Genomic DNA, 72,089 nt, shown 5'->3' on the forward strand with positions numbered 1-72,089 from the left:
AACAAATCTAATAAACTGCAACAATAACAAAGAAGAAACAACGCACAACACCAAGAATTTGATGTGGAAAACAAATTTAAAGGAAAAACCATGGTGGGAACCTACCCACAATATGATGATACTCTATAGTAGTATGTGTAAATATTACAATGGGGAATGCACATGCATCTAGTCACACTGCCTAGAGTTCACTGCTCAAAAGATAATGACCCAGAAGGCTACAACCCTTAGGGAAGTCTCATTGGCTTACAACAAGATTCAAACTATAATCTAGAAGAAATGAACTGCACTAATAGCATCTCCAAATGCCTGATGATAATTCTGGTTAAGTATAAATGTCTTCCCTACAACACCAATCTCTACACAACCACAATACCAAAACATGAATCTTTGTTCGCACATAAACCTCTCTCTGATAATGTAGACACAACCTATACTACCAAATTACATGACAATATCACCTATATATATAAATCATCAAATTTGACAACAAGGTCGGCTAAACCCTCAACTCACAATTACAAAATTACATCACATGATACAAAGATCAACCATGGGACCAATATAATGATTTAAATGACATAACATGGGTCTAATTCAAATTCCCAAACACTCAACTGCAACACGCTACACCACCAAAAAAACCACATAACATGAAGAACATCACTAGTTCATGAAAATGACCAAAAAATCACATAATGATCAATGTGGATCATCAAAACAAATAGGACATAATTAGGAAACACCAACAAGCATGTTAGAATCACCAGTAATGACTACACCAACACCACTTATCAAATCTTCATCCGTCAACGTCTGAAACTCTATAACACAACCAATCAACAACTATCACAAAGAAAGATAACTTACAGAGTACCAAATCATGATCCATCTGAAGTGAAGATACACAAAACCATCCCAAAAAATATCCCAAAATCTCATCTCAATATCTGCTCATACTAGAATATACCAGAGGAAATACCTTGCTCTACAAAGCACCAATACAACAAAAAAAAAACTACAAACTGGATCATACGATCTTCCCAATATGCAAACATTGAAGCAAATCATAGGAATATGTTGACATCAATGAAAAAAGCATATCCTAGAAGCAAAAATGTCCATAAATGATCTAATGTTAGGATCTATGAATGTTGCACGTGAGATGTTAACTTTTGCAATGATTAAATGAAGGTCTTAAAATTACAATCAAATTGTTTAAATAAACATAATATTCAAATAACGATAGATTGAATAGAAGAGAGAAAGAAGAGAAAAGACAAAACACAAGTTGATAACAGAGTTCGCCAATTACCTATGTCTCCGGGTTTCTCCAATGGAGTGGCCAATCCTTGATTCAGCTCCAAAAAATGGTTACAAAGACTCCTTATCTCTCCTTGGATGATAATGAATTACAAAGTCCTTCTCCCACGTACAACAAGCTTGAATTTAAGCTCCCAATGCACAAAGATGAACCATTCACTATCAAACACCCAAAATAAATTTTCTCACCAAATCTCCAATCTTCAACTCTCTCCCAATTTCCTCACAATTCACTACCACCCCTAGCTCACAACTTACCCCTCCTTTTATACACAAATTTTACCCAATATGGCTTAAAACCATATGATTTGGAAAATCAACCATATCCCCTATTTACAACATATAAATCTTCTAAAATAAACCTGCCCCTTTAAAAATAATGGCCCTTATAAATCCGAGCAAACAATATAATATTTATATCCCCATAATACCTGTACCTTAAATTATTAGTTGAGGCTATAAATATGATATGATCAGGTTTTATTTGTTTGGTTTTAAAATAATGTAAATTGGTGGGTGTGTGTAGACACAAATAAACCTGAGCCCCTATTTCCATGGTTCACACTTAACAATTATTAAACTTGCCATTTTGTATCTCACGATCCATGAAGCCAGACTAGTCAAGAGAAACATGCGAGAAGTGTTGAATATTTTTAGTGAAAATCCACCTGGATCAATCCTCCCCAGTGGAGAACTTTTAGACCTCCAAAAGTTGCATTTATTCATAAATTAAGTGAGGGCATGGCCTCCCCACTTATCCTGTATCATCTGTCCATCTATACACTTGGCTCATTATCACAATCAAGACTGCAATAGTGTTGTTGAACATGTACATCATTGTATCACTTCCATAAGCATGTACATGAACTGCTCCAGCTACTAACCAATAACTACTAATTAATATCAAGTTGAATAACAATGTAGGTAAAAAAGTGAATGAATCAACAACATGTCTAGCTTTCACAATAGGAACATTTCTACCCAAGGGAACCTCCAAAATCTCAACCATAAGCTGAGGCCATGGATCATCAACACTTTCATTTGTTGTCTCCTGACACTATACTGTTAGCATAGCTTGTGGCATATGATCTTGATTAACCTCGATTGCTTCAAGTTCATGCCTAGAATCACCTTATCTGATAGACATAAGAGACAGATCTTTACTTGCATTAATCACCCTTTTTAACTTTCCTATGTTTGCAAAAGACTCATTAGTCTTAATCTTGTGAGAGTGTACAATATACCTAATGCCATCTTTAAACAAATGATACTGATTAAATTCCCTCTAGAAAATATCCTTTTGATCGTACAAATAAGGGCTACCCAACACTATTCCACAAACATCTAGTGGAACCACATCAAACTATACCTTATCAACATACTTACTTGAGATTGTGAACCTTAAAGTACATTGCCTTGTTACTTGCAATTTACTATTTTCGAAAACCCAACCTAGTGGATAAGGTCTCTTATGTGGAGTAGTTTTCAATCCCAAATTCCTTACAACATCTTCTGAGATTAAGTTAGTTTGGGATCCACTATCTATGAGTGCATCAACTTTAGTGTGTTTAGCAACAACCCTTACATGAAAAATCTCATTTCTTTTCTTATCTTCAGGGACATTGTTAACTTGAGAAGTAGAAGCACAACTATAAAAGGAAACACTTGAAATAGGAGGCTTACCTTCCAAACCCATTGCTATGATCTTAGTTTTGTCTTCAAACTCTAAACCAAGATCCATAACAACATTTGTGGCCTTCTCCTTACCTTTCTATTTTTGAGCCCAGTTAGGTTTCAATTCTGGATGCAACTACCAACAATGTTCTTCATCATGACCTTTCTTTTTACAATGCGAACATGTGAACTCTTTCTTAACAGTAGTTGTCAAAATTCTTACCCCTGGACTCTAGATGTGTGGCTTGAACACTAACTTCATCCAAATTACCAGGATTCAACATCAAAATAGAATGTCTTAGGTAAGAATGCAAACCACCTATGTACTTAAGTAGTGTATCATGAGTATACAATGGCACATTCAATGGAATATTCCATTTTCTAAACTCATGGGTGTAATCTTGGACAAAGTGGCCCTTAGATTACCTAAAGGTTTACCAATTCATTGTCAATTGTTGCATATGACCCAAAGGGTAGAACTGCTTCTTGAGAGAAGCAACAAATTCCATCCAAGTAATATCGACATTACCATGGCAAGCACTTTTTGCACTAGATCTACTCTCCCACCAGGTGAGAGTTGTTCCACCCAACTGGAGAGTGGCTAACTGGATCCTAGAGGCATCTTCTACTAGGCCTTGTATCCCACAATACACCTCTACCTATTGGAACCAATCATTTAACTTTTCAGCATCTAATTCCCCACAGTACTTAGGTAATTCAAATTTTACATCTAGTTTAATTACAGGCTTAGATGTGCTCTTCAAAGGATTAACAAAAGTAGAAGAAAAAGAAGGGGAAGAAGGAGGAGAAGGAGATGGAGATATTTTTGGTGGTGAATCACCACCTCTCGATCGCTTCCCTTTGTCCTCTCAATCTTCATGGTCCTTTGATGAATCTCCTTTTTCATGCTTCATCTATTCTTGCCTCTCTTTGTAGAGCACTTCTACCATAGCCTTCATTTCAAAAAAAGCTTTCCAAAAGTCTCTTTCATTGAGCTCTGGGTATTCTTGTTTAGTTGTAATTTCTAACATCTTTTGTGGAAATGTCCTTTGTTTCCCGATTTAAGGATTATACTCTAAAAGTGTGCCTTCACCACGCTGGCTCTTAGATCATGTTAATATCCACCTCTGTAAACACTAGTCAAACAAGCTCTGATACCACTTGATCTGATGTTAGGATCTATGACTGTTACGCGTGAGATGTTCACTTTTGCAATGATTAAATGAAGGTCTTAAAATTACAATCAAATTGTTTACATAAACATAATATTCAAATAACGATAGATTGAACAGAAGAGGGAAAGAAGATAGAAGACAAAACACAAGTTGATAATGGAGTTCACCAATTGCCTACATCTCCGGGTCCCTCCAATGGAGTGGTTGATCCTTAATTAAGCTCCAAAAAATGGTTACAAAGACTCTTTATCAGTCCTTGGATGATAATGAATTACAAAGTCCTTCTCCCACGTACAACAAGCTTGAATTTAAGCTCCCAAAACACAAAGATGAACCATTAACTATCAAACACCCAAAATAAATTTTCTCACCAAATCTCCAATCTTCAACTCTCTCCCAATTTCCTCACAATTCACTACCACCCCTAGCTCACAACTTACCCCTCCTTTTATACACAAATTTTACCCAATATGGCTTAAAAACATATGATTTGGAAAATCAACCATATCCCCTATTTACAACATATAAATCTTCTAAAATAAACCCGCCCCTTTAGAAACAATGGCCCTTATAAATCCGAGCTCACAATATAATCTTTATATCCCCATAATACCCGTGCCTTACATTATTAGTTGGGGCTATAAATATGATATGATAGGGTTTTATTTGTTTGGTTTTAAAATAATGTAAATTGGTGGGTGTGTGTGGACCTAAATAACTTGAGCCCCTATTTCCATGGCTCACACTTAACAAATATTAAACTTGCCATTTTGTATCCCAAGATCCTTGGAGCCAGACTAGTCGAGAGAAAGATGCAAGAAGTGTTGAATATTTTTAGTGAAAATCCACCTAGATCAATCATCCCCACTAGAGAACTTTTGGACCTCCAAAAGTTGCATTTATTCATAAATTAAGTGATGGAATGGCCTCCCCACTTGTCCTGTATCATCTGTCCTTCTGTACACTTGGCTCATTATCACAATCAAGACTGCAACAGTGTTGTTGAACATGTACATCATTGTATCACTTCCATAAGCATGTACATCAAATGCTACAGCTACTAACCAATAACTATTGATTAATATCAAGCTGAATAACAATGTAGGTAAAAAAGTGAATGAATCAACATGTCTAGCTCTCACAATAGGAATATTTTTACCCAAGGGAACCTCCAAACTCTCAACCATAAGCTGAGGCCATGGATTATCATTGCTTTCATTTGTTGTCTCCTGACACTGTACTGTTAGCATAGCTTGTGGCATCTGATCTTGATTAGCCTCGATTGCTTCAAGTTCATGCCTAGAATCACCTAATCTAATAGGCATAAGAGACAAATCTTTACTTGCATTAATCACCCTCTTTAATTGTCCTTTGTTTGCAAAAGACTCATTAGTCTTAACCTTGTGAGAGTGTACAATATAACTAATGCCATCTTTAAACAAATGATACTAATTAAATTCAGTGTAGAAAATAGCCTTTCGATCATACAAATAAGGGCTACCCAACACTATTCTACAAACATCTAGTGGAGCCAGATTGAACTATACCTTATCAACATACTTACTTGAGATTGTGAACCTTAAAGTACATTGCCTTGTTACTTGCAATTTATTGTTTTCACAAACCCAACCTAGTCGATAAGGTCTCTTATGTCGAGTAGTTTTCAATCCCAAATTCCTTACAACATCTTCTGAGATTAAGTTAGTTTGGGATCCATTATCTATGAGTGCATCAACTTTAGTGTGTCTAGCAACAACCCTTACATGAAAAAGCTCATTTCTTTTCTTATCTTCAGGGACATCGTTAACTTGAGAAGTAGAAGCACAACTATCAAAGGAAACACTAGAAATAGGAGGCTTACCTTCCAAACCCATTGTTGTGATCTTAGTTTCATCTTCAGACTTTGAACCAAAATCCATAACAACATTTGTGGCCTTCTCCTTACTTTTATGTTTTTGAGCCAACTTAGGTTTCTATTCTGGATGCAACCACCAACAATGTTCTTCATCATGACCTTTCTTGTCACAATGTGAACATGTGAACTCTTTCTTAACAGTAGTTGTCTTCTTTTCTCTTCTTATTTCTGCAACCTTAGATGACTTTTCTACAAAATTATCATTGTCAAAATTCTTACCCCTGGACTCTAGACCTGTGGCTTGAACACTAACTTCATCCAAATTACTAGGATTCAACATCGAAATAGAATGTCTTAGGTAAGAATGCAAACCACCTATGTACTTAAGTAGTGTATCCTAAGTATACAATAGCATATTCAACACAATAGACCATTTTCTAAGCTCATGGGTGTAATCTTGGACAAACTGGCCCTTAGATTTCCTAAAGGTTTGCCAATTCATTGTCAATTGTTGCATATGACCCAAAGGGTAGAACTACTTCTTGAGAGCAGCAACAAATTCCATCCAAGTAATACCGACATTACCATGGCAAGAAATTTCTTCCCTAGACCTACTCTCCCACCAGGTGAGAGTTGTTCCTCCCAACCGAAGAGTGGCTAACTAGATCGTAGAGACATCTTCTACTAGGCCTTGTATCCTACAATACACCTCTACCTGTTCAATCAAATCATCTAACTTTTCAGCATCTAATTCCCCACAATACTTAGGTAATTCAAATTTTACATCCATTTTAATTGTAGGCTTAGATGTGCTCTTGAAAGGATTAATAGAAGTAGAAGAAGAAGAAGGGGGAGAAGGAGGAGAACGAGATGGAGGATTTTTTGGTGGTGAATCACCAACTCTTTTTCACTTTCCTTTGTCCTCTTGATCTTCATGGTCCTTCAATGAATCTCCTTTTTCATGCTTCATGTGTTCTTGCCTCTCTTTGTAAAGCACTTCTACCATAGCCTTCATTTCAATAAAAGCTTTCCGAAAGTATCTTTCACCGAGCTCTAGATATTCTTGTTCAGTTGCAATTTCTGACATCTTTAGTGGAAATGTCCTTCGTTTCCTGATTTCAGGATTTATACTCTGCAAGTGTGCCTTCACCACAATGACTCTTAGATCATGTTAACATCCACCTCTGTAAGCACTAGTCAAACAAGCTCTGATACCACTTGATCTGATGTTAGGATCTATGACTGTTACGCATGAGATGTTCACTTTTGCAATGATTAAATGAAGGTCTTAAAATTACAATCAAATTGTTTAAATAAACATAATATTCAAATAACAATAGATTGAACAGAAGAGGGAAAGAAGATAGAAGACAAAACACAAGTTGATAATGGAGTTCGCCAATTGCCTACGTCTCCAGGTCCCTCCAATGGAGTGGTTGATCCTTAATTAAGCTCCAAAAAATGGTTACAAAGACTCTTTATCTCTCCTTGGATGATAATGAATTACAAAGTCCTTCTCCCACGTACAACAAGCTTGAATTTAAGCTCCCAAACTACAAAGATGAACCATTAACTATCAAACACCCAAAATAAATTTTCTCACCAAATCTCCAATCTTCAACTCTCTCCCAATTTCCTCACAATTCACTACCACCCCTAGCTCACAACTTACTTCTCCTTTTATACACAAATTTTACCCAATATGGCTTAAAAACATATGATTTGGAAAATCAACCATATCCCCTATTTACAACATATAAATCTTCTAAAATAAACCCGCCCCTTTAGAAACAATGGCCCTTATAAATCTGAGCTCACAATATAATCTTTATATCCCCATAATACCCGTGCCTTACATTATTAGTTGGGGCTATAAATATGATATGATAGGGTTTTATTTGTTTGGTTTTAAAATAATGTAAATTGGTGGGTGTGTGTGGACCTAGATAAACTTGAGCCCCTATTTCCATGGCTCACACTTAACAAATATTAAACTTGCCATTTTGTATCCCAAGATCCTTGGAGCCAGACTGGTCGAGAGAAAGATGCAAGAAGTGTTGAATATTTTTAGTGAAAATCCACCTAGATCAATCATCCCCACTAGAGAACTTTTGGACATCCAAAAGTTGCATTTATTCATAAATTAAGTGATGGAATGGCCTCCCCACTTGTCTTGTATCATCCTTCCATCTGTACACTTGGCTCATTATCACAATCAAGACTGCAACAGTGTTGTTGAACATGTACATCATTGTATCACTTCCATAAGCATGTACATCAACTGCTACAGCTACTAACCAATAACTATTGATTAATATCAAGCTGAATAACAATGTAGGTAAAAAAGTGAATGAATCAACATGTCTAGCTCTCACAATAGGAATATTTTTACCCAAGGGAACCTCCAAACTCTCAACCATAAGCTGAGGCCATGGATTATCAATGCTTTCATTTGTTGTCTCCTGACACTGTACTGTTAGCATAGCTTGTGGCATCTGATCTTGATTAGCCTCGATTGCTTCAAGTTCATGCCTAGAATCACCTAATCTAATAGGCATAAGAGACAAATCTTTACTTGCATTAATCACCCTCTTTAATTATCCTTTGTTTGCAAAAGACTCATTAGTCTTAACCTTGTGAGAGTGTACAATATAACTAATGCCATCTTTAAACAAATGATACTAATTAAATTCAGTGTAGAAAATAGCCTTTCGATCATACAAATAAGGGCTACCCAACACTATTCTACAAACATCTAGTGGAGCCAGATTGAACTATACCTTATCAACATACTTACTTGAGATTGTGAACCTTAAAGTACATTGCCTTGTTACTTGCAATTTATTGTTTTCACAAACCCAACCTAGTCGATAAGGTCTCTTATGTCGAGTAGTTTTCAATCCCAAATTCCTTACAACATCTTCTGAGATTAAGTTAGTTTGGGATCCATTATCTATGAGTGCATCAACTTTAGTGTGTCTAGCAACAACCCTTACATGAAAAAGCTCATTTCTTTTCTTATCTTCAGGGACATCGTTAACTTGAGAAGTAGAAGCACAACTATCAAAGGAAACACTAGAAATAGGAGGCTTACCTTCCAAACCCATTGTTGTGATCTTAGTTTCATCTTCAGACTTTGAACCAAAATCCATAACAACATTTGTGGCCTTCTCCTTACTTTTATGTTTTTGAGCCAACTTAGGTTTCTATTCTGGATGCAACCACCAACAATGTTCTTCATCATGACCTTTCTTATCACAATGTGAACATGTGAACTCTTTCTTAACAGTAGTTGTCTTCTTTTCTCTTCTTATTTCTGCAACCTTAGATGACTTTTCTACAAAATTATCATTGTCAAAATTCTTACCCCTGGACTCTAGACCTGTGGCTTGAACACTAACTTCATCCAAATTACTAGGATTCAACATCGAAATAGAATGTCTTAGGTAAGAATGCAAACCACCTATGTACTTAAGTAGTGTATCCTAAGTATACAATAGCATATTCAACGCAATAGACCATTTTCTAAAATCATGGGTGTAATCTTGGACAAACTGGCCCTTAGATTTCCTAAAGGTTTGCCAATTCATTGTCAATTGTTGCATATGACCCAAAGGGTAGAACTACTTCTTGAGAGCAGCAACAAATTCCATCCAAGTAATACTGACATTACCATGGCAAGAAATTTCTTCCCTAGACCTACTCTCCCACCAGGTGAGAGTTGTTCCTCCCAACTGAAGAGTGGCTAACTAGATCGTAGAGACATCTTCTACTAGGCCTTGTATCCTACAATACACCTCTACCTGTTCAATCAAATCATCTAACTTTTTGGCATCTAATTCCCCATAGTACTTAGGTAATTCAAATTTTACATCCATTTTAATTGTAGGCTTAGATGTGCTCTTGAAAGGATTAATAGAAGTAGAAGAAGAAGAAGGGGGAGAAGGAGGAGAAGGAGATGGAGGAGTTTTTGGTGGTGAATCACCAACTCTTTTTCACTTTCCTTTGTCCTCTTGATCTTCATGGTCCTTCAATGAATCTCCTTTTTCATGCTTCATGTGTTCTTGCCTCTCTTTGTAGAGAACTTCTACCATAGCCTTCATTTCAATAAAAGCTTTCCGAAAGTATCTTTCACCGAGCTCTAGATATTCTTGTTCAGTTGCAATTTCTGACATCTTTAGTGGAAATGTCCTTCGTTTCCTGATTTCAGGATTTATACTCTGCAAGTGTGCCTTCACCACAATGACTCTTAGATCGTGTTAACATCCACCTCTTTAAACACTAGTCAAACAAGCTCTGATACCACTTGATCTGATGTTAGGATCTATGACTGTTATGCATGAGATGTTCACTTTTGCAATGATTAAATGAAGGTCTTAAAATTACAATGAAATTGTTTAAATAAACATAATATTCAAATAACAATAGATTGAACAGAAGAGGGAAAGAAGATAGAAGACAAAACACAAGTTGATAATGGAGTTCACCAATTGCCTACGTCTCCGGGTCCCTCCAATGGAGTGGTTGATCCTTAATTAAGCTCCAAAAAATGGTTACAAAGACTCTTTATCTCTCCTTGGATGATAATGAATTACAAAGTGCTTCTCCCACGTACAATAAGCTTGAATTTAAGCTCCCAAAACACAAAGATGAACCATTAACTATCAAACACCCAAAATAAATTTTCTCACCAAATCTCCAATCTTCAACTCTCTCCCAATTTCCTCACAATTCACTACCACCCCTAGCTCACAACTTACTTCTCCTTTTATACATAAATTTTACCCAATGTGGCTTAAAAACATATGATTTGGAAAATCAACCATATCCCCTATTTACAACATATAAATCTTCTAAAATAAACCCGCCCCTTTAGAAAAAATGGCCCTTATAAATCTGAGCTCACAATATAATCTTTATATCCCCATAATACCCGTGCCTTACATTATTAGTTGGGGCTATAAATATGATATGATAGGGTTTTATTTGTTTGGTTTTAAAATAATGTAAATTGGTGGGTGTGTGTGGACCTAGATAAACTTGAGCCCCTATTTCCATGGCTCACACTTAACAAATATTAAACTTGCCATTTTGTATCCTGAGATCCTTGCCGTGAGACTGGTCGAGAGAAAGATGTGGGAAGTGTTCAATATTTTTAGTGAAAATCCACTTGGATCAATCCTCCCCATTGGAGAACTTTTAGACCTCCAAAAGTTGCATTTATTCATACATTAAGTGAGGGCATGGCCTCCCCACTTGTCCTATATCATCTATCCATCTGTACACTTGGCTCATTATCACAATCAAGACTGCAACAGTGTTGTTGAACATGTACATCATTGTATCACTTCCATAAGCATGTACATCAACTGCTCCAGCTACTAACCAATAACTACTGATTAATATCAAGTTGAATAACAATGTAGGTTAAAAAGTGAATGAATCAACAACATGTCTAGCTTTCACAACAGGAACATTTTTGCCCAAGGGAACCTCCAAACTCTCAACCATAAGCTGAGGCCATGGATCATCAGCGCTTTCATTTATTGTCTGTTGACACTATACTATTATCATAGCTTGTGGCATTTTATCTTGATTAGCCTTGATTGCTTCAAGCTCATGCCTAGAATCACCTAATCTAATAGACATAAGAGACAAATATTTACTTGCATTAATCACCCTCTTTTATTGTCCTGTGTTTGCAAAAGACTCATTAGTCTTAACCTTGTGAGAGTGTACAATATACCTGATTCCATCTTTAAACAAATGATATAGATTAAATTCCCTATAGAAAAAAGCCTTCTGATCATACAAATAAGGGCTACCCAACACTATTCCACAAACATCTAGTGGAATTACATCAAACTGTACCTTATCAACATACTTACTTGAGATTGTGAACCTTAAAGGACATTGCCTTGTTACTTGCATTTTACTATTTTCGCAACGCCAACCTAGTGGATAAGGTCTCTTATGTGGAGTAGTTTTCAATCCCAAATTCCTTACAACATCTTCTGAGATTAAGTTAGTTTGGGATCCACTATCTATGAGTGCATCAACTTTAGTTTGTTTAGCAACAACCCTTACATGAAAAATCTCATTTCTTTTCTTATCTTCATTAACATCGTTATCTTGAGAAGTAGAAGAAAAACTATCAAAGGAATCATTGGAAATGGGAGGCTTACCTTCCAAACCCATTGCTGTGATCTTAGTTTCATCTTTAGACTCTGAACCAAGATCCATAACAACATTTGCAGCCTTCTCATTACCTTTCTATTTTTGAGCCCACTTAGGTTTCAATTTTGAATGCAACTGCCAACAATGTTCTTCATCATGACCTTTCTTGTCAGAATGCGAACATGTGAACTCTTTCTTAACAGTAGCTATCTTCTTTTCTCTTCTAATTTCTGCAACCTTAGATGACTTTTGTACAAAATTATCATTGTCAAAATTCTTACCCCTGGACTCTAGATGTGCTGCTTGAACACTAACTTCATCCAAATTACTAGGATTCAACATCAAAATAGAATGTCTTAGCTAAGAATGCAAACCACCTATGTACTTAAGCAGTGTATCCTAAGTATACAATGGCACATTCAATGCAATAGCCCATTTTCTAAACTCATGGGTCTAATCTTGGATAGACTAGGCCTTAGATTGCCTAAAGGTTTGCCAATTCATTGTCAATTGTTGCATATGATCCAAAGGGTAGAACTTCTTCTTGAGAGCAGCAACAAATTCCATCCAAGTAATACCGACATTACCATGGCGAGCACTTTCTACCCTAGACCTACTCTCCCACCAGGTGAGAGTTGTTCCTCCCAACCGGAGAGTGGCTAACTGGATCCTAGAGGCATCTTCTCCTAGGCCTTGTATCCTACAATACACCTCTACCTTTTTGACCCAATCATTTAACTTTTCAGCATCTAATTCCCCACAGTACTTAGGTAATTCAATTTTTACATCCATTTTAATTACAGGCTTAGATGTGCTCTTGAAAGGATTAATAGAAGTAGAAGAAGAAAAAGGAGAAGAAGGAGGAGAAGGAGATGGAGGAGTTTTTGGTTGTGAATCACCACCTCTCGATTGCTTCCCTTTCTCCTCTCGATCTTCATGGTCCTTTGATGAATCTCCTTTTTCATGCTTCATCCATTCTTGCCTCTCTTTGTAGAGCACTTCTACCATAGCCTTCATTTCAAAAAAAGCTTTCTAAAAGTATCTTTCACTAAGCTCTAGGTATTCTTGTTTAGTTGCAATTTTTGACATCTTTAGTGGAAATGTCCTTCATTTCCTGATTTCAGGATTATACTCTGCAAGTGTTCCTTCACCATGCTAGCTCTTAGATCATGTTAACATCCACCTCTACAAACACTAGTCAAACAAGCTCTGATACCACTTGATCTGATGTTATGATCTATGACTGTTACACGTCAAATGTTAACTTTTGCAATGATTAAATGAATGTCTTAAAATTACAATCAAATTGTTTAAATAAATATAATATTCAAATAATGATAGATTGAACAGAAGAGGGAAAGAAGAGAGAAGACAAAACACAAGTTGATAATGGAGTTCGCCAATTGGCTATGTCTCTGGGACCCTCCAATGGAGTGACCGATCCTTGATTCATCTCCAAAAAATTGTTACAAAGACTCCTTATCTCTTCTTGGAGGATAATGAATTACAAATTCCTTCTCCCATGTACAAGAAGCTTGAATTTAAGCTCCCAACGCACAAAGCTGAACCATTCACTATCAAACACCTAAAAGAAATTTTCTCACCAAATCTCCAATCTTCAACTCTCTCCCAATTTCCTCACAATTCACTACCACCCCTAGCTCACAACTTACCCCTCCTTTTATACACAAATTTTAACCAATATGGCTTAAAACCATATGATTTGGAAAATCAACCATATCCCCTATTTACAACATATAAATCTTCTAAAATAAACCTGCCCCTTTAAAAACAATGGTCCTTATAAATCTAGGCTCACAATATAATCTTTATATCCCCATAATACCCGTGCCTTACATTATTAGTTGGGGCTATAAATATGATATGATCGGGTTTTATTAGTTTGGTTTTAAAATAATTTAAATTGGTGGGTGCGTGTGGATGCAGATAAACCCGAGCCCCTATTTCCATGGCTCACACTTAACAAATATTAAACTTGCCATTTTGTATCCCGAGATCCTTGGAGCCAGATTGGTTTAGAGAAAGATGCGGGAAGTGTTGAATAGTTTTAGTGAAAATCCAGCTAGATCAATAAATCTCCAACAATCTCCCCCTTTGATGGCAACATATGAATGTAAAAAATAGTCAATACAAATAAAGAACATATCTTTAGCAAACTCCCCCCAAGATGAAGAAAGATAAATTGGTTTTTCAATGATCTCTCTCCCACTTTGACAATAATGCCAAAGCTCTCAAAATAGAAAATCAAACTCACTCTCCCCCTTAGAATATAAAACATGAATCTTAGGAATCTCTCTCCCTAAAACACATACTACTCCACCAAAGGGGCAACATCAACTCACCATTTTATATAGAAAGATAAGCCTCTGAAGTCCATCAAATTGATGCAACTCAATGCATCTAGTTCTCATCAGGAGGGGCAGATACCCCCAACTTGTCTCTCAAATAGACAAATGTATCTCCAAGCAAAGCTTTAGTGAAAATATCAGCAATTTGTTTCTTTGTAGATACATACTCCATCTTCACTTTCTCTTCACTGACTTGTTCTCTGAAGTAATAATATTTGATTGACACATGTTTAGTCTTTAAATGTTGCAGTAGATTCTTTGACATGTTAGTACCACTGGAATTATCACAGTACATGATAGTAGGCTCATTATAGATAACTCTTATATCCCTCAACATTTGCTTCATCCAAACTACCTGAGTGCAATTACTAGTAGTAGAAATATACTTATCTTCAATAGTAGACAAGGACACTGAATCTTGTTTCTTACTAGCCCTTGAAACTAATTTCTTACCCAAAAAGAATGCTCCACTAGTAGTTCTCTTGTAGTCATTAACATCACTAGCCCAATCAGCATCAGTGTAAGCACATATCATGAAATCATAATTCCTCAGATACCACAAACCATAATCCACAGTTCGCTTCAAGTATCTAAATGTCATCTTAATAGAAGTGACATAACTCTCTTTTAGATCAGGTTGATATCTAGCAGCCATGCACACATGTTGTAGAACACAAGATATCATGGGGGGGGGGTGTGCTAAATAAATGATTATAAATAATTTCAAACAAAGTGTGCAACTGATAGGATAATGAAAACACCAACAAGGAATCATAAAGAAGAGAACATCACATAATATCGTATATATGAGGAAAACCCAATGTGGGAAAAACCTTGGTGATAAATGTTACTGGATATCTACTGTTCCAATCCAACCTCAAAATTAAACAACAATTTTACAATGTTTAGGGCACCAACCCAAGGAGCACCAACCCCTATCAATTTATGGGCACCTACCCAAAGGAGCACCAACCCCTGCACCGAGCACCCACTCCATGAAATACAATGAGATATAAAATCAATACAATGATAAACACCTTTTTACAAATGTGTCTTATAAACTATTGCAACCAATTCTCTCTACTAGCTAAACTATTTTCTATCACATTGCTTCTTCTCTACCAGTCCTCTATTGTTTCTATTTGAATCCTCTACAACTCAGTTTCTTCCTCACTGGATCTCCTCTCACACTTTCTTTGCTCTCCTTCAATCTCCATTGCTACCTTATGTTGGCATTATGTGAACCGGTATGAGGACATAATGATATTGTATGTTGTCATTGATGTCAATATGTGATATGAAGAAATGAACCAGCATGTCAAGGTGAACCAGCATGTAGTCATGGGAACCAACACATCGAAGCATTGTATGACTATTGGTTGGTAGCTAGTTTCCACTTCAGGATTTCCAGTTGGAGTACCTCAAGCCTATGTGACTCAATTGGTGATCTTTGTGTGATGAGTTAGTAGTATAAAAAAGAATAGATTGTGTTGCCATGATAGCCTTGTGTGCATGAAGGATCTTGCATGAAGAAGACTATCCCTATCTACCTCGAGAATGTGCAAAGTTTGTAAACGGTGAAAACGCATGATGGATTATCAGCCGCCATGAAATCGATGGATAATGAATGATGGAGAATGTCTTGATTTTTATTCAAGATCTGTTGCATTTAATACAATATGATCAATGGTCAGGATTGAACCATTTGAATTCCTTAACCTAACAGGTCTAAGCTTTAGGGTTTATGCTACCGACCTATCTGTTGTCCTATAAGGTCGATGTTGTGTTTCTTTCTAAAGTTGCTGGCAAAAGTTGTGTGTGTGTATCTAGGAGAAGAGATGCGTGATTCTTGCCACACCAGAGGAGAAGTCATATCTGCAGAGTGTAAGTGCAGAAGGTGAAGAGGAGCTTAAGAAGATCTACATTGGCATTGAGTGCTATTATCAGGTCATTGATATACTTGTTGATCTTTAACCACTTCAACAGTTGTGAAATCCCCTAACAGGGTAGCCTTAACCGGCTTGTTGAAAATCCTCTAACAGGGTAACTCAAAGCTACTGAGTGATTGATATCCTTTAGCTATTGAGTTCTTGAAATCCTCTAACAAGGTACCCTTAATAGGGTTTAACCCTTAATCGGGTATTGTAGCCATCCCTTAACCGGGTGATCCCTAATAGGATCGGTTCCTAACAAAACCTATTGTATCTATCTTTAACTAGACAAGGCTCCTAATAGAGCGGACTTCTAAAGTGTTCAGAAATAATCTTGTGGGTATTCATCCCCACCATGGTTTTTCCCAGTTGGGTTTCCACATGAAAAATATGTGTGTCAAGTGTGATGATTTCTTAATGTGATGTTATGATTGTTTTCTATTAAGTGGTGATGCATGTTGATCTTGCAGTAATATGTACATCTTTGATGGTAGATTGCTTGTTCATGCATTAGGGTGAAATGGGAATGAAGAGTTAGATTATATGAGAAGATAAGTGCCAACCAGTCTTTGCTTGTCTCAGTTATATTGGGTTTTGCCAGTTGAACCCTGTTGAAGGAGCGGTGCTGCTGTTTATATGTTAGTGCATAAGTGTTAGTTGACAAACCAGTTTAAGATAGTGTTTTTGTCTGTACTGATTTACCCCCCCCTCTGAGTACTGGTTTGGTACTATTCATTCATCATTAAGTTATCATTTGGTATCAAAGCATCCTCCAGGTCCTCTATGTTTTAAGCTTAACCACTTGAGGTAAAGATCCCAATCAAATGATGAAGAGGGAAGGTCCAAAGTTTAACAGGGAAAATTTTGGTATATGGAAAGATAGGATGAAGATATTCATCAGAAGCATGGGTGCTCAACACTGGAGCTATGTTGAGAATGTCTATGTTGCCCCTACCGGTACTCTCATCGATGACTAAAAGAGAGCGATACAAGAAAATGGGCAATTCATGGAAGCCCTTATTAGTAGTCTATCTGACATTGAGTTTATTGATGTTCAGGACAAGGTAAATCCCAAAGAGGTATGGGATGCTTTTGAAAATATCTATGGTGGTGATGAACATGTAAAATAGGCTAAGGAAGAAAGCCTGAGAGGGAAGTTTGAAGATATGTAGAGAGTTAAAGGTTAGACCATTCAGCAGTATGGAATAAGAATCAAAATAGTTGTTGGAGATATCAAGAGTGTAGGTGGTAAAATAGAATATTCCACTATGGTAAGAGAAGTCCTGAGATCCCTATTGTCGGTCTATGCAATAAGGGTTGCTGCTATTCAAGAGTTGAGATCAATAGACAAGACTAAGGTATCCATGGACTCCATCATAGCCAAGTTGATAGCCTATGAGTTAAATAGTTTTGATGGTAGTGTTCAAAAGACTGAATCAGCATTTAAAGCCTCTGCTATACCATCCAGGAAAGGAAAAGAAGCTAGCACTAGTGGTGAACCTAGACAAAGTAGAGAAATGGATGATGAGGAGATTCTAATGGCATTTGAAGCTCTCCTTGCCAGGAAGCTTCCTAAAGGAACCAATAAATACAAAGCTAAGCTACCTTTGAAATTCTTTTCTTGTAACTGGATAGGACATATTGCTATAAATTGTCCTAATGGCGATAACAAGGACAAACTGGAAAGGTTCAGGAAATTCAAAGGAGGAAACTGGAGAAACTATTTTATGGTAGTTGATGAAGGTGTCACAAATGAAGAATCAGAGGATGAAGAAAATGAAGATATTGTGTTTGTTGCTATCAAAGAAGATGTGTCAAACAAGAAGGCTCTTGTCTCCTGGTTTGATAATTCCAGTGAGTGGATCATTGATAGTGGTTGTTCTCACCATATGACTGGTGACCAGAGCAAGTTTCTATCCTTGGAGGAGTATGATGGTGGTGTGGCTCACTTTGGCAATGATGCACCATGCATGGTCAAAGGCAGAGGGTCCATCTCTCTAAATGGAAAGAGTAGTGCTGACAATGTATATTGGGTTGATGGTCTCAGACACAACATTCTGAGTGTTTCCCAGCTGAAAGATAGTGGTCTCACTTTGGAATTCAAGAATAGAGTGTGTAGAATCAAAGGAAAGAATGGCGAAATTGTGGCTACCGGTATGCAGACTAAAGGTAACCTATTTTAGTTGAATGAAAATATAAGTACATGTCTTATGGCTAAATTTGATGATAGCTGGATATGGCATAGGAGACTCTACCATGTAAACTTTGATAACATTGTGAAGGCTAGTAAGATCAAGGCAGTTAGAGGGTTGCCGGTGCTAAGAAAACTAGATAATACCTTGTACAAAGAATGTTAATTGGGGAAAATGTCTTCCTCAACCTTTAAAGGTAAATCTTTCACTATTGATAACTTGCTTGATCTTGTGCATACTAATTTGTGTGGTCCTATGAAAACTAGGAGTGTGCAGGGTGATAGATACTTCATGATTCTCACTGATGACTACTCAAGAACGATGTGGGTCACATTCTTGAAAGACAAGTCTGAAGCCTTTGTGAAGTTCAAAGCTTTTAGAGCATTAGTGGAGAAGGAAAGTGGTAAAAGGATCAAGTGCCTCAGAATTGATCAAGGAGGGGAATTCACTTCTGGTGAATTCAACAAGTATTGTGAAGAATCTTGCATCAAGAGGCAACTGTCTACCCCCCGGACTCCACAGTAGAATGGCCTAGCAGAGAGGAATAACCAGACTATGGTTGAAGTAGCTAGAACCATGTTGATTCAAGGAAAGGTAGCTCACACCTTTTGGAGAAGGGCGGTAAGCACTGCAGTCTACACAATGAACTGGGTACTCATCAAGAAAGGTAAGGACAAAACTCCTTATGAGTATTGGACCGGTAAGACACCTGTGGTTAGCTACTTTAGAGTATTTGGTAGCAAATGTTACATCAAGAGGAGTGAACATCAGGGAAAATTTGAAGCTAAATTTGATGAGGGAATATTCCTAGGATATTCCACCAAGAGTAAAGCTCTCAAGTGTTACAACAATAGGACTCAGAGAATTATGGAAAGTATCAATGTAAGAGTTGATGAATCCTCTGAGAAAACTAAGGAAATTGACAATGAGCAAGCTATAAATTAACTGGTTGAAACCTTCACGGAATTGATTGTCAGTCAACCAAGTACCAATAATAGTGTTCCTGAACTGGTGAATGTTGATACTGATGAAGATGAGGATGAAGAGGAAAAGCAAGAAGAACTAGTCAAGACTATTCCTTGGTATGTCAAGCTGAATCATGATCCTAAGTAGAACATAGGAGATAAGGATGTAGGAATCCTTACAAGAAGAAAGATCAGAGAAAACTCATGTATGATCTCTAAATTTGAGCCTAAATCATTCAAAGAGGCTCATAAAGATGAAGACTAGATCAAGGAAATGGAAGAGGAACTTGACCAGATAGAGAAAAATGGTACTTGGTCCTTGGTACCTAGACCGGAGGATAAAAATGTCATTGGCACCAAATGGGTGTTTAGAAACAAGCTGAATGAGGATGGCATAGTGATTAGGAACAAAGCCAGATTGGTGTGCAAAGGATATGCTCAAGAAGAAGGAGAAGACTATGGAGAAACCTTTGCCCCTATAGCCAGATTGGAAGGAGTTCATATGCTTCTTGCATATGTAGCTTTTAAAGGATTCAAGGTATATCAAATGGATGTAAAATCTACATTCCTAAATGGTGTACTTGAAGAGGAGGTGTATATAGAGAAACCAGATGGGTTTTCCCTATCTGAAGACAGTGATTTGGTGTGTAGGCTACATAAAGCCTTATATGGTATAAAGCAGGCACCCAGAGCATGGTATGAACATCTACATTCCCATCTTGTGAAGATTGGATTTGAGAGGACAAGTGAAGATAGCAATATCTACTTGAAGACTGAAGGAGATCAGATCTTGATCTGTGAGGTTTTTGTTGATGACATTATCTTTGGTGGAGATGACAAGATGAGTCATCAGTTTGCTGATGAGATGAAGAAAGAGTTTGAGATGTCACTCATAGGGGAGATTAAGTTCTTCATTGGACTATAGATCTAGCAGATGAAAGATGGAATCTTTATCACTCAGTCCAATATATGTCAAAGAAGTGTTGAAGACCTTTGGCATGGAAGATAGTAAACCGGTTGGTACACCAATGGTGACTGGTTGCAAATTATCATAAGAGGATGATTTCGCATTGGTTGATGAGAAGGAATACCGATCAATGATTGGTAAGTTGCATTATGTAGTGCATAGCAGACCAGATATTGCACATGTAGTTGGCATTACTGCAAGGTTTCAGAAAAGTCCAAGAGAATCCCACTTGGTTGTAGTCAAGCAGATTCTTAGGTATCTGAAGGGAACAATTGACAATGGATTGTGGCACCCATACAGTAATGATTTCAACCTGAAAGTATTCACAGATGCTAATTGGGCAGGTAATGTGGGTGACCAGAAAAGCACAACTGGTGGTGCATTCTTTCTTGGTGGTAGACTGGTCTAATGGATGAGTAAGAAGCAGAGTTGTATCTCTCAGTCTACAATGTAAGTGAAGTATGTTGCAGCTTTCATGAACTACACTCAGACAATCTAGATAAAGCATGTATTAAATGGCTTCAAAGTTCCTATATCAAAAATGGTAATAATATTTTGTGATAACACAAGTGCTATCAATATTTCAAAGAATCCATTTTTACATTCTAGAACCAAGCATTTTGAGCTTAAGTATCATTTCTCAAGGGAAAAGGTTCAGAATAAAGAGATTGCACTGGAACATGTTTCCAGGTTGGAGCAGTTAGCAGACATATTCACCAAGCCTCTCCCAAACACTACATTTGTGTATTTAAGAGGTGAATTGGGGGTACTGCCCCTTCTTGAGGTAAATTAAAAGTATTTGTTCCACATCAGTCAGGTATTGCATAGTCAATTTTTTTTTGTTGATTGATGTGTTGAAGGATGCTACTCCTTAGGGTGAGCAACATAATGGAACAGGGATGTTTGTGCCTCCACTTTGGCATTGTTGTCAAAGGGGGAGAAGAAGTGTAGCGGAGAAGGTATCTGCAGAAATCAGGGAGAAGATGAGTTAGCAGAGAGGTATCTTTGTATATTGCCATCAATGCCAAAGGGGGAGATTGTTGGCATTATGTGAACTGGTATGAGGACATAATGATATTGTATGTTGTCATTGATGTCAATATGTGATATGAAGATATGAACCGACATGTCAAGATGAACTGGCATGTAGTCATGGGAACTAGCACATGGAAGCATTGTATGACTACTAGTTGGTAGGTAGTTTCCATTCAGGATTTCCGGTTGGAGTACCTCAAGCCTATGTGACTCAATCGGTGATCTTTGTGTGATGAGTTAGTAGTATAACAAAGAATAGATTGTGTTGCCATGATAGCCTTGTGCACGTGAAGGATCTTGCAAGAAGAAGACTATCCCTATCTACCTCGGGAATGTGCAAAGTTTATAAACGGTGAAAACACGTGATGGATTATCAACCACCATGAAATCGGTGGATAATGAATGATGGAGAATGTCTTGAGTTTTATTCAAGATCTATTGCATTTAATACAGTATGATCAATGGTTAGGATTAAACTATTTGAATTCCTTAACCTAACAGGTCTAGGGTTTAGGGTTTATGCTACCGACCTATTTGTTGTCCTATAAGGTCGATGTTGTGTTTCTTTCTAAAGTTGTTGGCAAAAGTTGTGTGTGTGTATCTAGGAGAAGAGATACATGATTCTTGCCAGACTAGAGGAGAGAAGTCATATCTATAGAGTGGAAGTGCAGAAGGTGAAGAGGAGCTTAAGTGGATCTGCATTGGCATTGAGTGCTATTATCAGGTCATTGATATACCTATTGATCTTTAACCACTTCAATAGTTGTGAAATCCCCTAATAGGGTAGCCTTAACCAACTTGTTGAAAATCCTCTAACAGGGTAACTGGAAGCTACTAAGTCAATGATATCCTTTAGCTATTGAGTTCTTGAAATCCTCTAACAAGGTACCCTTAACAGGGTTTAACCCTTAACCAAGTATTGTAGCCATCCCTTAACTAGGTGATCCCTAACAGGATCAGTTCCTAATAGAACCTATTGTATCTATCTTTAACCGAACAAGGCTCCTAACAGAGCAGACTTCTAAAGAGTTCAGAAATAAGCTTGTGGGTATTCATCCCCACCATGGTTTTTCCTAGTTGGGTTTCCACGTGAAAAATATGTGTGTCAAGTGTGATGCTTTCTTCATGTGATGTTATGATTATTTTCTGTTAAGTGGTGATGCATGTTGATCTTACAGTAATATGTACATCTTTGATGGTAGATTGTCTGTTCATGCATTAGGGTGAAATGGGAATGAAAAGTTAGATTATATGAGAAGATAAGTATCAACCGGTCTTTTCTTGTATCAGTTATACTGGGTTTTGCTGATTGAACTCTATTGAAGGACCAGTGCTACTATTTGTCTATGAGTGCATAAGTGTTAGTTGACAAACCGGTTTAAGACAGTGTTTTTGTCTGTACTGATTCACCCCCCCCTCTCAGTACTGGTTTGGTACTATTCGTTGATCATTAAGTTATCACCTTACTATTTTAGTTTCTATCAGTTTAATAGACTATTATGTTCTCTAATAGTTTACCAATTACTTGAAGCCTTGCTAATTAAACCCTTCTTATCGATTATTCTTCTAACACTCGCTAAATTCAATATTTTTTCTATTAACACTCAGACTAATCAAATCTCACCTAGCATAATCACACTTCTCATCACTCATATGCCATCCTCTATTAGCTTAAGTCTTTGATCTGCACATTTATACACATGCTTTCAACTCAAACTTTACACGCCTAAGGTTTTCTTCACCGACCATGATCCATATCAAATCAGATCTCATCTTCTAGAATCAAAAACCTACAACAGTTCAACAAAAAGCCTTTGTCCTTTTTTTATTCTTCCTATAAATGTTTACTATATTTAGCAAACTGGATCCTATTCATCAGCCTTGATTTTTTTGATCACAATAAATGATCTGGTTGTTTCTTTCTCGAGTTCAACAAGATGATCATATATCCTGATTCGATCATAATATCAAAGAATAAAATCCCTACCTTTCAATATTCTTTCAGTTAACAATCCTCTGCAATTGATTTGTGATTTTTGCAATCTTCATTTAATACCAACCTAGTTGGCAACTACCTCATTGATGCACCATTCACCTACCATTGCATGTTCGACACCTAGAGTCCACATGAAATCTTTGTTAGCATCTAGCTCACTTGATTGTATCATTTCAAACTCAGTCACTGACAGAACATGCTACTAATATACACTAACTAGTTAACCTTCATATTGTGCACTTCTTTTTTCTACCAGTTAGGACATGCTATCTCGAACTACACTTTCCAAGCCACAAACCACAGTCTTCATCATTTACCAATGGCAGTATTAAACCTAGTCCCTTTGCTTTCTTACCTGTTAACATCAACATGCCAACAATTCAAATACTAGTAGCATCAACTTGCATACCGATTGACATCAATGACAACACAATGCCAACAATTCCCCATTTGGCATTGATCTCAACACACATTTTATTTGGCTCTGCATCTCACAACACGGTCAAAATATCTCTCTCTAGCATGCCCTTTCAAATAGTAGGGCAACTCTAGGTCTGAAACTAGTAGACTCCACAGATGTTGAGTCAGTTGTTTCAATCAATTCTATTGATTCTATTAATGGACGGTGACCACTGTTGTAATAGGACATACCACAGTGATGGGGACAACCTAAATAGGAGGGGCAACCTTATTTACTACCAGAATGTCGGGAGGCAGGAACCACCTTAATAGGCACGCTTCGATTTGAATAGCTTAGGAACATATGTAGCATTAGTCAGTGGTCCAACAATGAAATTTCCATGTCTTCCTAGGTCCAACTATAGGGGTGGATTCTTCTGTAGTAGGGGTGGGTTATACCATCATAGGAGTACCCTACCATTCTATCGGCACCCATAGCATGGAGTTCTAATACCACTATTCTATTCTAGTGGGAGGGGTTCAACAACTATAGGGGCTGGTCTTATAGGGTATCATCTTATAGGGTCTTCCTGGTCAATGATGACCACAAATTTGTCATGGTTCATCATGTGTCTAGAATGTTGTTTTGGAGATGTTTCCCTCATTGATACATATTTTATGTATATAGATTCAATTCAATCCAAAGAGTTATGTACTTATCTCCTTGGCTTTATTATCTCTCTCGTTACTGAAATGATAGAGAGATACTAGCTATTTATGATTTCTCAATTTGCCAGCTTTACGGTTCACTTGATTCTAGATAGAGATGATCTCTCACATTCACTATGATCCCTATTCTTCCTCACCCTCCTAAGTCAGGTGAGTAATCCTTCCTTGTTGCAAAAAAGTCTGATGCAAGCAATCAGATCTATACTATCTATGTATTTATGCTTGATCTCGGAGCTCGGGGTTTTCTTCTTGAGTTAAGCTCCTTCCCCTCTCCCATTTCATTCATCACAAGAGTGGGGCGAGGTGGCAAATAGAATATGAATATCTGGATGGAATAATCTCCTTACGATACACCAAATATGAAATAATCACAAGAAAGATAAGGAGAAGAGTAACCCACCTTCAGACGTCTAGAACCTCGCATAAATATACATTCTTGACTCAAAGATGTGTGCCCCCCAAGGACGAACCCAACCATTAGTGTGCCAGGCATAGTTGGATCCTATCTTATCACTTTAAGAAAGATGTGGCCTAACCTTGCTCATAGCTACTACTTGCCATATACACCCAACATATTCCTTACTCAATCACCTCTAAGCTATCGTACCTACCTAATCATGCCAACCCTATTACCATCACCCACTAACCACCCTACCCTGTCGAATGATAGATAAGAAACCCTCCATATGACCGAAACCCCAAAATGATTTATTCTCTATAACCGAAACCCCTAGCTGGCTAATAACCCAAGGAAATGAAAGTAAGGAGGGATAAATATGGAGGGTTTCCTTAGAATGGGGCCTGGAAAAGCTTTTCGGTCACAAAGTACCCCTTTAGGGCCTGCCTTATTGTAACGAATGAAAAGGAATACTTGGGAATATAGGGTGGTCCCCTTTTCTCACTACGAAGTGATCCCACCATAGAGGATAGGGCAAACACCATTTGACTTACAGAATTGAACCATGGAATTCAGGTTGTATGCCCATTCATACCCACTCATTTATATCTACCCATGCAATATTGCAGGATCGGGTGTGAGCCCATTGTCTAATCGATAATCGATGCAGTAGGCATTTAACCTGCTTCACACCACACCCCTCAATCGATAAATCATGAAGCACTTACTAAAACAAAGGACTTCTTGAAAAGCCCATTTCTTCCAGCAATGATTTCTATATGTAATAACACGGTGTGAGTCAAAGGTTTAAAGCGAGCCTATTAGTCTACTGGAGTCGGTGACCTACTTCTATGAAGTACTTTGGGCAGAGCATTTGAACTAAACAAGACACTACTTCATTCTCCTCTCCTTAACAGTCGAGCAAGAAATTACTTATCCTTTAGCCGGATCTTCCAATCATTCTTGATATACTGAATTATGCTTTACTATATATTTTATTACACTTTCTTTCTTATCAAAGGTGGATAAGAAAGCATCTTTATTAATGAGCATGCTCCATCATTCATCATTTGGTCATTCTTGATAAATGTAATTATGCCTTTCTTTTTTTGGCATCAAATTATGTGCTCCCCTAAACAATAAAGAAATAGGTGTCATCACTTCTCCTATTTTCATGGAGAGGGAGAGCAATTGTGGCAATCTCAACCTCAGAAATTCTTAACCAATTACTTCTTCTTTCTTCTTCCTTCCCTCAATATCTTTCCTTACTTACTTACGTGAGAAAGAAGTGAATTAGCGAATGAGGTGCCGATACCTTTACCTCTTTCTCTGCAACCTTCTCCTTGAGAAAATGGTATTTGATGGCAATGTGCTTTGTCCTTGAGTGCATAACCAGATTCTTTGAAATGATAATTGCACTTTAGTTATCATACCAGATAGGAATAGGGTCAGATATTTCTACTTGAATTTCCTTGAGGGTCTTCTTCATCCATAACACCTAAGAATAACATGTGGCAGCAACAATATACTCTGCCTCAACAGTAGATAGGGAGATTGAATCCTGCTTCTTGTTGTGCCATGAAACTAACCAGTTACCTAAAAATAATTCTCCACCACTTGTGCTTCTTTGGTCATCAATGCAACCCACCCAATTGACATCACTGTAGGCCTGTAGAGTGAATTCTCCTTGCTTCGGATACCATAACCCATAATTAAGTATTCCTTGTAGGTACTTGAAGATCCTTCTGACTACATTCACATGTGACTATTTAGGTGCAACTTGAAATCTTACCACCATATATATTTCCTGTACTATATCTAGTCTTGAGGCAGTAAAGTATAACAAACTACCACTCATGGATGTATACAAGGTCTGATCCACTTCCAGTGAGTCATCAACCTCTCTCAACTTGCATCCAGTCACCATGGGGTTACATACAAGTTTGGTGTCTTCCATCTGAAGCTTATTTCACATATCTCTGACATACTTGATTTGAGAGATAAATATTCCTTTATCTTTCCTTGAAATCTGCAAACCAAGAAAATATGATAGCTCTCCAACCATTGACATCTAAAACTCTGATTGCATCTAATCATCAAACTATTTACATAAGGTATCCTTGTTGACTCCAAATATTATATCATCCACATATGCAAAAACAATAATCAAGTAATTTCCATCTTCTTTGATGTACAAATTACTATTTGCACTTCCCTTTCTGAAACCTTTCTCCTTAATATACTTATCCAACCTTGAATACCATGCTCTTGGAGCCTGCTTTAAACCATACAATACTTTCTTCAATCAGCACAAAAAAGTTTCATAATCATGCAACAGAAAACCTTCTGGTTGTTCTATGTAGACTTCTTCCAAATTACCATTCAAGAAGGAAGACTTAACATCCATTTGATATACCTTGTATCCTTTGAAGGAAAAGAATGCTAAGAACATTCTACTAGCCTCATTTCTTGCACCTACTGCAAATGTTTCTTCAAAATCAATTCCTTCTACTTGAGAAAACCCTTTGCACACTAACCTTTCTTTATGCCTAACAATCTTACCTTTTTCATTCATCTTGTTCTGGTAGACCCATTTAGTAACAATGACATTTTTATCCCCTGGTCTAGGAACTAACTCCCAAGTCTTGTTCTTTTCAATTTGTTGCAGCTCTTCTTCCATTGCATCCATCCATTTCTCACTTTTGCTGGCCTCATTAAACATTTTGGGTTCCATTTCAGTCATGAGGCAGAAATTCACTTGTTCAATGTTTCGGTAAAGTCTTCTTCTGGTCTATACACCATCATTTTTATTACCTATAATGTTCTCTTCTAGGTGATTTTTTTGCACATATCTATTAGGGGCCTTGTTGGGTGCTTCTTCTGGTTCACTTTCTAACTGCACTTCATCTTCATTACATTAATCATTACATAGATTTACTTGTGTTTATTTGCCTTTATGCAAATATTAATCAACTCTTACATGCACACTCAATGACTCTTCTTAGTATTTTATTGTAGTATTTTTAGGCCTTTCTATGAGTTGAGTAACCCAAGAAAATACCTTCATCACTCCTAGAATCGAAACCACTTAAACCATCTTCAATTATCTTGATGAAGCATTTACTTCCAAACACTTTAAAGTATTTGATTGATGGCTTCCAGTCATACCACAATTCATAAAGACTCATTCAACTATTTATTCTTAGTTGAACCCGGTGAATTGTATATACAACAATATGAACTACTTCCTTCCAGTACATATTTGATATATTTGGCTTCATTCAACATAGTTCTCACCATCTCCTTGACAATTTGGGTTCTTCTTTCTACAACACCATTTTGTTGTGGTGTTCTTGGGGCTGAATATGTTAGGATTCCCAAAGATACTGAGAGGGGGGGTGAATCAGTATCTAACCGGTATATCGAATTACTTGATTTAAAACATGAAAAGCATATTAAAACTGAGTACTGGTAAACTGGGTAAATCAGAAATAATGCAGTAAATAAAAACAATAACAACAACATGAGAAGCACACCATAACACAGTATTTTAATTAGGAAACCCAGTGTGGGAAAAATCTCGGTGGGATTTGTGACCCACAATATTTGCTTACTGGCCAATAAGGGAATATTACTCTTACAATAGGGGCCTGCACATGTAGGAAGGCCAAGTGTCTAGAGCTCACTGCTCAACTACAAAAGAAGTCACACTGACTTACAAAAATGGATTATACTAATCTAGTGTCTTGTACTGCTTCAAATTAGCATCTGCTATGCCAAATTCAGTACCGATTTAAGTTCTGCTACAACATAAACCTTTAACCAATAATTCACATATTAGGTTTGCTATTACTTTTCCATACTTCACATCCTATCTCTTGTCTACTTAAATGATCTACAATGATCTCATACATATATGAGTCATATTACAATCTGCCATGTCGGCTTACAAAATATTTTACAATTAATTACAAAATACATTAATACAAAATTGTTGTCGGCCAAGATGTCAGTATTCTTCCTTTTTGCTGCCAGTGTTCTATGTGCTGGTGTAGAGTCTGTCTGTGTCAGTGCCTGTGTTTCCCTGCTGGTATCACATGATTGCAAGGTTGCCATCAATGACAATACCTTCAATCACCTACAATTTCTCATTGGAGTGTGCATTTGCCAACAAAATATTGTCTTCTGATTCCATGTCTCTCACAGTAGTCTACAAACACATTTGATGTTAACTCACCACCCTAGTCTAATCTCAAACACTTCAGCTTGCATCCACTTTCCTTCTTAACCATCTTCCAAAAGATTTTAAACCTCTCATATGCTTGCGATTTGTCATGTAGAAAGGTGACCCATGTCATTCTTGAAAAATCATCAATGAACAACATGAAGTATCTTTCACCGACTAAAGCTCTTGTTCTTTTTGGACCACACATATCTATATGCACAAGTTCTAAGGTCCTTGTGGTATTATGTTATTTGGTCTTGAAATTTACCTTAGTCTTCTTACCTCTTAGACAATCATCACAAAAGTTTCTTACCAGTTTGATGATTGGTGGTATATGTCTCACATAGCCTTTCTTTCTCACCTTAACCAAATTATCAAAGTTTATATGGCCTAATCTTCTGTGCAACAAACATCTCTCATTTAATTGTCCCACCAAGCATTAGGACTTAAAGCATTCCTTCAAATTGTACTCATTTCCATATGTCCTTTTTCCTTCTACAACAATCTGTCTGGTACTCTCCTTTCTTACCTAACAACTGGTAGAGTCAAAAGTGAACTTGTATCCTTTGTCACACATCTGACTCACACTCAAAAAATTATTTTTTAGGCCTTCCACATAGTATACATAATGTTATTTTAATATTCCATCTATGTTCAAAGTACCTTTTCCTTTTATCTTGATGGAAGTGTTGCCTCCAAACCTCACTGAACCTCCATTCCAATCATCAAACTTGATGAACTTATTTTTGTCTCCGGTCATGTGATTGGAACATCCACTATCTACAACCCATAATTTTTTTCTTTTTGCATGTAAGGCGGTCTATACAATTAGACTTGATTCTTCTTTATTCTTATCCTTCTCAACCCAAACTTGGTTGGCTTCCTTCTTTTTGTCGGCTGCAATTTTCTGCTTTGATTTTGGTATTGGTCTCTGATCGGGTACTAACAACTTTTTCTTAGATATCCTAAGTTTGCAATATGGCCTATTTGACAATGATAGCATTTCACATTGACATTGAAAGATAAATTTGAAAAATTATTGTAGGACATCGACAAACTTCTCCTACATTTATAAATCCTATGACCAAACCCATTACACTGATAGAAAATAACATTCATTTCTCGGAGTGCAGCAAACAAATTTATACTTTCAAAACTAGTAGGGGGCTTATGCATCAAACTACAATGAGCAATTCTATGTCCAAACTTATTACACCGGTAATAGTAACCATGGAATTTGGGTACATACCAATCTTGTCTCTCAGGACCGACAAACCTTTTTCTCACTAGGTGTCTTCTACTCACATTATTGACTTTAGTGAATCCTTCATTATCAACCTTGGGCTTGCCTTTAGGATCTACATTTCAATACAGTGAGTGAGTCTTCCGGTTCATAGGCTGATTTCTAGTAACTTTAGGATAGGTCTTCTTATCAGTAGCTTTGCTGACTATAAAGGTTTATTTTTCTTTACTTTCACTTGAAGAAGTAAATTGTATCTCCTTGCCTGATGTGTCTTTGATGTTTGAACTCTACCCCTCTTCAAATCCTATACCTCCGATATCTTTTGAGTGATTCTAGTTACTTAATATATTGTCCAAGACTTTAGTGTTGTTTTCATATTTGCTCCTCATATTTAATTCATTCTTTCTCTTTTTAGGCTCCTCCGTGAGCCTTACAATTTCTTCTTCTAGATTCTGATGCTCCTTCTCCTTCTTTATCAAATTGGTGGATGTAACTTTACATATCTTTTAGTTTCTTCCAACTAGAGTTTCAGATCAGAAATTATTTTCTTGGACTCCTCCAGAGATTGCTTTAAATGATCTTGTTCTTCTGCAGCATCATACTTAACCTTCTTCAGATATTTTCTTGTTTTACTCAACTCCTCAAGAGTACTTATGAGCCCACCTTCCAATTCCACTTCATCTTCATTATCTTCATCAACTGATTCATCTAGTGCCATAAAGAGATTAATTTCTCTTTTATCCTCATATCAACCCTCTTCTGGGGCACTTTCTTCATCATCTGTAGCATCATCTTCAAAAGTATACAGACTGTTATTCTTCTCGTAGCTTCTTCTTTCTTTCTGGTAGGCTTTCTTCTTTTTATCCATACCCGAAGGTCTACTAGTGCTTTGTATCTCCTCTCCATTATTCTCACCATAGGGACATTTTGAAGCAAAGTGTCCAATTTTACCACAGTTAAAACATTTGAGAGATAATTTTCCTTTGTACTTATCAGATCCTCTTTTAAGCTTCCTTACAAATTTTTCTACCACTGTATCTGAATCTTCACTAGATTCTCCATGAGTAATTTCTTCCTTACCCTTTTTGATGGAGTTGAAAGCAACCTCTTTCTTTGAATTTCCTTCATTAGTCGTTCTCATCTCATAAGTGGTTAGGGACCCAAATAACTCATCCATTGAAAAGATTTATAGATCCTTGGCTTCTTCTATTGTAGATACCTATGTATCGTACTTAGATGTGAGGGATCTAAGTACCTTTTTGACAATAACTTCATCAGATATATCCTCTCCAAGTCCTCTAATAGTGTTCACCATTTCATCAACTCTTTGAAGATAGTCAATAATATTTTCTTCATCTTTCATCTTCAAGCCTTCAAGATGACCTCTTAGTGTTTGCAGTTTATCCTCCTTGACCTTGACATCTCCTTCAAACAATCTCTTCAACTTATCCCAAGTTTCCTTGGCAGATGGTGTAGGAGCACCATGTGGTCAGATCCAGGCCAATGATGGATTGACCCTTCACTAGAATAGGAAGAATGTAATAAGACCCCATGGGTCATTTTTCATATGGATGTAATAGTTTTTGTTAAGATAGATTCAAATTTGGATGAAAATGTCATTTAGGAACATGTAGGGCCAGTAGGCCTAAAGTGGTCAAATAAGTCTAAAATGTGTAATTCATGGTGTACCATCATATTAGGACCATTTTAACCTTGTATGAGTCCAATGTGATGAATTTAAGGCCATATGTTGTCTAGGAAGCAAAGATGTCAAAAGTTGCTATTGTTGTCAAATGTTGACATATTAACTTTGCAATTTTTAGTCTCCAACAGCCAACTAATTCAAAAGTAAGTTGGAACCAGTTATGTTGGTTTTGAAACATCTAAAAAATCCTTTTGGAGTGAAATGATGAGGTTGTTGATTAATTTGAAGTTTGAAGCAATAATAATACTGTGATTTTCTTGCAATTTTTGAGTTCTTATTGTGTCCTCACTGTTCATACTAATTGGTAGTGAATCTCTTTGATCATGAATGCATAGTAATATATTTTGGGAGTTCATTGAAATTTATTTGATCAGTTTGTGTTGTGTTTGAAGCATCTTGGAGGAAAAACATCTCTATCAGGTCTGGAAATAGACCCATTCCTGGGGTTTGGTGAACAAATGCCTCTAACTTCATTTTCCACTGTGGGAAATTCATGGCCATTGGAGGAAAACAAGTAGAGGGAATGTATTGTAAGACTCAAAAGGAATTTTGTAGGAAGTTCATGGAAATGGAGAGAAAATGGGAGCCCTAGTCGGGCATCTCTATGTGACCGACTTGTTGGAACCCTAAAATTTTAAAATTTTAGAGTTCTAGATTCATGCCAAAAATGGATTTCTCTATGCAATTTGCACGCTACCTATGATCAACACCTAAGGATCCATGAACACAAGGTCAGTTTCTAGGTACGTATGCACATTGAAAAGGTGAGTTTTCAGGAATGCCCTTTTGAATTAGAATTCTTTTCATCTGAGCATAATTATGTCAAGTTTAAGAATCATTTGATGTCATTTGATATGTCCTCTAAAAATAAATCCCAATGAAATACACTATGTGCAATATTTTAAATTTTTTATCAAAATGGCTTTAGTAGAATACTATCAAACTCATTTTGCAGGAGTGTCATGCAAACGAATTAGGTCTTGAAGCCCTATGATTGTATTTTACATGAAGGGTGTTTTATTTATATTTAATAATTATTTTTTCCAAGTATAATATTAATTGGAAATATGTAATTTTGAATATTATAATTGTCCTCCAATTAATACTATAGTTTTTAAATTATTTGTGTTATAAGGTCCCAAAAGGATATTTTAACATACACAAATTTTTGAGTTTGTATTTTGTGTACGATTATTACAAAAAAGAAATAAAAGATTTTATGTTTGATCAAATAATTTATAGTTGTTGAAGGAAGTAAAAAGTTTTTATCTCAAAAGGTGAAATATTAAATCATTTTTTAAATAAATGATTGGGATATATTGGGGTATGACGAGTAAAAGCCATCGGGTATTGACATAGGCATTTGAGATCCCTCCCGATCCCTCAATAGGGCAACCATTGTTGTACAAGCGGTTGCAACAACACAATCACAAGGGAAACTATAACAATGACAATATAGACGTATGAATTTATGGTTAAAGAAAAAGTCATCATTAATGTATCCATCCAAGTTGATTCATCATGAACGAAGGTTCTTTTATAGGGTGGCGGATTCTAGAAATCTCTAAATATCTTTATTAAGACAGAAAATATACAATGTAGAAGAACATTGGACAGTGATTGTTTGTATGGTCTGTAATGGTTGTGAGAGACAAAAGAATCGATGGAAATTAAAAGACAACAAATTGTAATGAATGATTGGTTTAGTGCAATCCGTTCTAAAATATATAGACAATGAAAACTCTCTGAGCAATTTTAGTAGAGCAATTCATGTAAGAATATAAAGCAGATCAAGTAAATAAGGAACCGGTTGACAACGAACAAGATATTCATTAATAAACAACATATACAGGTTTCCTTAATAACCTATTGAGTGCTCAAGCTGAAGTATTATATATACATAATGTTGTGATCTTTTACAACACCTCAGCAAGAAAAGGATTGGGGTGATGACAAGCAGCAGTGAACTATTAAGTATATCCAATTATCTTCATCCATAATCAAGTAAGCTCAACAGATATTAGAGAATTAGAGAGGCTATGATGAGAAGTATCACCAACAACAACAAAAGTTCATCTACGTTTTTGCAATTCGGGCCATTTTTTGGGCTCGAATATGAGTTATAATGGTGATTTTTGTCTCTCAAGAGAGGCCCAAACCATTCACCCTACCTTGAAGGCCATTTTTACAAGATTTTTGATATTTTTGGAGTGTCGATAAGCTCAAAAATGGCCCCGATTTGAAAGCAATGACCTGCAACATTTCAGTAAAAAATATATATATAGAAAATCATTTATTGGTGCTGGTGTGTTAACGCTTGCGATTTATGGAGACATCTTTACTTTTCCTCTTGCGCATTCTATCTTGGCTGGAATTTGGGATGTTACAATGCCTCATTTTATTTTGGCTTACCATTAATTGTGTTTGCTACAGATGATCGCCAATGCATTATTGTCTAAAATTATGGAATATAAATGTAAATGTAAAGAGCTTGAATTATGATGGAAAGAAGGTGCACATATGTATTTTTCTCTGCAAGAACAGTGGTTATTGATACCATTGTTTTCCAGATTTGCTACGACAGTGACATTCATCTCTTAGGGGTCAAACTGTAGAAGAGATTTTTTTAGTATGCAAAAAAGGGAGATTAAGAATTCTTTGTGATGTTGTAACAAAGAAGTGCAAGGTGTTTCATAAAATTGGTTTACATTTCAAATATTATATTTGGAAATGCATCAAAGCTCCTTTACCAAAAGCACTTAAAAGATATATTTCATTTAGGTAGCCATGAGATTGAGCAGATTACACTGGAAAATTGGTAAGTATGATTTTATTCAAGAAGAGAAGCTAGTGTTTCCGATCTCAGCATGTTGCCCTAACCCTAACCCTATCAGGTATCGAGGTAACTAAAAACTCATTTCCCCGATATCCCAATTGAGTGGCTATACTGATGAAACTTTGCAAAGTGTAATTTTAAAAACATCAAGTGATCGGTAGAGTGGAGATAAAGTTACACTGATGAGCCGATGAGGTAGTTTCATCTCATCGGGTCATCGGTAAAACTTAAAAACACTTACCCTGATAATTCAAAGTTACATCAATGAGCTCTAGGGAGGTGAAGGTAATGAGTTTTAATTTCATTTTGCAATTAAGAATGTTATACATGTGAAAATTAAAACATCCTAGGCACATATAAGGGAGTATTTCTCAACCAAGATTTATATGTTGATATTCTATTTTGAGATAAAATACTTTGAGTTATTAAAGCATTTTAAAGGTGAAATTGTTTTGATAACATATGTTCTTCTTTACCTTTTGAGAAGTCATAAATATATTTAAATATTGCTTGAAAATCGTTTTACTATAATAGGCATCATCTTTTTATTATAATATTTTAACCCTTTAAAATTCATTGAATCATTTATATTAGGGTAAATATTTTTTATTTTCGAAAAACATAATGTGAATATTATTGATTACAAAAGGATACATTTTTACCAAAAGGGGAAAATCATTATTTTATTTTTGTATATTGTATTGTTTTTGATAAGGCAATATCTTGGTCAAAGGAAGTAATTACAATTTATTTATAAATGCCTTTTGACATATAGTAAAAGTAATGAATTATAGATAATTATCAAATAAATGAGTTTTTCTTCTATAAATATGTTTACCCTAATTATGGAATTGAACACTTTTTATATTAGGGTAAATAATTATAATGTTTTTAAGCATCAAAGTGTAATTATTGTTATTTTGAGAAAATGTACTTTTACCACAAATAAAGTGATGAAATTGCATTTATTAAAGATGAATATTATTGTTATAATTCAATCCTTTCATATGCATATTTTTTGCTTTATGTGTATAAATTGAATATTTTTATTAGGGCATATTATTCATATCATGTACTTAATGGTTTTATTTTTATTTGCAAGGGTATGTCCATGCGATAAAATATTTCCAACCTATTTTAGATTTCCCTAAAAGGTGAAAAGGTATTAGAAGTTTTTCCATGGATATGATTTTTACACAAGGAAGTATATGCATTTATTTTCTATATAAAATCTTTTACCTTATGTTATTTACTGAGAACTATTATTAGGGCAAATAATTACAAGTATAAAATACTTTGATTTAAGTGAATTATCCTAAAACAAGTATTTTACATAAAGGATTATTACCTAATCAAAGGTAAGATATAGTTAAAGGTCAAATCAAAGGGATTTCATTGGTTTGTCTAATGTCCAAGATATATTGAGAAGACAATGACTATTTACCGAGGAATTGTATCAGAGTAGAGAATAAGAGATACATTATTAAAGCATCATTAGTATGAATACTTTAGGGTTTTCTTGTAATTATATTTGTAAACCAAAGGGTGTGTCCTTTGGGAAGGCAATTGTTTGTAACTCCCTCCTATGTGTGAAAGGGTGTGTCCTTTCATATGTGTATATTGATTCATATATTTAAAGGGAGACAATTTTATAGAGGAAGAGGAGATTTTCATATAACATCATGTTGCTATAAGGACTGAAAGTCATTTGTACTAGGGAACTGTGTAGGAAGAACAAGTACCATTTTGTGCAAGCAATTTGTAATGGAGTATCTACAAGTGTAGCTTATGTATGCAATCATTTTTTGAAGGTTAATATACAAGGTTCACTATTTCTTTTCCAAATATTGTGCACACTTTTGTGTTGATGATTATATTTGTCCTCTTGATAAATTTGTGTATAGATTTGCTATGATGTGAATCACGTGTTGTTGCATTAAGTGAAAGATTGAGTTCTTATTGTTTGTGTAACACATATTGAACCTTCATAGCTGATGAGAAATTGTCTCTTGAGTTGATAAGATATTTTGTCCACAAAGTGTCATATATATCCCTAGATAGAGGCACTGGGTTGTTATTGATTTTTCAAGGTTTTGATCTATATGCATTCAAGGTCCTTGACAGAAAAATTTTCTTCCCAAATTCTATATGAACTGTTCTATGCATATGTCTTTTAGGTCCTGAAAGCAATCTCATTTTCAATATACATTCACAATCATTTCTTTTTGAGGGCATTTATTTAAAGTACATAATAAAGCATAATTGTAGACAACAATTTGCCAGTTTATAATTTGCTAAAAGGCTTAAATCCACTTTAAATAATCTCTTTTTTCTTGAGAGTGTGAGGTACACTCGCCTAGGTTTAGTGGAGCCTAAAGTGTAGAGGGATTTAGTCTTTGACTATCCCTATTCATTGGCCAAGGCTGATTGGACTGCTTGAGGATTTGGCAAGTCTTTAGGTTTTCCAATTTGTGGTTATTAGGCACCAACACGACTGATGAAGAAGAGCAAAAGTGTTTGCAGAAGAGAAAGTGGAGTGGATCCATCAATTTTAGTGGTGGATTGGGTTGCTATAGAGTGGAACAACATTGTTTGGCTAGTTGGCAAGGTTTGGGCAAACCCTTTCAGAGTACTTTCTCTGTAAAATAGGCCTAATTAGGCCTAGTGGCCTGTTTAGCCTCTATAGGGTTAGACCACTTGTATTGAGGATTTGAAATTGAGACTTTGGAATCTGATAGAATTCTAAAAATGGTACTCATAAACCTAGTTTGTTTGTGGGGTCATTTGGATTTTTGGAGAGATAATGAGGGTAAACTAATTAGGTTGACCTATTTGCTACTAGGTCCCCTTACTAGGTAGATATAGGCACCTCATGTTCTAGGCCTAAGTGAACACTTGAAATGTGTCCAATGGAGTATTTTGACAATAAGAAGGATGTCTTGATCCACTCCACCCTCTGATAAAGATACTTCCATAGTTGATGGTGTTACCTTAGCCTAAGCGAAATTAGGACTAGGTTGTGCTTTGGGTGTTTGGAAGAATCATTCTTGGGGAGAGGTTGTGAGTTTATAGAAGTCTCTCTTTAGGGACATATTGGAGCCTTTGAGTCTATCAAGGCTCTCCTAAAACCATATTGTCAAAGTTCAAGTTTGAAACCTAGCAACCGTAAGGGGCATAGAAGAGGTTTTTTCCCACTTTATCAATCTCTTCCCATCAGTGGATGAGCAATGCATTTCCTTAACAAACTCATTGTCAGATAAACCATTGAGAATAGCATGATTGGCCTTGACATTGTTTTCATAATCCTTCTTATCATCTGGATCGGTAGGAGGAGCATTAGGGACAATATACCCATTCTTTATAGATATCCAAACATCAAAACCTAGGGAGGATAGATAAGTTTCCATTCTTCTTCTCCACAAGGCATAGTTGGTACCATCAAACATGGGAGCTTTGGAGGAGGAGGATTCATTCCTTTCTATTGCATTCTTAAACCATAATCTACCCAAGCTAGAGAAAGCTTTGACAAACAGGGAACCTAATGCTCTAATACAAATTGTAGAACACAAGATATCACTGAGAGGAGGGGGTGAATCAGTGATTATAAAAAAATTCAAACAAAGTGTGCAACCAGTATGATAATGAAAACACTAAAAAGAAATCACACACAAGATCACATCACATAACATCGGATATACAAGGAAAACCCAATGTGGGAAAACCTCGGTGAGAAATGTTGTTGGAGATCTACTGCTCCAATCTAGCCTCACAATGAAATAATAGTTTTAGAATGTTTAGGGCACCAACCCAAGGATCACCAACCCCTAGAAATTTATGGGCACCTACCTAAAGGAGCACCAACCCCTAATCTATTCTAAGCATCAACTCTAGGAGAACCAAACCCTGCACCGAGCACCCACTTAGTGAAATACAATAAGATATAAAATCAATACCATGATAAATGCCTTGTTGCAAATGAGTTTTGTAACTGCAGCAACCAATTCTCTTTGTCGGTCATTTCTATCACACTACTTCTCTACTAGTCCTCTATTATTTCTGACTAAATCCTCTACAACTTAGTTTCTATCTTGCCATATCTCCTCTCATACTTTCTCTGCTCTCATCCACTCTATGCTTCTACCTCATTGGTTAAGTCTCTCTCAGTTTAATAGACTATTATGTTCTATAACAGTTTACCGGTTACCTTAAGCCTTACTAGTTAAACCCTTCTTACCGATTCTTCTTCTAACACTCAGTCAATTCAATATTTTTTCTATCAACACTCAGAATAATAAAGTCTCACCTGGAAGATTCACACTTTCTCATGACTCATCCACCATCCTCTATTACAATAAGTCTTTGATCGAAACATTTATACACATTCTTTTCTGCCAAAACAAAAAACTCAAACTTTACACACCTAGAGTTTTCTTCACCGACCACGATCCATATCAAATCAGATCTCATCTTCTAGAATCGACAACCTGCAATAGTTCAACAAAAAATATTTGTCCTTTTTTTATTCTTCCTATAAATGTTTACTATATTTAGCAAATTGGATCCTATTCATCAGTCTTGATTTTGTCAATCACAATAAATGATTTGGCTGTTTCTTTCTCAAAATCAACAAGACAATCAGATGTCCTACTTTGATCATAATATCAAAGAATAAAATATCTACCTTTCGATATTCTTTGAGCCGCAATCCTCTGCAATCGATCCATGATTTTCACAGTCTTTATTTAATACTGACCTATTCGGCAACTACCTCGTCGATGCACCATTCATATAACACTGCATGTTTAGCACCCGAAGTCCATGTCACATATTTGTCTACATCCAACTCACTTGATTGTGTCAATTCAAACTCAGTCACCAACCGAACATTCTACCAGTGTACACTAACCATTTAACCTTCATATCATGCACTTCTCCATTTTTTCGGTAAGGACATGCTATCCTGGATCACACTTGCCAAACCACAAATCACAATCTTCATCATTTAGCAGTGGCAGTCTTCAACCTTATCTCTTTTCTTTATGACTAGTTGATAGTCTTACCGGTTGACATCAACATGCCAATAATTTGAATACCAGTAACATCAACTTGTATACCAGTTGACATCCCATACCGGTTGACATCAATGACAACACAATGTCAATAGATGCATAATGTCTAGCCTAGTCTGAGTAAGATATAAGACTCCACCAACCATAGATATGTATAAAATCTGATTGGCTTTCAGAGATTCATCATTCTTAGACAATTTACAACCAATCACCATAGAATTTCCAACCAGTTTGGAGTCATCCAATCAAACTTCTTCAACAATTCCTTCACATATTTAGTTTGAGATATAAATATACCTTTTCCAGTCTGTGAAATTTGCAAAACTTAGAAAAATTTCATCTCACCAATCATAGAAATCTCAAATTCTTTTTGCATATCATCAACAATATTCATTCTCAAGTCATCATCTCCTCCAAAGATAATATCATCAACAAAGACTTCAACAATCAAGATGTTATCATTCTCAATCTTTAAGTACAGATTACTATCAGCAACACCTCTATTAAATCTTAATTTTAACAAATATTTATCTAATCTAGCATATCAATGTGATGTTCCCTTCCTATTGACATCAGATATTTAGTGGGATTAGCCTATTACTGGCCCTCGTAGGATAATAAGGCTGGATAGAGAGTTCTTTGAGGGATGTAGCTTCTCTTGTGGTTAGAGCTTTGTAAGTTTGGCTTTTGTTTGGCTTCATTTGGACTCTGTATGCATTACTTACTATTTATAGTAAGTCAGAGATGTTAGAGATGGACCCCTTCTATTTTTAGTAAAGTGGTATGGTCATATGCAACTTCATCATGTCAGCTCCCAGTTTAGACAACACTCAAAAATGTTGAGTAATAATGGAGATATTAATGTTTATTTAGCTTAAATAAACATTAATGGTTTTGAGCTTATATTATTAAGTTATAATATAATTTTATATTATAACTTAAGTGAGGGTCGTGTCATCATGAGATGGGGCCATTTTAAATTAATTAATGAGGCTCAATTATCAATACAAATATCAAATGATTTGGTGTGCTTTTTATATTAAATATCATTTAATATTATTTAATACATTTAAGGAGGAAAATCAAACTTTTTGAGGAGAATATATATGCCTCAAGAGAATTGAAGCTATTATAATTATTATGTTGTGAAATGATTGATTCATTTGGAAGAGGAAGAAGCCTAGGGTTTCAAACTTCCAAATCATTGGAGAATGTGCAAATCTGCAATGCATTGCTTCTTTGAAGTAGTGAAATATCTACTAAATTGCAGCCATTAGGGAAAGCTTCACTTAGAATTTTTCATTGAGTGAATTGGTGAAAAAAATCATTGTTTTTTGTGTTGATCATTGAATGTATATCTGCAAACCCAAGAGACTGAATTTTTGAAGGGATTTACCATGTGTGGCATCAATCCCAAATAGCTATACATTTCCAGTTGTATTTGAACCATGTGTTGGTTATACCATTTCAAGAGGTATGATTTCATGCTTACAATTGTCAATAAATTCTAAGAAAATTAGAGAGGGGTTGCAGGGGTACATGAAGATAATACGCAACAACCTAAGGGTACTGTTGGGTGAATATTTTATCACTAGCATACCAATGATAAAATATATGATTCACACATAGCTATGTTGAGAAATTAATCTCTTCTCTCATCAAGGGGAGGTTCCCTTTGAATTTTCTTCTCTAATTAACAAGAAACTAAAATCTGTGGGTATGTTTTGGGCATATAACTCTCTTTTTTAAGAATCTATGTATTCTCCCTCCACTTTGTTACAATTTTATATCACTTTAGATACTTAAAGAAATGAACAAACTAATCTAACAAATTATACCAAAGCTTACAATCAAGAAGCACAAAGTCTTTCTTGAATGTAATTCTAACTTAGGTAATTATCACAAATGGTAAGAAATCCAACTTGCAACTCAAAGTCTTCAAGTTTACTTCCCCAATCCTTAAAACTACAAGTAATAGCAGCAATACAAAGCCTACCACTAATCACTTAACATCAGAAAATTTACCAAATATGCAAGGAGCACAAAGTCTACTTCCACAATTAGAGAGCTCTCTTACTCACATAACAATATCACCAATATCAAGGAGTTAAAGAACATATATAAGTAATGAACATAGGAACATTAACTCATATAAACAATCTTTGACACAAAACAAAGTTTGAGATCAAATAGAATTGCTTTCTTTATTTGCTTAATTGACTCTTCACAACAAAAGCTCAAAGTCTTAGTTGAGGGAAAAATTCAGCAGAGTCTTGCTTGGTATAATAAAAGATAAATATATACAAATGAGGGTCCTTCTTATATAGAAAAAGAGTGGAGAAAAATATGGGCATAGTTGACTAATTCGACTACACAGTCCCACTTGACTACAACTATAGCAAAAAGAAAATATGCAGCTACGAGAAAACTTGCACATCTAACAATGCTTGACTACATGAAAAGAAAGCATAAAAAAGGGGACACTTTATTCATCTTTCTCCTCCTCATTGGATTTATGAAATTCCTTGAACTTGACCAAAATGTCTTCCATCTTGGCTTTTTTCAGCATTGGGGTAGAGTTGATGATGATGCGAACATAGGAAAGTGCATCTTCAGCCTTTATGTATTTATTTTTCCTATCTTTCAACATCAATGCAAGGATCTCAAAAGTGACTTGAATTTCCAGCAATTTATCAAATGCACTCAATGAGAAATCTTGTTCTATACAGTGATCCATTAGGGAAATAAATTATTGTATGATGGCATCACTAGTCACAAGCTTTTGATTATCATCATATAAGTAATAAGGAATGTCAGCAATTCTGGTTGAAATAAGATCAATTTCATCATCACCTTCCTTCTTTTCTTGATCCAACTCCATAATCATTAAACTTATTGTTTCTTTCTTGTGAGACAATAATGACAAGATTTTGATATACTTCTCTTTGGTTGGAATTACCTTATTCTCCACAAGGACATCAATTTTGAAATCCTCCATTTTATTCCAAAGAGTCACATTTCTTTCAATATCTTCTATTTCTTGAGATAAAGAAGTTTTAATACCTTGCATTTGACTTTGAATAACTTCAAAATCAGCCAACAACTTAATTATTGAATCTAGAAGATGAGAACCTTCTGATTTCAGTCGAGCAATCCACTCATCCACTACTTGGCCCTTGATCCCCACTTGTTCAACCTTTTTGAGAGCTTCAGTATCCATTATGCAAACAATTGTCTCAATTTCGTGGGAGGATTGTGTGACCTTGAGAAGCACACTAGTTAAATGCTCACATTTTTTTTGCAATACATTCTTCTCATCTCTTTCCTAATCAAATCTTCATACCAAAGAATTAAAAGCAGTTTGAGAATCCAACTTGACACTTTCATGTGTTTCCACTCCAAGCTCCATAGTTTGCATAGTATAATCCTTAGGTTGTATATTACCCTTACTCTTGTTTGATGAGGGCACCATAACCTCAACATATTTCCTTTTGGTAGCTAGATCTACTAGTACCTGAAAAAAAATCTTTGGCTTTTTAGTACCTTTGGGTTTGGGAAGAACTAATTGTTCAAAATCAAATTCATCTGGTGAAATCACTTGTTTCTTTCTTTTGGGTGCTACTACATACATCCATGGTGGTAATTTTGGGTTAGAAAATGGAGTTGTAGCCACCTACTAAGTATCAATCGGTATTTGAGAAGCATTCTAACTTGAATTTGTGGTAGTTGTAGATGCCACCACTAGTATCAAGGCTGAGGCATCCAAGGATGTGCCTTCTGATGTAGCAACAATAGTTTCTATTGATGCCTCCTTTGTAACAACTATAGATGCAAGAGTGGATGGTACACTAGTGGTAATCTCCATACTCACACGGGGTGGAACTTCAACTATGATTATTGTGGAAGGTAAAGACACCATTTGTTGTTCTGAAAATGCTTAATCCATAGCTTTAGTAAAATCCAACATTGAGGATTCAATAGTGGATGAAGGAATATCATCCAAACTGGAAAAATTAGACAATGTGAAATATTGTTGAGCAGTCTCTGATTGTGGTAATTCAATATTCAACTCTTCATCATCATATTCCTCATTTTCTTGATTTGAGTTAGATTCAATGGAATGAATAACAACCTCTACATGAGTTGATACTTGTGAGATGGTTCTTCAACCTGGACTTCCTCTTTATGAGGAATTTCCCCTTCTTCTGGTTCTTTTTCTTTCTCAGTTCCTTAATAAATTGCTTCTCTGGCTCCTTTGTTTATACCTCTTGCATTGTCAAAGAGGATTCACCTTTCTTAGACCCTTTGATTGTGAATTTGATTTTAGGCCCTTTACCCTTAGATTGTGTTGAAGGGATTATTAGTGGTGTTTGCAGATCTTCTCTTCTTTTGGTCCTTACTTCAGCTGTAGTTCTTTTACCAACTAGACCATCACAATTGTCATCATCACCAAAACTGGCAAGGAGTTATTTCATTCAGATCTTCTTCTTTAGTAACTATGCATTGGTCTTTGCCAAAATAGGGACAATTCTTTGAGTAATGGATTTACTCTCCTTTTTTAACCATTGCACAGGTGGGAGTGGAGAATCAAAAAATTTTCATTCATAATAGACTGGGTCTACTATGTCATCAGTATCCTCCATGGTCATCAAGATTTTGGCCAAATCTAGATTTTCAATCTGCTCCAATGTAAGGTAGCTAAAATCCATTTTCCTTACATCTTCAAACCTGAATACATGAGTGTAATTTCTTTTGAGTTTATTTTTAATGCAATGAAAATCAAAATTATTTCAAGCTTTGAATCTCCTCATGGTATTCTATTACATTTCCTCTTCCATATTATTAGCCTTGAGATTGATCATGACTAAATATCGACCAATAGATTCTAGGAACTTTAAGCCAGTCTTATGAGCTTGTGATTTTTTTTCATGCACATAAATCAATTGCCGACATAGCTCCATGAGTATAATTTTATTAGATGGATATCTTGGTAAAATAAAGGGTTCTCCTATGAAACATCCTATATGGATGTAAGTGAATGTAGGGAACTGAAGAAAGACACACCCAAAATGAGAAACCTTACTATATGCTGCCTCTGACAATCTCTTCTTCTATAAGTCTTTGTCAAATATATACTTCCATACAGAAAAGAATGTGTCATTAACTCTTCTGAAATGACTTCCTTGATTATTGATTGTGAGTCAATCATAATAATTCCAAACAAGCACTAACCTCCTATCACCCTTTGTAGACAGACCTAGATATTGCCTCATGGAGGTAGTTGCATATACAAGGTATGAGCTCATGTAGAATTTCAATGTTACCTTGACCTCTTTCAATTGTGCACAAAGTGCATCACTGATTTGCTCACTCCAATCTATCTTGGCAACCCCTTTCCTGATTATATTCATGTACTAACACATCCAATTTTAAAAATAGTGGGAATCCTTTAGTCCTTTTACTCGTGCCAAGATGGTTACCATATCATTATATTCCTCATTGAAGTCACTTCTATGAAATAGTTTAGCCATCTAGAAATGGTGGAATTTCTAGTAGTAGAGAGAAAAATAGTATTAATTATTTTCTTACACTTTACATCATTTTTCTCAAATTATTCTTAAGCACTTTCCTAAGTAATATCAGCCACTTCCTCAACTGAAGATCCCTTGAACACACTGTTGAAGAAAATGTTGTCTAATGTCATCACCACATTCTAGTCAACATCTTTTACTTGTCTTGTATTTGGATCAAAATGATCCACCACTGCAAGTATGAAATCTGGATCATAAGATGATATTGGGAAGGAAGAATATTTGTGCAACTCTGATTTGATCAAGTTTGACAAACATGAAGGAGCTTTCTCAACTCGATCAATGAACTCCTGCATACTCACATGACCAATTTATGTATCCCTTCTCCTTGATATTGGATTCAACTAAAATATCTGGATACATATTCAAGTATTTATCATACTTGTACTTCATCCTTTTTGATGATAGTTTGTTTGGTGAGGATTTTGATTGACTTGAGGAAGGCTCTGATTTGTCTTGAGAGGGTTTTGAAATTTGTAAAGTACTATATCCAACATTGAGGATTAGATTTTTTTACAATCATCATCATCAAAAAATTGAATTTTATCAAATGGATCAAGATTTCAGAGCTAAAATGGACCTGGGAATAAAACTATCAAAAACTAGCAGGTTGGGGAAAAATGTCTGACTTGCACCTTAGGAATCAAAATTTGCATACCGGGCTTTAAAGTCCAATGTCCAGGGGCAAAACGTCTTCCTTGCATATTAGGATCTAAAGTATGATGTGAAAGGGAAATATACACAAAAGATATGCACATCAAACTTTAAAGTCCGATGTGTAGTGGGAAGGGAAAAAGTTGACATGTCAGGTTTTAAAACCTGACATCTGAACTAGAGAAGATTGGTCTATATATCAAACTTTAAATTTTGATACGTAGGGAACAAAAACCCACTTGCTAACACGTCAGGTTTTAAAACCCAATTTTTTTGTAGGTAAGAGCATCTCCTTTATATCAAACTTTAAAGTCTGATAGGTAGAAGAAAAAATAAACCATCACCCTGCATATTAGGGTTTGAAACCCGACATGTAGGTGAAGAATAGAGGGAATAAATTAGGAAAATTGCCAAAACAAGAGGAAAGGAAAAATGATGAACAAAGAAAAAAGAACAAGCATAAACAAAAGAAACCCCCCCCCCAAAAAAAACCTTACCTCAACCAAGATGATCGGCATGAAGAAGGAGTTGGCAATGCGATCGGGAGAAAAATCGGGGGAGGAGAGCCAAAAAGCACGCGAGAAGCACTCAAACAACAAGAAAATGAGATTAAAAGACCAAAAAAACCAATAAATAAACCCCCAATTAGAGAATTTAATGACATTATTAATGCCAAGTGTGCCATGCATGTCGGACTTTAAAGTCTGACATGTGGGAAAAAAACTCCTTGCAAGTTAGACTTTAAAGTCTAACATGCATCTTCCTTTTTCCAAAGCTGCACATTAGACTTTAAAGTCCGACGTGCAGTTGAAAATTCCCTGCAGGTTGGACTTTAAAGTCCGATCTATAGGAAAAGAACTCCCTACAGGTCGGACTTTAAAGTCTGATCTGCAGGGAAATGAACCAAAACATTGCACCTACAGGGAAATGAACCAAAACATTGCACATCGAACTTAGAAGTCCGGTATGCAATTTTGTTTTGGTTCATTTCCTTGCAGTTCAGACTTTAAAGTTTGATCTGCAGGCAAAACTACAAAATCTAAAGAACTTAAAAAAATGAGAAAAACAAAAGACGGAAAGCAAAAGAGGCTAATCAGCAGAGTCAATCAACCTTTCCCAGAGGACGTGGGGTATGAAACATACCAGTTTCGTAGGGTTGCCTCACAATTTTATCTGCATTGAAATCAAGGACAACAGGTACATAGACTTCAATCCGAGTGCTGGCACATTTTCCAAGGTAGTCATACACCTTCAACAACAGCTAAAAGACAAGGGTTTTCATTACCATTCAATCCAATTGGTTTGGGTATGGTGTATTATGAACATCAATTAAATAATCAAAGGAATACATACTACATTTATAGTTATAAGTTAATTAGTTAGTTGCATGCCAAGTGTTTGTGTAAATGACAATTGGTTGTAGGTACACATTTACATGTGAATTTTTTGATATATATATTTGAAATGAACAAGAGAAGTTGCAATTGCCTCTTGTTATTTTCTTAGACATTGTAGTGTTAGTTGCAAGCATTCAAATCATATTACATGCCCATTTAAGAAAACAAATCAGACTAAAAACTCATATCAACATACATAGAGGTTGCACGACAATTGTTTGACAAAATCCCTAAGTGTCTAAAGTTGGACACTTAAGTCAGAACCAACAAGGGTTCTTACAATAAGGCTCTAGGGGATTTCTTTAATCCATAAAGAGATTTCTTTAGTTTACATACCATTTCTCTATCATTTGATAAAGAAAATCCATCAAGTCACTTAATGTAGACTCCTTCCTCAAGATCACCATTCAAAAAGGCATATTTGACATCCATCTGATATACCTTAAAATCCTTATAAGTAGCACATGCAAGCAACAGTCTAACAACTTCAAGTCTGGCCACCAGAGAAAAAGTCTCCTCATAATCAGTTCCTTCTTTCTATGAATATCCTTTGTAAACCAGTCTAGCTTTATTTCTGACAACTTCACCAACTTCATTCAATTTGTTTCTGAATACCCATTTAGTATCAATTACATTATTATCTTTAGGTCTGGGCACAAGTTCCCAATTTCCCATGTGTTATTCTTTTCAATCTAATCTAATTCTTCTTCCATAGCTCTCATCAATTTTTCATCTTTGCAAGCTTCAATAAAATCTTTAGGTTCAACTTTAGAAATGAATGACGTTTCTTCTATTGTTAACCTTCTTCTAGTCATCACACCTTTATTTTTATTACCAATAATCTGATTTTCAGAATGATTCAATCTTACATACCTTAGAGTCTTCTAATTATTCTGATTTTTTAGGTATCTACACTTCTTCACTGACAGTAGTAACATTCAGATTAACAATATACTAGACCATTCTTCTTTGGCTCTTTAGTTTGAATAGGGCTTAGAACAATATTTTGACCATCATCATATCTACATGCTCTAATCAAGTTCCCAAGGTTCTCATCCACCTTGACATTTTCACTTTCCACTATCTTTCTCAGCCTCTTATTGTAGCACCAGTAGGGTTTTCTCTTGGTTGAATATCCCAAGAAAATTTTTTCATCACTTCTAGCATCAAACTTTCCTATGTCCTCATCTCTCTTGATATAACATTTTCTATCAAATACTCTAAAATATCTCATAGTAGAAACATGACCAAACCATAACTCATAAGGAGTCTTACCAGTATCACCTTTAATATAAATTATGTTGAATGTGTAAAAAGTAGTGCTAATAGCTTCTCTCTAGTAGATCTTCAAAACATTCCCTTCAATTAGCATAGTCCTTGCAACAACTCCATTCTAGTGAGGGGTTGTAGGAGTAGATAATTGTCTTCTAATTCCACGCTTCTCACAAAATGAATTAAATTCACCGAAACATAATTCTCCACCTCTGTTAGGTCTCAGATATTTCACCTTCAATCCAGACTCGGTCTCAACCTTTTCTTTGAATATTTTGAATTTGTCCAATGCTTCTAATTTTTCCTTCAAAAAGATAACCCACATCATCTTGAAATAATAATCAATTAGCAACATAAAATATATGTCACCCTACACACTTCTAACATTTGGAGGTCCACATAGGTCAATATGCATAAGATCTAGAAATCCATCAGATGTATACTTCTTGCTCTTGAAAGAAATCCTTTTTTTCTTACCCAACTGACATTCTTTACATATCAGATTAGTAGGCTTAACAATCTTAGGAAGATCTCTAGCAACTTGTGTAGAACTGATCTTAATCATTGAATCAAAATTTACATAACACATTCTCCTATGCCACAACCAACTTTCATAAATATGAGCAATCAAATGACTTTCTCACCAACATTCAAGTCAAAAATGTTACCTTAAGTCTTAGTTCTAGATGCAATCTCTATAATCGAGGCATTTAGGTTTTTTCATTTTTCATTCTTGAATTGTAGATCATAACCTTTATCAACCATTTTTCCAATGCTCAAAATATTATTCTTCAAACCTTAAACATACAAGACATCATTAGTGTTATGCTTACCATCAAAATAAATAGAACCTCTACCATGAATCATACATGATTTGTCATACCCAAATCTTACTATTCCACCATCATATCTTTCCATACACACAAATTTCCTTTATCACTGGCCATATGATGTGAACAACCACTATCAATCACCCATTTATCTTTCTCTTCAACTTTAGAAACTAAAACTCTCTCCTCAACAGAGCACCTTGTGGAATCAACAGGTACTAGTCTATCTTCTTTAATGGAAATAAACACCATTGGCAATTGACACTGATTGGATTTATATGTTGTCATTGATGGCAACAAGATTATATTGACACTACTGGCATTTGGAGGCATACACCGATGAATATCGGCACCAGCAACAACACTGACATCCAGCACTTCAATGAAGTCGACATAAAGCACATTGTTTGTAAAGGGTATATATGATAGTCTGTTAGGTCATTTTGATATAGGAAAAGATATATGATAAGGTAGAATAACTATGTAATGAGAAGGATATGTAGGTAGGTCATTTTTATGTGAATGTAATATCATACTATGATCAATAGATGGTTTGTAAAGAATTGTTGGAGGAAAGGAGATACTGGTACAGAACAGATCTTTAACCACAACTCTTTTTGGCATTGCAAATGTATTTTGTGAGTTCACCAGTACTATTTTATCTCAGCAAAAGTTTGTAGTCACTGAGGCTCTTTTGTGTTGAGCAGTGTGCTCTAGGCAGTGTGCCTTTTTGCATGTGCAGGCCTCCATGCTATGTAATATATTTCATATGGCTAGTGAATTTATATTGTGGGTCACAAATCCCACCATGTTTTTTCCTCTTTGAGGTTTTCCATGTATAAATTAAGTGTGTTATGGTTTTCATTCATGTGGCTAGTTTATTTACTCCATGTTATATGTTTCTTCATTTACCAGTTTATATGTGTATGTTAAAAGGTTAAAATCTTGTGTTACTGATAGAACATAGATTCAACCCCCCACCCTCTCAGTGTTCTTGGATTCATTGTATTACAATAATTGGTATCAGAGCTTGGTACCTCAAAGGAATTTTAACAGCTTGAGGAAGATACTGAAACTGGAATCATTGAACATGGCTATGGAAAAGCAACTTGAGATGGCACTTGAGGATTATGGTGTTGAATGGATGAAGAACTTAAAACTGCAAGATGAATTGAATTCTGCTAATGAATTTATTCTTGTTTTGCAAGAAAGGCTATCATCAGCTCAAGCTAAGAGAAAGGAACTTTTGCAAAACTAGGATGATGAAGAGAAAAATGCACTTAAGGAACAATGTCAGAAACTAAGTAAAATAAACATGCTCATGAAAATTGAAATGCAAGACCTGACTATGAGGATGTCAAAAGATATTGAGGATAGAAAGAAGAAAGAAGAAAATCTTGCTATATCTCTGAAGAACAAATTTCAAGAATGTGACAGATTGACTCATGAGAATAATCTATTGAGAACTAATTTGGTACAATTCTAGAATAATGAACAAGAGATTGAAAGATAATTAATGAATTTGAGAGATGATCTAACTACTACAAGTAAGTATAAAGAAAAATTCAGGATTAGTGCTACATAGTTGGATTATTTATTGAAAAGACAAAGGCAGAGTGAAGATTCTAGAGGACGTGGATTTGTATAAGGTGAAAGCTTTCGTACTACAAATGAAGATCAAACAACTTGTATGCTTAACTCAATAAACTAGAGGAAATTGGTATGGCAATCTAATGCTTCTAAATTCAATGGAAGATGTTTTGTCTGTAATAAATTTGGGCATATAGGTAGACAATGTAGAAATAGAGCAAATCAAAACTACAATTCAATTCCCAATCAATGCACAAATTGCAAGAAATATGGTCATAAGTCAGAAGATTGCAGAATGAATGTTAAGTGTCATGCATGTGGAAAGTCTGGTCATTTGGCTAATCAATGTAGGTCAAGGAATGACATTGGATATGCCAAAGCAATTCAAAAGAACAATTTTACATGTTATGCATGCAAAAAAAATAGGTCATATTGCTAAGTACTGCAGAAGAAAGACTACACTGATTAGCAATGATAAATAAAATGAGAAATGAAAGTAGAAGGTAGATGAAATACAACAAGATCACACCAAGAGATGGGTTAGAAAATCTTAAGAACCTAGTGGAGATGCAACTACACTGGTAACTACACCTGTAACTCGATCGATAGACTAGAGCATTCCTACACCGACAAGAAATTCAACTAGTAACTGAAGTGTACACCTTAGGGGTTAAAAAATTCATTGAAAATATTGCATATTCCCCGAAAGAGATCTGTAGAGTGGTATTGTTCATTAATGGAAGTTTTTTGTTCACAAAACTGTGAAATGGGCATCTCGTAGGACACATCGCTAAGCATTTATGACAGTGATGAATTATAGTTTACTTGGTGATAAAAAGGGAAAATGGACTCATTTTCGCTCACCCAGCACTCAAGCAAACTAGAGAAAAGAAAAGGTGAGTCACAGATGATCAAGAGCGATCAAAGGCATTCTGAAGGATTTTCAGTAGTCATCTGAGAAGTAATCAAAACTCTTCAACTGACGACTATTCTCTAGGTATTTCTTTGAAATGGCATCCAGATCATCATCTTCTCCTACTTTCATTATGAATCCCACTATTGTTGAGGTCAAGGATAGGCTTAGGCCTATTTTCAAGGAAGTTCCCCAAATTGCTATGAAGGAAGACTCTACTAGCGCATTTTTGAGAGTTCTCAATAGCGTGGTTTATGTAGAAGATGTCAAGGCCTATATTCACTACATATTGGAGGATTTAGGCACTGAGGAGATCAAGGGAATGTATCAATCTGTGATAATAGGTAACTCTAGAATAATCAAACCAAAATATCAAACTATTGAAGACCTAGGGTTAACTGGAATTTTATACATACCATAATTCAAGGATGAAGTGATCAGATATGTTTTGAGTAGGGTCCATAATGAATTTTTTTGGTTGGACCGGCCCCACATGATAACAAAAAAAATTGTTCAGGTGGTCACCGACTTACCTAAACTTGGACAGGAATTAGGAAAGAAGATCTCCAACACTGTAGTTGAAAAGCTCACCAACGCAACCCATGATGGAAGATCGATGAGGGTTAGCACCATCAAAGACACAGATGTGAAATTTGCCAGCATGATCATCGGCTACAAGGTAACTCAATCAAGTTGATTGAACTTTGTTGCCAGTTCCTGCATCCATGTTGCATATCAGATGATAAAGAATAATGAAAAGTATTACTTGTGTGGATGGTTAAGGAGTGAATTAATGATTAATCCTGGCAAGATCAAAGGGGTTAAGAAAGGAACATTCCTATTTGGCAATCTTATTGTTTTTTTGATGTTATACTTCATAAATGAGCTACCGGGTTTGGGAAAGAAGCGTTGGGCTCATGACATACCAGTAGGTATGCAGATCAAAGATGCAATCACTGGTTTGGGTAGTAACAAGGATGAGAAGCTTTGGGGCTACTTTAAAACTTTTCAGGAGAACATGAGACTAAGGGAGAGGATCTCCAGACACATTGTGGAGAAATACTCCACTAATATTTGCTTCATGATAAAAATAGATGAGACACTGATGGAAGCAGTGGAACCTAGAACTATATGGGTCACTAAACTAGGTTATGAAGTAGATGACAATATGTTGGATTTATATGCTAAAATGTTGATTGATGCTCCTTTAGATGATAAGGCTGAACACTTTGGCACTACAGAGGAGAAGACTCTTGAGGTTAAGAAAGGTTTCAACAAGAAAAGAAGAGAAAAGAAGATAGACAAAATATTTGCATTTATTCAAGGTGTAATTCATAGGATAGATACAAAAATATGTTCTGGATCTAAACCGGTAGATCAATCGACATTAGCAAGTGCTCTTGAGGTGAAGAGGCCTAAGAATTTCATTTCTTCTATCACTTCTGACTCTGATCTAGAGAATAATCAACCTCTTGCATTCAAAAGGGTACAAAGGAAGAAATCTGACAAGCCTCGGGTAGAGGAGAAGAATGTGGAACCAAGGAGGAAGCTAGTTAGAAAGGTAACAACTGAATCCACACCTATGGCAAGGAAACCTACTTAGAAGAGGAAGCTTGCTCTATCTGCTCTTGCAATGCCCAACAAGAAGAAAAAGAGTGTTGAAGCAAATGAATCTGGTAATATGACTTGTGCAGAATTAATTGATGAGGTAACTAAAGATGGAATTTTGAAGAATGTGTCAAATTTCTATGAAGGTTTAGATGATAATGAGCAAAATGAAATAGAAGAAGCAATTTTGTTATATTTAGACATATATAAGAAGGATTTGGTAGAGATTTTGAAGGAAATTCCCTTATCATTGTACAATAAGTTAGATGCAAGGAGATTAGATGCAATCAGGAGGGATAGTGAAATTAAAGAAGTTGAACTTTTGAATATTTGTGGCTCTATAAATAATGAGGAAATGAAAAGGTGTATAGATGTTGCAAATAGAAAAATCTTTAGCAGCGAAACCAGGCAAATAGGCTTAATGATGGGAAGAGTCAATGAGATAATAACTGAGACCAGAGATGGTTGGGCCTAATTCTTCCAAAAGAAGCATGATTTTCTCACTTCTCAAGAATAATTTGCTAAGGCAACTGATCCCACCATTTCGGACAAATCTAAAGGGAAAGGAATTTTGGGAAGTTCAATTCAAATGTTGAGTGAACCGATAGTTAAACCTAAAATTGATGAGAGTGTACAGACTAAACCGACAAAGACTATATTTGTATAGTCTAGGTAAGGTAATATATTAAATGTATAGGTTACAAATAATATTATGGATAATACTCCACCGGCAATAACTGATACTTCACCAAGTGGTGAAGCCACTAGTGCAATAGAGGAAGAGAAAAAAGATACTATAGGAGAACAAAAGGAAAAGGAGACTTAACCGACAGTTGATTTGATAACTCTGAAGCTAATAGTTAATAAGATGAGATGGGGGGTGAATCATACAAACTTAATCTTCAATATATTCAACAGATTCAACCTCGGTAGCTTAAACAGATATATGTAATCAAAACTGTAAAACATGCAACCTTAAGAACTCATAATCATAACAACACTCATAACACCAGATTTAACATGGAAACCCAAATAGGGAAAAACCACTGTGGGATTTTGGACCCACTAAAAAATATACTCTTCTAGACTATTCTTGGTTAAAAGAAAATCTTGTTAAAGATTACAAACACATTGCTAGATGTGACCCGGTTAAGGGATTCCCTCAAATCTGTTAGGATCTTCACCTTGTTAGAGGTGACCTTGTTAAAGGGTTTCAAACACTCAATCAGAATGTCACCTTGCTAGAGGATTTACAAATAAGACTGTTAAGTCCACTCGGTTAAGATATTTTCTGTCACTTATAAATAAACAACAGTAATGAGTATGTCTACAACTTTGCATCTAAAATGCTAAAGAAGATTCTTATTTTCTCAATACAATCTAGTCATAGGACTTATCTTGTCCCTTTGTTGGGCTCCTTACTCTATTATTCAAATAGGTCTTCAAGCTTCTGTGCTCGGTAATCACTATGTAGCATCCTTGTGCTTACACTTGCTCGCATTCATTGTTTATCAACAGATCCTTACTTATAAACAATTTGCTAACTGCTTAATCTCTTTGATCAAATTTCCCATGATCAATCATAGCCATCAGATCTTCAATCTTGACCAGGTTCAATGTATCCTTCAATCGGAAAATGTTTTACCTCACCTTAGAACTTCCATACATTTCTTGGAACTTGTGCTAGGGTATTGTGGTTTAATATGAGCTGTAGATCTTCCTGCCAATCTTCCATTGCCATAGATCCTTAACAAACTTCATACACGTTGTATCAATCATTTAATCATATCCATCTCATCAGCTTCCATCATTAAATAATGCATGTATACATCCAATACATTTTGTTATTACTCGGTTGCAACTCGGTAAATATTAAACTTCACTCGGTAGAAATTCCACCTTCATTAACCGATAGTGATAACCTTAGGGTTTACTGACTAGGTTCCTTAGGGTTTGCCGACTAGGTTCCTTGCTTGGTAACATAGTATAGTATTAACCTTACAAACAATAGCATATGTAGGATATCAAAACAATCTAAACAAAATGATCTCATCATTGTCTAACTCGGTAATAGTTTCCCATTGAATAACTTATTCCTCCCCTTATTCATCACATTCTTTCTATGTCTTTTACCGAGATCTTAATTCTCTTCAAAACATAGTTCTTAAGATATGGTAACATCCTACTAAATCAGAAAATCAATTTCTTGACATCAATGACAAAATAATATTATGAAAACAACAAACATCCTTAATCATTTATATCCATAATTATCAACAACCTTCTCAATGTCCTAATTGAAATGCCAACAATCTCTTATTATCTATTATAATGCCAACAATCTCCCCCTTTGGCATTGATGGCAAAACCAATTGATTTGACCTAAAATATTCAAATTCAGATTGATGTGATTGTGATTGCTCAGATTGCTGAAATGCTCTCCCCTTGTCATTAGTCTTCTCCCCCTTTGACAACAATGCCAAAAGAAAACTAATACATAATTTCTTCCTATGTGAAGTAATTCCTTTGTCATTCTGTATCAACTCAGTCTCAGTTAGAGCATTTCATCTTCAATTCCTATTCCCTATTTTTGTTTCCTGCACACCTTTAGAAAACATCCTAAAGTGTGTAAATCAGCATCAACTCCTAAAAGATATTCTTTAGAGTCATCGAATGGATGCTTTCACCGAACTTGGTTAGTGAGTAGAAGATAGGGGTAGGACCCCTAACTTACTTATGAGATACTCAAAAGTGTCCCTTGGCAGTGGTTTGGTGAAAATATCTGCTATTTGTTCCTTTGAACTAACATACTCCAATACCACTTTCTTCTCTTGAGCTTCTTCTCTATGATAATGATATTTGATAGAGATGTGCTTTGTCTTAGAGTGCATAACATAATTCTTTGAAATATTAATGGCATTAGTATTATCACAGAATATAGTTACTGGCTCGATAACTTTCTTATTTATTCCTTCCAACAGTTGTTTGATCCATGCTATATTGGTACAATTTAATGCTGCAACAACATATTCAACTTCTGTTGTAGACTGTGAAATACATCCTTGTTTCTCGCTAAGCCAACTCACTAGTCTTTCTCCTAAAAAGAAAGCTCCACCACTTGTTCTTTTCCTATCATCTATGTTGCCTGCCCAATCAGCATCAGTATAAACTTTTAAATCAAAGTCATTCCTTTCTAATATACTAAGCCATAATCTTCAGTACCTTTCAAGTATCTGAAAATTCTCTTGATTGCTGTCATGTGTGTTTCCTTGGGATCTGCAGAAAATCTTGCAACTATACCTATTGCATGTGCTATGTCTGGCCTGCTGTGAACAACATATTGCAACTTTACAATCATAGATCGGTAAAGTGCCTCATCAACAGATGCAGATTCATCATTCTTTGATAGTTTATAGTTGGTAGTCATAAGAGTACTTACTGGTTTTGAATCCTCCATTCCAAATTTCTTCAAGTTTTCCTTTATGTGCCTGGATTGAGTAATGAAAATCTCATCTTGCATTTGCAGTATCTATCAACCTATAAAATACTTTATCTCATTGATTAATGACATCTCAAATTCTTTGCTCATTTCATTTCCAAAGTTCTTGCATAAAGAGTCATTTCCACAAAAGATAATATGATCAACAAATATGGCCGAGATCAGTATTCCATTTTCATCATTCTTCATGTACATATTGTTGTTTTCACTTGTCCTTATAAAACCAATCTTGATTAAATAAGAGTGCAATCTTTCATACCATGCTCTAGGTGCTTGTTTTAGACCATATAAAGCTTTGTTCAATTTACATACCTGATCTTTATTCTCTCCTTCAACAAATCCTTTAGGTTGTTCAATAAAAACTTCTTCTTCTAATATACCATTCAGAAATGCAGATTTGACATCCATTTGATATACTTTGAAATTCTTGTAAGCAGCATATGCCAACAATGTTCTTACTCCTTCAAATCTTACCATAGGTGCAAAAGTCTCACCATAATCAATTCCCTCTTCTTGAGCATAAAATTTGCAAACTAGTCTTGCTTTATTTTGAATGACCTCATCTTTTTCATTCAGCTTGTTTCTGAAAATCCACTTTGTACCGATTACATTTTTCTCCTTTGGTCTAGGGACCACTGTTTATGTGTCATTCTTCTTGATTTGATTAATCTCTTCTGTTATAGAATTTATCCAATCTTCACTATTAAATGCCTCTTTCACTATCCTTGGTTGAAATTTAGATATCAGACATGTGTTTTGTCTCAGTTTGTTTCTTGTCATCATTGGATCATCCTTATCTCCTATAATCTGACTTGATGCATGATTCCTTCTGACATACTTGGCTAATACAGGCTTGGTAGGCTCTGTATGATCTTCTTTATCACTTAGTAACTAGATATTCTCTTCATTTCCTTCACTAGGACTTCTCGGTTGAACATATACAAATCATTCATAATCTTCTGGTTCTTTGGAGTTTCCTTCATCATTTCTTTCTGCAAATTCATCATTTTTCACATTTGTACTTTGTACTATTTTGTTAGAGGATTTGATCAGACATTTAAATGCTTTGCTTCTAGAAGAATAACCAAGATATGTTCCTTCTTCTCTTTTCTGATCAAACTTACCATTTCTCTCATCTTTGTGAGCATAGCATCTACTTCCAAAGATTTTAAAATAACTTACATTAGGTTTCTTGTCATACCAGATTTCATATGGTGTCTTCAAGGTTCCTTTCTTCAGTTGTACTCGGTTCAGGGTGTAAACTACAATGCTGATTGCTTCTCTCCAAAATGTTTGAGGTACCTTCTTTTCTATCATCAAGGTTCTTGCACAATCCACAATTGATTTGTTTCCATTCTCAGCTATCCCATTTTGCTGGGGTGTTCTCGGTTCAGATACTTGCCTCTTTATACCATGATCATTGCAATACAAGTTAAATTCATCAGAAGTGAACTCACCTCCTCTATTAGATCTAAGACATTTCAATTGTCTTCCTATTTCATTTTCAACTCTTGCCTTATACCATTTAAAGATTTGAAAAGCTTCTAATTTTTCTTTTAAAAACATTACTGACATCATTCTTGAGTAATCATCCACAAATAATATGAAGTACTTATCACCATAATAATTTTGAGCTTTCATAGGACCACAAAGATCAGTGTGCACTAGATCTAAAATTCCCTTAGAAGTGTAGGACTTACTTGTAAAGCTTGATCTTGTCATCTTGCCCATCTGGCATCCTTGGCATATAGCATTCTCAAGTTTCTCAAGACTCAGTAGACCTCTTACTCAGTGCTTCTTTCTTATTTTGATCAGATTATCAAAATTTACATGACAAAACCTTTTATGCCATAACCAGGTATCATCTATCTTTGCATATAGACACTTATTCCGAGTTGAGTCAAGGTGAAATGTGTTACCTTTTGTTTGCATCCCAGCAGCTGCTAACTTCCCATGCTTGTCATGAACTTTGACAATTCCTTTCTAAAACTCTATTCAGTATCTTGTATTGTTTAGCTATGCTACACTCAACAAATTTTATTTCAAACCTTCAACCCAATAAACATCATTACATTTAGCATTGTAAAGAAGTGTTATAGATCCTTTACCTCTCATTGGACATGGTACATCATTACCAAATCTTACATAACCTCCATCATAATCTTCTAACATAACAAACTTGTGTTTATCACCTGTCATGTGATGTGAGCATCCACTATCTATGATCCAAGAATCATTAGTATTTATGTGAGATATTAAAGCTTTTTCTTCGTACCTTTCTTCATTTGATCCATCTTTGAGAGCCACATAAACAACTTCCTCTATATCAGTTTCATTTGATTTATCATCATTAGATTCCTCATCAGCTATTAGACATGTCTTTTTATCTCTTCTTCTGAAGTCTTGATGTCCTCTGTAATGATTATCTTTCTGTCTATCATCTCAGTAATCTCTCTTTTCACTGGATTCTTTGTCAAGACAATTAGAAGCCATATGTCCTATTCTATCATAGTAGTCTTTCGGCTAATAGTGCTTCAAACTCTTCTTGCTTTCTGATTTCTTCATAAAGTTTGTGTACCTCCTCCATGTTTTTGCAAAATCTTTCACTTGCTCCACTGTGATTCCCTTCAGAGTACTTATACTTTCAATCATCAGATTCATCAAGATGAAAAGAACTAAATGCAAACTCAATTTTATTTACTGAAGACCCACTATTATCAAAGTTACTCAACTCAAATGCATGTAGCTTACCAATAGTAGCATCCAAAGAAACTGGCATATTGGGTACATACCTCAATTCATTGATTGCAGAGACTCGGATTGCATAAGCAACTAGAAGGGTTCTTAGTAACTTACTTGTGACATCCTTCTCTTCAATGGTTCCTCCTGCTCCTTTGATTTGATTGACAATCTCCTTTAACCTTGTACTGTACTGGGTTATGTTCTCACCTTCATTCATTCTCATAGATTCAAGTTGTCCTCTTAGACTGTCCATTTTTGCTCTTTGAACATGTTAATCACCACCATACACAGATATGAGCTTGTCCCACATTGCCTTGACATCATTGCAACCTTCTAGATCATTACACTCTGAGTCGGTCAATGCAGATGTTATTTCAATCATTGCTTGACTATGTTCTTGTTTTGCCTTTATCTCTTCCATTGTCAATGGATAGGTGTTAGGTGTAATGAAATCATTCTCCATATAATATACAACATATTCTCCAACTCCTGATAGGTGCAGCTTCATCCTTTTCTCCCATGTAGAGAAACTTGACTTATTCAGCTTTGGTGCATCCCTCTTATACATCTTTGGATCTTTTCCTCAAGTAACTTTAAACTTTTCTTCTAGAGTCCAAAGCTCCGATACCAATTGATAACTCTGAAGCCGATAGTTAATACGATGAGAGGGGGGTGATTCATACAAACTTAATCTTCAATATATTCAACAGATTCAACCTCGGTAGCTTAAACAGATATATGTAATCAAAACTGTAAAATATGCAACCTTAAGAACTCATAATCATAACATGACTCATAACACCAGATTTAATGTGGAAACCCAAATAGGGAAAAACCACTATGGGATTTCAGACCCATTAAGAAATATACTCTTCTAGAGTATGCTCAGTTAAAAGAAAATCCTATTAAAGATTACAAACACATTGCTAGATGTAACCTGGTTAAGGGATTTCCCTCAGATCTATTAGGATCTTCACCTTGTTAGAGGTGGCCTTGTTAAAGGGTTTCAAACAGTTAATCAAAATGTCACCTTGCTAGAGGATTTACAAATAAAACTGTTAAGTCCACTCGGTTAAGAGATTTTCTATCACTTACAAATAAACAATAGTAATGAGTATGTCTGCAATTTTGCATCTAAAATGCTAAAGCAGATTCTTATTTGCTCAATACAATCTAGTCATAGGACATATATTTTGTCCCTTTGCTGGGCTCCTTACTCTATTATTCAAATAGGTCTTCAAGCTTATGTGCTCGGTAATCACTATGTAGCATCCCTGTGCTTACACTTGTCCACATTCATTGTTTATCAATAGTTCCTTACTTATAAACAATTTGCTAACCACTTAATCTCTTTGATCACATTTCCTATGATCAATAATAGCCATCAAATCTTCAATCTTGACTAGGTTCAATGTATCCTTTGATTGGAAAATGTTTTACCTTCCCTTGGAACTTGCATACATTTCTTGGAACTTGTGCTAGGGTATTGGGGTTTACTCTAAGTTGTAGATCTTTCTATCGATCTTCCATTCCCATAGATCCTTAACAAACTTCATACATGTTGTATCAATCATTTAATCATTTCCAGCTCATCAACTTCCATCATTCAATAATAATGCATGTATACATCCAATGCATTCTATTACTCGGTTGCAACTCGATAAATACTAAACTTCACTCGGTAGACATTCTGCCTTCATTAACCGATAGCGATAACCTTAGGGTTTACTGACTAGGTTCCTTGCTTGGTAACATAGTATAGTATTAACCTTACAAACAATAGCATATGTAGGATATCAAAACAATCTAAACAACATGATCTCATTGTTATCTAACTCGGTAATAGTTGCCCATTGAATAACTTATTCCTCCCCTTATTCATCACATTCTTTCTATGTCTTTTACCGACATCTTAATTCTCTTCAAAACATACTTCTTAAGATATGGCAACATCCTACTAAATCAAAAAATCAATTTCTTGACATCAATGACAAAATAATATTGTGAAGACAATAAACATCCTTAATCAGTTATATCTTCAATTCCTATTCCCTATTTTTGTTTCCTACACACCTCTAGAAAACATCCTAAAGTGTGTAAATCAGCATCAACTCCTAAAAGATATTCTTTAGAGTCATTGAATGGATGCTTTCACCGAACTCGGTCAGTGAGTAGAAGATAGGGGTAGGACCCCTAACTTACTTCTGAGATACTCAAAAGTGTCCCTTGGTAGTGGTTTGGTGAAAATATCTGCTATTTGTTCCTTTGAACTAACATACTCCAAAACCACTTTCTTCTCTTGAGCTTCAAAATATCTGCTATTTGTTCCTTTGAACTAACATACTCCAAAACCACTTTCTTCTCTTGAGCTTCTTCTCTAAGATAATGATATTTGATAGAGATGTGCTTTGTCTTAGAGTGCATAACTGGATTCTTTGAAATGTTAATGGCACTAGTATTATCACAGAATATAGTTACTGGCTTGGTAACTTTCTCATTTATGCCTTCCAATAGTTGTTTGATCCATGCTATATTGGTACAATTCAATTCTATAGCAACATATTCAGCTTCTACTATAGACTGTGAAATACATCCTTGTTTCTTGCTAAGCCAACTCACTACTCTTTCTCCTAAAAAGAAAGCTCCACCACTTGTTCTTTTTCTGTCATCTATGTTGCCTACCCAATCAGCATCAGTATAAACTTTTAAATCAAAGTCATTTTCTTTCTGATATACTAAGCCATAATCCTTAGTACCTTTCAAGTATCTGAAAAATTCTCTTGATTGTTGTCATGTGTGTTTCCTTGGGATCTGCTGAAAATCTTGCAACTATACCTACTGTGTGTGCTATGCCTAGCCTACTGTGAACAACATATTGCATCTTTCCAATCATAGATTGGTAAAGTGTATCAAGAGATGCAGATTCATCATTCTTTGATAGTTTACAGTTGGTATTCATAAGAGTACTTACTGGTTTTGAATCCTCCATTCCAAATTTCTTCAAGATTTCCTTTATGTACCTAGATTGAGTAATGAAAATCTCATCTTGCTATTGCAGTATCTATCGACCTATAAAATACTTTATCTCACTGATTAATGACATCTCAAATTCTTTGCTAATTCATTTCCAAAGTTCTTGCATAAAGAGTCATTTCCACAAAAGATAATATCATCAACAAATATGGCTGAGATCAGTATTCCATTTTCATCATTCTTCATGTGCATATTGTTGTTTTCACTTGGCCTTATAAAACCAATCTTGATTAAACAATAGTGCAATCTTTCATACCATGCTCTAGGTGCTTGTTTCAGACCATATAAAGCTTTGTTCAATTTACATACCTGATCTTTATTCTCTCCTTCAATAAATCCTTCAGGTTGTTCAATAAAAACTTCTTCTTCTAATATACCATTCAGAAATGTAAATTTGACATCCATTTGATATACTTTGATATTCTTGTAAGCAACGTATGCCAACAATGTTCTTACTCCTTCAAGTCTTGCCACAGGTACAAAAGTCTCACCATAATCAATTCCCTCTTCTTGAGCATAACCTTTGCAAACTAGTCTTGCTTTATTTCAAATGACCTCACCTTTTTCATTCAGCTTGTTTCTGAAAATCCACTTTGTACCAATTACATTTTTCTCCTTTGGTCTAGGGACTAGTGTCCATGTGTCATTCTTCTTGATTTGATCAATCTCTTCTATCATAGCATTTATCTAGTTTGGGTAAGGTAATATATTAAATGTACAGGTTACAGGTAATATTATGGATAATACTCCACCGGCAGTAACTGATACTTCACCAAGTGGTGAAGCCACCCATGCAATAGAGGAGGAGAAAACAGATACACCAAGAGAAGAAAAGGAAAAGGAGACTTAACTGACAGTTGATTCCCCAACAAAACTTTTTCCAATTGAAACTTGTCAAGTTGAGAAGAAATCAATCTCAAAGATGAGTCCCACAGAGCTAATGATGATGGCTACTCAAAAGATAATGAAGGAGGGATTTGTAGACAAAGGAATAATAGATCAATCAATAACAATTTTTCATAGATTGATTCCTTATTGTATGATTGAAAATAAAGCAAGCCCTTCTGGTAAGCTTAAGGTATTGACAAAGCACATATCTAAAAAAATTCAATCATTGCAGCAGATTTCCAACAAGAAAGCACTTGAAAGATTTACTTTGGCCAAGAAAGACGCTTTTGACCAGATTAGTGGGACAAAGAAGAGGAAGGTAGAATAGAAATTTGTACTCAATGAAAATTAGTTGAAATAGTGTACTAATTGTTGCCAAATGCACACTCCAATGAGATATTATGGGTGATTGAAGGTTTTGTCATTGATGGCAACCTTGCAATCCTATGACACCGGACAGAGAATTTACTGGCACTAGCAACGATAGAGTCTACACCGGCACATAGAACACTGGCAATGAAAGGAAGTATATCAGCACCCAGGCCGACAAGAATTTTGTTTATAATATATTTTGTAATTAATTGTAAAATCATTATAAGCTGACTTGGCAAGTTGTAAAATGACTCATATATGTATGAGATCATTATAGAATATTTTGTAAGGAAGTAGATAGGTGAAATAAGGTAGACCTATTATGCGAATTATAGGTTAAGGGTTTATGTATGAAGTAGAGCTAAAACCGCTACTGGATCTGGCATAATAGATGCTATTTTGAAGTAGTACAAGACATTGGATTTGCATAATCCATTTTGTAAGTCAATGAGACTTCCCATTTTTTAATTGAGCAATGAGCTCTAGGCACTTGGCCTTCCTGCATGTGTAGGCCCCTATTGTAGCAGTAATATTCTCTTATTGGCCAGTAAGTGAATATTGTGGGTCACAAATCCCACTGAGGTTTTTCCCACACCGGGTTTCCTCATTAAACTACCGTGTTATGGTGTTCTTTTCATGTGGTTGATGTTATCTCTATTTATTGCATTAATTTTTGTTTACCTTTATACAGTACCGATATGCTATACATGTTTTAAGTAAAGAAAATTATCAAACCGGTTAGATACTGATTCACCCCCCACCCCTCTCAGTATCTCTAGGAATCCTAACAATTGGTATCAGAGCTTGGTCCTCTATTTTCAAAAGACTAACAATTTGAGGAAGATCTTGACACTAGTAGAGATGGAAAACTTAATGAAGTAATTAGAAGCAGCTCTCTCAGACTATGATATAGAAAAGTTGAAAAATATCAAACTTGAAGATGATCTAAAAGCTACACATGATATTATTCAAGCACTTCAAGAAGATCTTACCATTGCAAGAAACAAGAGAAGAGAACTTTATGAAAAGATGCAAAATGAGAATGATGAAAAGGAAACTCTTAGTGATCTAATGAATAAGCTGAAACAAGAAAACATGACAATAAAGAATGAGATGCAAGATATGACTATGAGATTTTATAAAGAAATTGAAGATAGAAAGAAGAATGAAGAAGACTTGACTAGAAGACTGAATGATGCTGCAAATGAAAACACAAGACTCAGTTATGAAAATGATATGTTGAAGACAAGTCTGATGCATGCACAAAATAACTCAAATGAACTCATGAGACAGAAAGGTATCTTGGAAAGAGAACTGGATACTGCAAATCAGCACAAAGAAAAATTCAAGAAAAGCTCATAAGAACTTGGTGACTTGTTGAAGAATTAGAAACCTAATGGTGACACTAATGGCCTTGGCTTTGAAGTTGGTGAAAGCTCTGGTACTGCAAACACACATAATCATGGCAAACCAGTAAGACAACCTATTGCTTATAAATTTAATGGAAAATTCTTTAACTATAACAAGTACGGTCATAGAGAAAATTAGTGTAGATCTACAAATTATCAGAACACTAATACACCCACTGGTCAATGTTCCAAATGCAACAAAGTTGGTCATAATTCAAAAAATTGTAGAATGAATGTAAGATGTTATGTTTGTGGAAGATTTGGACACTTATCTAATCAATGTAGAACACAAACTAGCATAGGATATGGCAAAGCTATTCAGAAAAATAATATGACTCGTTATGCCTATAACAAGATTGGACATATTGCAAAATTCTACAGAAGTAAGGTATCACCGACAAGTAATAATGGTGATAGCTTGAAAGGTAAAGAAAAGGTTGAAGATGTAAAGCAATAATTCTCAAAACAATGGATTAGAAAGTAAGATCTAAATATTGATAGAAATTCTCCTCCACTGGCAGAACAGAGTAACACTCCATCAGCATAATAGAGTAACACTCCACTGGCAGGAGACTCTTCATCTAACTGAAGAAAATTCCTTTGAGGGTTTGGCAATCAAATGTGAAACATGCTATTATTCCCTCGGTTGATGGTGAGAAGTTGAAATTACTTCTATATCGGCAGATAAGTTAAGTCATTACTTAATCGGGAAGCATTAAATGTGGTGGTTGGTGATATTAACATTATAAAACAAGTGTTTTGGCTCCATTTTCATTTCACCGAGCATTCAAACCTTCGAGAGCATGAAAATTCCTAAGCGAAGGGATTCCAAGAAAAGAAGTGAAGCAATTCATCAAGCAATCATTCCTTAAGGCAGATAAAGGTATTTATAACCATGGCTTCTTCATCTGTTCCTGAATTCATTGCAAACCCCACTGTTGTTGAAGTTATTAAATGCCCTAGACTCGTATTCCAATTAGAAACTAATTGCCAAGAAAGATGATAATATTGGTGCATTTTCTCAAATCCCTAAAGGAGTAGTTTTTGCTGAAGACCCTAGAATGTATATAAATTGTCATATAGAGGAATTAGGTGATGAGGAAATTAAGAATATGTATAAATCTATAATTTGTGATGAATCCAGAAATATTAAACCTAAACACAAGATAGTAGAAACCCTAGGTTTCACTAAAATTCTCAGTATCCCAGATTTTCCTAAGGATGTTATAAGGATAGTACTAGGTAGGGTACATGGTGCATTCTTATGGTTGGACTCAGTTCACAAAATCACAAAATAAGTAGTAAAGGTTATGATAGGGTTACCTTCCACTGGTAACAAACCTGATAAAACAAAGGTGGTCTCAAATGACCTAGTGATTAACCTAACTAGTGCAATATCTAATAAGAGATCCTTAAGGGTAAATGATGTAATGAATATCAATGCCAAATTCATCAGTATGATATTAGGCTACAAAACCACACATGCAAATAGGTTAAACTTAGTCTCTAGCCTATGCATAAAGAGTGCCTATGACATGGTTAATGATAATGCAAAAATAGATGTGTTCGAATGGCTTAAAGATGAACTAATTGACAATTTGGGAAAGATAAAGGACAAAAAGGGAACTTTCAGATTTGGAAACCTACTTGTCTATCTAATGCTACACATAACCAAACAAGTACCCGGTATCGATAACAAAAATCTTGGCTTTGATATACCGGTTGGCAAATAGTTGTTAGATTTACTAAACAACATGGGAGAGAATAGAAAAAAGAACATAAATGAGTATTTTTCAGGTACTGAAGGCCCAGATGAAGACCAGAGTCAGATTATCACAAGCAATTGTGAACAAGTATAAGGATGAAATCTATTTTGTTATAAAGAAGGATGAAATTTGGATGGAGGCAGTTATCCTAAGAACCATCTAGGTTACTAAAATGGGGTATGAAACTGATGACCACATAATAGAAACATATGCAAAAGCCCTCCTAGAAGCACCTAAGGAACCTAAAGAAGAGGTATTTGGTAGTGTTGAGACTATTGAACAACAAATTCAATCAAAGAAAAATGTTAAAAAGGTTGAAGCAATAGTTAGAAAAGGATCCAGGCAAGCAAAAGCTATTAAGGAAGATGTACTTAAAAAAACTGGTATTACTGAAGATGAGTTAGAAGCACTTCAACCGGAAATTCAACTTTCACCGGTTGGAACTTCTTCAGAAAGTGACATACCAGCTGCATTCAAAAGAGTTTTGAGAAAAAAGAAATCTTCACCAGTATCTTCACCTTCTCCTAGAAGAACAAGATAGAAACAATAGGCAGTAAGGCCCCCAACAAAGAAATTAACTCCAAAGAAGAAAAAGGTGACTCCTAATAAGAAGTCTATAGCTCCTATTGATAAATTACTAGATGAAATTACTAAGGATGGTAAATTGAAAAATATCAGCAAAATGTATAACACACTATCAGATGATGACAAAGATAAAGTAGAGAACAGTGTAATATTGCACTTAGATATTTTTAAGAAATTTTTTATGCAAGTTGTTGATGAAATACTGACAGATCTCTACAATAGACTTGAAGCTATGAGAGTAGGTATTATTGAACTTGATAAGAAAATAAAAATTGAAAAATTACTTGTTGTACATCTTGTCAACTCACTTGATGATATAGATAAATTGATCTCAGAGGCTAACCGGTCAGTATTTTCAACTGCTCACCGACATGTAGCACTAATGGCAGGAAGAGTAAATGAGGTAATAGAAGAAAAAACTAATGCATGGGACATATTCCTTGTAGAGAAGGAAAAGAAGGAAGAGTATCGAAGCCCTAAACCCATCAAGGTATATCAAAAGGATAAGGGAAAAGGTAAGGTTGGTGGACCACCCACCATAAAAATAATAGATAACTTATCCCCACCACCTCTAGATACTCCACCGGTAGTTACCACTAAAAATCAACCAGCTAGTGAGAGTATGGACATACCACATGAGGATGTAAAGCGGAAAAAATCGCGATCGAACCCTAGTTGCTCTCCCCTCTTCCGACTCCGAGGAGAGAGAAGGGAGGTTCGCTAGGATTCGATGGTTTTTCACTTAGGGGAGAGACTTTACATTCAAAAGAGGGGTTGAAACTCATAAGATCCAATCCCACACAATGTAAGATTGGATGCTAAATGAATTTCAAGGGTTAGGAAAGCAAGGCTACCCTCTTTTGTAAAGAATGTTGTTAAGGAAATTAAGCTAAGCATGCATAGAAAGTCATAAAGATTCGCTTATAAACTGAGTTCGGGTTATAGGATGAAGCTGGGGACCTGGAATTAGCAGTAAAATGTCGATACAGCGTTGTCCTACAAATTTGAGCAAAAGTTGTCAGGACGATGGCGCCCGGCGCCATGGTCCTCCGAAAAATCTGCGAAACGAAGGGGGATCTGTTCGTCTCTGCACAAGGATTCCAGATCTTCAATTTCAGCCGCGTACCTGCAACCTACACATAGAAAAGCGAAGATGATTGGGGGGTTAGGGATTGGGGGTTTGCCTTTAGGTCAAACCCCGGTTTTGGAATTAACCAAGAAATGAGCAAGAGCTGTAAATGTAAATGACTATAAAACAAGTACTAATACCTTGTTCTAAGGATGTTGGTATCCTTATGTGCGAAGGTTTAGATGTTGTATGTTGTATGTTGTAGTAATATGTTGTATGTGATCTCCTCTTCAATGGTTGAATCCTTGTCTTCAATGCAACACTTAGCCTTGAATGGAGACTTGAAATGATCAATTGCTTGAAAGAATGCTTGAATGCTTGAATGCTTGAGTATAATTTCCACGCTTTTTCCATCATATCGAATGAAAGAGGAAAATGTCATTTATATACTTGTCATTTAGGGCTGATAGACTGATTTTCCCGACCTTAGGCCGACTAGGGAAAGTTAATTTCCAAATTGCAAACAAAAAGACTCGAGCCCCTTAGGAGACCGGGCCCAAAATAGGACCCAGGGACCAGGGCGCTGGGCGCCATGGTCCTGGGGACCAGGGCGCTGGGTGCCCTGGTCCTGAGGGACCAGGGCGCTGGGCGCTCTTGTCCCACCTCCCGGGACAGCAAGGTGCAAGGAGGTTCAGGCCAAGGTGCTTGAAAAATGCAGTTTTCAGTGTCGTGAGCAAGTTTCAGGGTCTCCATTCAGGTTGCGTGTTGCGTCGCCATCGTGAAGACTGAAATGCAGTCGAAATTGCAATTGTCACAATTTTAGGACGCTACATTTAGCCCCCACTTTAGCGGGAGTATGTATGCACATACTTCCGGTAAAGTACAAGGAAACAACATTGAAAGACTTTCACCACGTCAAGGAGGCAAGATACACCAAGCCCCTAGTGGACTAAGGATCTTACAACTTCGATTGACAAAGTAAAAGGGAAGATCACGAGGAAGAACCATGACTGTCAGTACTAAGGCTCCCTCACTATGAGTCATGCAAGAAAGATATCAAAAATTTTCAAGGCAAGGCTAAATTTGCTAAGAAATTTTCAAGTATCTTGAAAAGATATGAACGGGATGTATGCCCCCCTACATTAAAGCGATCGCACACACCTCACCGGGGGTGATTGTTTTAACGTAGTGATACACATAAGAAATGAGAAAGGAAAGGAGCACATTATCGCAAGGATTTAGCCCCCAAGTGTGAGATAAACCCAAGGATAATAGACACAAAACACAAAGCACAAGGTGACTTCGCTTTCCTCGGGGTCAGTATGCTGTATGATAAATCATGTATATATCATATGTATGTATGCATAATTGTTCTTCATTCCCCAATCAAGGAAGATCACCTAGAAGAAGGGAACACATGTGTCTTTTGAGTCAACATGAGAGAGATCGAGAGATCTCAATGCTTTGCATCATCCTCAAGTAGACAACACTAAGGACAACAAATAGAAGAATGAGAATAACATATAGAAGAAGTAACACAAGAGAGGAGGAGAGAATCTGCTATGCTAATGTAACTAGTCTAGCACATCATCTACCCCCTGATCTTGCTGATCAATGTTTCAAGAAGGCAAGGAACACGCTAGAGGAGGAACATCCAACACAGCAGATGGAGCTATCACAAGATCCAAACAAGGGCTATGTTCATGTTCCGAGCCACATTGTTCTTGTCTAGGAGCTAGGATAAGTGCTTTAGAAAATTCATTAGATAAATGGTTATCAACATCAACAAGTTCATATTCACTATCAGAAGCAAGAGGAGTAACATTTTCATCATGAATAACATTTTCATCTATATCATCATCAAGATTTATAAAAATAGGATCTTTAACTCACACAGGATCAAGACCATCATGCATCTTATGTTTAGGAGATTTCGGCTCAATTTCCAGCTGAGGAGAAAATGGAATAATGCTTGTTGAAGGTGTTTTTGGAGATTGCAAAGTTTGAGAAGCAGCTGCCTGAGCCCTAAGACGACGCTTTCGTCGGCGTTCACGTGCAGAACGATTTCGTCTAGTCTTAGTAGGAAGTGGAGAAGATTGAGGAGGAGGAATGTTCTCATCCTTAGCACTTGGGTGTTTAGGTTGTGGTCTCTTAGGCTGGATAATAGGAGAAGAAGAAGGTCTCTTCTCTCTATAAAAAGAAGGAGGAGGAACTGCTCCATATAAAGGAGGAATTTTTGGTTTAGGGAGAAGACCAAGTCCATCATGACGAGGAGGTATAGGTCTACTCTTAGGAAGTTTATTAGGTATAGACATAGTCACATCCATAGGGATGGGTTGAGATTCTTCTTGAGGAAAGACATTAGTTTTATCTTTCAAAGGAAGAACTTCCTTCTCAAGAATGATAGGAATGTCAAGTTTAGGTGTTCTAGGTTCACTTAGAGATAAGATCATATCTGTTTTCCACTTTTGATAAGATTTGAAAAGATGATCACTTCGTGGAGGAAGAGATTGGAATTGTTTAGGCCAAAAGTAATCAAGAGGAACACTAGAGGTTCTTTCAGCTGGTTTAAAGAGACTATGATTGACAGTAACAACTTCACCATTATG

This window comes from Cryptomeria japonica, chromosome 2, assembly GCF_030272615.1.
Source record: "Cryptomeria japonica chromosome 2, Sugi_1.0, whole genome shotgun sequence".
NCBI lineage: Eukaryota > Viridiplantae > Streptophyta > Pinopsida > Cupressales > Cupressaceae > Cryptomeria > Cryptomeria japonica.